General features: G+C 36.5%; 4 protein-coding genes and 1 non-coding gene across 27 annotated transcripts; 2 read left to right on the forward strand and 3 right to left on the reverse strand.

Moving 5' to 3' along the window:
* Window positions 1-2,282: 2,282 nt before the first annotated feature.
* LOC147512166 (protein ROOT HAIR DEFECTIVE 3-like) lies at window positions 2,283-14,631 on the forward strand. Of its 2 annotated transcripts, none has more exons than XM_086595133.1 (23): window positions 2,283-2,473; window positions 5,103-5,252; window positions 5,549-5,615; window positions 5,714-5,816; window positions 6,680-6,750; window positions 6,868-6,931; window positions 7,007-7,072; window positions 7,164-7,211; window positions 7,303-7,365; window positions 7,473-7,529; window positions 7,873-8,031; window positions 8,116-8,184; window positions 8,289-8,380; window positions 9,069-9,147; window positions 10,110-10,275; window positions 11,904-12,028; window positions 12,211-12,473; window positions 12,555-12,651; window positions 12,731-12,892; window positions 13,350-13,458; window positions 13,576-13,666; window positions 13,773-13,869; window positions 13,979-14,631. In XM_086595133.1, the coding sequence occupies exons 1-23, from the start codon at window positions 2,470-2,472 to the stop codon at window positions 14,228-14,230; spliced, it is 2,454 nt and encodes an 817-aa protein (XP_086451259.1). In that variant the 5' UTR covers window positions 2,283-2,469; the 3' UTR covers window positions 14,231-14,631. The 2 variants fall into 2 exon arrangements, with proteins under 2 accessions (XP_086451259.1, XP_086451260.1); XM_086595134.1 differs by having other exon boundaries at window positions 13,350-13,454; window positions 13,572-13,666.
* Window positions 14,632-15,764: 1,133 nt separating this feature from the next.
* LOC147512167 (zinc transporter 4, chloroplastic-like) lies at window positions 15,765-18,338 on the reverse strand. Of its 2 annotated transcripts, none has more exons than XM_086595135.1 (4): window positions 18,006-18,338; window positions 17,874-17,922; window positions 17,071-17,783; window positions 15,765-16,325 (listed from the first exon to the last, which is right to left on the reverse strand). In XM_086595135.1, the coding sequence occupies exons 1-4, from the start codon at window positions 18,018-18,020 to the stop codon at window positions 15,870-15,872; spliced, it is 1,233 nt and encodes a 410-aa protein (XP_086451261.1). In that variant the 5' UTR covers window positions 18,021-18,338; the 3' UTR covers window positions 15,765-15,869. The 2 variants fall into 2 exon arrangements, with proteins under 2 accessions (XP_086451261.1, XP_086451262.1); XM_086595136.1 differs by having other exon boundaries at window positions 17,071-17,791; window positions 18,006-18,296.
* A 2,402-nt stretch (window positions 18,339-20,740) lies between these two features.
* LOC147512168 (Protein kinase superfamily protein) lies at window positions 20,741-35,444 on the reverse strand. 7 transcript variants are annotated; one of them, XM_086595137.1, is made up of 26 exons: window positions 34,775-35,444; window positions 28,682-28,807; window positions 28,368-28,601; window positions 28,192-28,281; window positions 28,012-28,101; window positions 27,863-27,898; window positions 27,683-27,772; window positions 27,503-27,592; window positions 27,324-27,413; window positions 27,145-27,234; window positions 26,969-27,055; window positions 26,220-26,348; window positions 26,018-26,119; window positions 25,505-25,633; window positions 25,263-25,391; window positions 25,027-25,155; window positions 24,785-24,913; window positions 24,478-24,702; window positions 24,246-24,338; window positions 24,058-24,156; window positions 23,860-23,949; window positions 23,367-23,738; window positions 22,990-23,280; window positions 22,510-22,902; window positions 22,152-22,395; window positions 20,741-21,845 (listed from the first exon to the last, which is right to left on the reverse strand). In XM_086595137.1, exons 1-26 carry the CDS (start codon window positions 34,830-34,832, stop codon window positions 21,161-21,163), a joined length of 4,320 nt encoding a protein of 1,439 aa, XP_086451263.1. In that variant the 5' UTR covers window positions 34,833-35,444; the 3' UTR covers window positions 20,741-21,160. The 7 variants fall into 7 exon arrangements, with proteins under 7 accessions (XP_086451263.1, XP_086451267.1, XP_086451265.1 ...); XM_086595141.1 differs by lacking the exon at window positions 27,683-27,772; XM_086595139.1 differs by lacking the exon at window positions 27,324-27,413.
* A 1,732-nt stretch (window positions 35,445-37,176) lies between these two features.
* TRNAK-UUU (transfer RNA lysine (anticodon UUU)) lies at window positions 37,177-37,248 on the reverse strand. The gene has a single exon. It is a non-coding gene; the product is annotated as a tRNA-Lys (tRNA).
* A 10,922-nt stretch (window positions 37,249-48,170) lies between these two features.
* Window positions 48,171-52,114, forward strand: LOC147512170 (uncharacterized). Of its 15 annotated transcripts, none has more exons than XR_015214761.1 (7): window positions 48,171-48,497; window positions 48,601-48,851; window positions 49,551-49,712; window positions 49,963-50,290; window positions 50,945-51,061; window positions 51,687-51,742; window positions 51,856-52,114. XR_015214761.1 is itself a non-coding variant. In XM_086595146.1 (6 exons), the coding sequence occupies exons 1-4, from the start codon at window positions 49,112-49,114 to the stop codon at window positions 50,972-50,974; spliced, it is 360 nt and encodes a 119-aa protein (XP_086451272.1). In that variant the 5' UTR covers window positions 48,861-49,111; the 3' UTR covers window positions 50,975-51,061; window positions 51,687-51,742; window positions 51,856-52,114. The 15 variants fall into 15 exon arrangements, 2 of the variants coding, with proteins under 2 accessions (XP_086451272.1, XP_086451271.1); XR_015214763.1 differs by lacking the exon at window positions 49,551-49,712 and having other exon boundaries at window positions 48,175-48,497; window positions 49,963-50,185; window positions 50,258-50,290; XR_015214765.1 differs by lacking the exon at window positions 49,551-49,712 and having other exon boundaries at window positions 48,175-48,497; window positions 49,963-50,180; window positions 50,258-50,290.
* The last annotated feature ends 249 nt before the right edge of the window (window positions 52,115-52,363 follow it).

The following is a 52,363-nucleotide window of genomic DNA, read 5'->3' on the forward strand; positions in this document are numbered from 1 at the left end:
GAACCGAATAGTAAAAAACCGATGGATACCCGAACCGAAACCAGAACCGATTAGTTTGATTTTGATATATAGAATTTAGTATTATATTACACTAAATAAAAACAAACTCAAATATTATTATTATATATAGTCTATATTTGTTAGGTGTAAATTTATACTAAATATATATATAACATTTAGCATAATAGTGAATGTGTGTTATTAAATACATCTTTTATAATATTACATTAAATTATGTGTATTATAAATATTAATAATAATATTTACGTGTCTACGTCTATACGTATAGTCGTATACTATGAATTAACTTATGCACTGTCTATATTAACTAATGCATGAACCGATGAACGTGTACGTGCTTGATATATTACATGTATATATATTAGATAACGAATACGTGCAATGCTAACTAACAATTGTTGTACATATGGTATTTATTCTATATATGACGCATTACGTATAGTATAATATACATATGTCCGATTTAAAATATACACATACATATAATGTATGAGAATGTATTTAAAATTTTTAGATAACTTTCAAATATTATTATTGAATTTAGGACCATTACTTTTTATGAGAGGACAAAAATATCGATGACAAGCTAGTGTTATAGTTCCCGTAAACCAACTTTTATATCGGTTGTATAACTAAAAAAAATAATTTTAGCAATAAAAATGTATAACCCGATAAGGAACCGAAATCGGAACCGGAACCGACTTAATTAATGGGTATGGGTCTGAGTTTTCAAAATATAAGAAAAAACCCGAAAGAACCGAACCCGATAAAACCGCTAAAAATAGACCCAGAACTGAAACCGGTAAGAACCGACCCAGAACCGATCCATAAACACCCCTAAGTGGAGAGTATTGACACAAAATATTTAGTATTTTACGATTTTATTTATAAAAAATATATATTTAAAAAAAAATATATGCATTAATTCTAAAAAACAATCCATAATTCAATTATAATACATATCAATGAAAATTGAATAACAAAATATATATTTATCGAATGAATCAATATGACGACTAATCCTTCTCATTTTAGTCGTTTATTTTAGGTTATTGGGATAATAAAACTTATTTTAAAATCAGGTTATACAGGTCACGGGTTGATGACTCGACCTATTAGACCCGAGAATTAATCGGGTCATTAACGGGTTATTTGGGTTAACATATGTGACCCTAACCCAATCCATTTATTTGACGGGTTCGACAGATCAATTCTTAAATGACCCAAAATCCTTTTTTTCCAACCCAAACCTGCTAATTTCGTATCGAGTTATCGAGTTACAAAACTACTAGCACCCCTACATCCATATATCATTTCAAAACTATCAAAACCTTACTGCAACATTCATGTCATGTACTCATGTTGCACTGCCTTTGTGTTGAACGGACTTGGAATGATGTGGAGTGGAGACTTGTTAAAATTGAATAATGGCAACATAAAAAAAGTCCAAAATATTCCAAACACCCCATTAATTAAAGGACCTATTTTAAACAAATTTGTGCGCATAAGAATGGCACATCAACTAAAATTATTCCAAGAGATTGTTGTTCATAAAGTCTTTCTCCTGTTGTTCTTTCTAATCTAGCAAACGTATAAAAAGGGGTGTTGAGCCAGTTTTGTGTAATCTATTTGCAATATATATTAATATAAAAATAAATTCGTGATTATGAACTAAGGTAAGATCCATAACGCATTGGATCAAGTTGTCCGGAAGCTAGTCTTTTCCGTGTTGTGACCAAAATACTTTTTCATATCGTTTAGGATTAATTGTTATCGTGAATTAAATCTTTTTCATTTATAGCTACCAATAATAACTTCGTACTACAATCATTAGGAAATAAATAAATCATAACACTAAAAACGATTTCCTTCTACCATAGGAAATAAGTAATTAACTTTTTTTCCTGTTAAGCATAAACACTCGTTAACTAATCCACACATTTTCGTAAAATGTAATCCAAACAACTAACAATCCTTTCGTGGAAAAATATCATTGAACTCTTAATTTTTCAACATTAACAAAAAACAAAAGTATTTTTTTTGTTTAAGTCAAATAAATACACCATAAATAAATAAAAAACAACTAAAACAAAAGCCGTACCATGATGTCCGAGTCGGTCCGATGAAATGATGAATAACAAAAAGTGAAAAGACAATTTTTTACCAGAAAAAAGGAGGTTTGGACGGTTGGTGGTTCCCACATGAGTCGGTAGCAGTCGAAAGGCACATCTCTCAATACATTTTTTTTTCTCTCTCCCCCCACATCTAATCATCTTCACTCCATCTACCCAAAAATACCGTATAAAAATACATACACGTATACTTATACTCTCCTTTTCTTATATAATTTAAATAATATTTTTATTCTCTCAGCTTACTTTTAACAAACACCAGATCATTCGATCCAACCATTTATTTTATTCTCCAACATAGAACTCTTGTTCTTCAATGGGTATGTCTCCTTCTCCTTCTCAATTTCCAATTAATTTACCCTTTAATTTTGATTCATGATGCATGTTTTTCTTCAGTTTTTTGCTTTGTTTGTGTGGAATTTTGGGTCTTTACTTGATTTGATTGGGTATTAGAGATCTTGAGCTAAGGGTCTGTTTGGTTTACCTGTAAATTTCGATGAGTTTTAGTGGTTTTGATGTAAACAGTTATTTGATTGTGCTGTAAATAATCTTTCTTGAAGCCCTTTACAGTTAATAGAGATATTACTGATCAGGGTTTTTTGCTTAGTGTTAATAGATTAGTGTTTCTTCTGTTAATTTTTGTTTGAAGTGTTTATTTTGAGCAATTGATCAATTTTTGTTAGTTTTATATTAGAGGAGCTAGTTTTATGATTTGATTTGCATTTTAGGGATCACATTGGTTCTATTTGAGTTGTGGTTCTAGATCTAGTTTCAAGACATGCAACAGTAACACAATTTTGACACTTGGATTACTTAGGAGTTAGCTCATTTAGTTGGACTTGGGATTGCCAGTGTCTAGAGAATTTAAACTTGTTCAACTGTTCGTTTACTGTAGTCTGGAATAGCACCCACGTAATAGATGGAAGCTTATGGGCTTGAGTAATTCCTATTACTTTGGCGCGACATTACAATATGGAATAATTGAGAGGCTTAGCCTCTGTTGTTTGCTTGAATCTTCCATGGAGCTAGAGTGTATCCGACCAACTCATTGCCTGGCAAAGAAGCCCAGAGTGGTTTTGTTCTGTGCAAGCATTAGCCCGTTGCAGGTTTGGTGTTTGAAGGTCTGGTTCTGAAAGTCAAGCCACTGATTCAGTTCCTTAGGTGATTCCTTGTATTTGGAACCAATCATAGAAAGTAGTTACCTTCAATCATACTCTCTGGCACAAAACAACTCTTCCATGCCAAAATGACGGTTTGTTCCTCCAAACAAATCTAAATATTGGTGTTGGGTTTTTCCATTGTTGCTCCAAAACACAATTGCGACAATGGTATAGATGAAAAAAAGAGGCAAGAAACATAGATTGAGCCAAAAAAAAAACAATAAAGAGATTTTTTTTATTTCAATATAGAATAACAAAAGAAAATGGAGATACAATTAGTGGAAGATCTTAAATTCCCTACCATACAAAAAGATGATGATCACATCTAGTGGCGGGATATCATCCTAGTGGCTATCTGCAATACCCCATGGGGAAATATTGGAAAGGCACCTAGCCCGTGGGGTGATGGGTGTGCCAGGTACCTAGAACGTCAAATACAAATGTCAAGGTCTTTCATGATAACTTGGATCCAGATTTTCTAAGAAATCTGCAGTTATGCATGCCCAGGCAGGAGGAGTGGTTACATCATGGAAAGTCACGTCACAGTGGCTAAGTGGGGACATTGTTGACGCGTCGTATTTGTTGGATCTTTACATCGTCTTCCCTCCTAGTGTCTAAAACCCTCAATCTCCCCCCTTTTCCCCTCCAAAAACCTAACACTAGGTTCTATTACAACTTTGGTTTCCCTATATTAGAGGTTACAATTTTTTTTATATTGTAGTCGGGAAGTTCTCTACCCACATCTGATGTTGCAAAAAGTCTAATCCTTAAGGAACAAGATAGAAGCTCAAAGGGGCTTGCAGCACTATATACAGTTATTGGGATAAGTCCAGGCTTTATTGGGGTATTTGTTTCCTGACTATGACTTGTTTAGATAGGTCAACACTTATGTCCGGACAACCATTCATGTGAACTTCTCCTTGGTTTTTTTTTTTTTTGGTTTTTTTTCGTATTATTTTTCTTTCCTATCCTTCTTGTTGGGGAGCCTCAAGTCTTTTGCTTCTTTGGCTCCCTTACAGCAGTTTTCAAACCTTTAAACCTCCTTCATCTTGACATTGATCCCCCAAGATCCTAAAGGATCTATTGTCCTGATCAATCTTGTAAAGTAGTCATTGGACTCTCCTTTCAAATCTGTCAACTTCATGTGCATGAACTATCTTGTGTACTTTGTGGTTCGCTGGAATCACTTGATCTTGCTTAATAATCGAGTCTTGATCTCATTTGATCCGTTAATGCTCCTTGAATCTTTATGCTCGCCACTTAACGTGGAAGTAATGGAACTTCTCTATTAGATTTTTCGAGGAGATTGTCTGCTGGTCACCGATTTCCGAAAGGTTATGATATTTTGGGTATAGCGCTTTGTGTGGCTGGTAGTTTAGTCTGTCAATCAAGCTTGTAGTTTAGTCCGTGGTATGGAAAGTTAAGGGCACAGTAAAGCTTAAATTGTGATACCACAAACAAAGGATTAAAACCTCTATTTTATTAAAATTCTTTTCATCTCAAAAATGGATTAATATTAGCGAAAAAAGTTAATATATGGTAAAAACTCATTACAAAATTCATATTGAACCGAATTTCAATATGGTAAAAACGACACCCCTCTTATATATGCAGCTACTGATAATACTCCCTCTAACAGAGTACGTGGACTAATTAACTAAAGTATTGTATGCAAAATTTCAATTACCATAAATATAAGAATCACATATGTAAGTTTGGATATTATTATGCATCTATTGTGTATCAAGATGTTCTCATTGATAAGATATGATTATTTCTTTCCCCGCAGGAAAAGGTGATGATATCTGCTCGATCCAACTCATTGACGGAGATGGTATATTTAATGTTAGTGGACTAGATAATTTTTCAAAGACGGTGAAGTTGGGGGAATGTGGACTTTCTTATGCAGTGGTTTCAATCATGGGACCACAAAGTAGTGGTATGCATTATGCATTTTAAACTTATCAAATGTTCTTACTTATATCCCCCATACCTCTTATCATTGTCGTTACTAGACAATGATCATGAACTAGTGCTCATGTTGAGTGCTTGATGAGCTTTAGTTGCAAGTCACTTCGTATATGTCTCCTGTTACTTTGTCAACTACATAATCATGGTATATGCAGAACTTAGTGAGCTCATTTGTTACCAGTTATTACCTTAATATTGTTTCATACATCAGTCAAACTGAAATGGATACATCAAGTTGTAACATATGTTCCATAATTTTGGCAGGGAAGAGCACTCTTTTGAATCATCTTTTTGGGACTAACTTCAGGGAGATGGATGCTTTTAGAGGGAGGCAAGTGTTTGACCTTGTATTGTTAGTTTTGAAGCTTACCACATTCCACCCGATTTTTTATGATTGAGCATTAGAGTGACTCAATAAGTCTTTTTCAGGTCTCAAACAACTAAAGGAATTTGGATGGCAAATTGTGCTGGTATTGAACCTTGTACTATTGTCATGGATTTGGAAGGAACCGATGGAAGAGAACGAGGAGAGGTGTGTTTGCAAGTCTAAATACATTCTTTTACGATACATTTGCCACATCATTTTGTTGTTCACATAATCATATATCATTGGCATATGATGCTTTCTTTTATACATGTATTCAGATAATTGACTGAAAATTATACGAAAAATATTAAGATCTAGATTTCTAGCAATACTGTATATGTTTGATTTGTCTGGACTAAAACAATGTGCTTTGCATTTGTGGACTATTAATTTTCATTTATATAACTAATGGAAAACATTGATTATTCAGCATAAATGCTCATTAATATGTTGATCTCATGACCCTTCTGTTACACATGCCAGGTCCAATTTTCATAAACTCTGTGACTAGAAACAACTCTGATCCGTTTCCTCACCCAGACTCTCTTGCTCATTATGAAGTCCAATAGAGATCATCTATATTGTTCATTGAGTCATTAGTTATGCATGTTTTTATATGGTTGCATTGGTTATGGCCTTATGGAATTCTATCTATTGGCTCTTGTCCATGCCTATGAATGCTACACCTATATGTCCTGTGAATCGACTGCACGAGCTCCTCACCTTTGAGGTCATAACGAATCATTAACTAGAGGTTTTTTGCAAACAATTTTACAATATTGAAATCCCCTAAAAAAAGATCAGCCATGTTAATAAATCCAAGCGTTTGAGTACTATTTGAACAATAAATATTCGACTGATACTTAAAGAAAATAGGTATAACATTGTAAATCACAAAATAGATTAGAATATATACAACAAAAGCTGCAAGTCAGATTATGTTACTTTCTTGGATTTAAGTTTTTCCATTGAGCTAAAATTCTTGTCAAACTGTTGCTTCTTTGCTAATCAGTCATTTTCTTTTATAGGATGATACCGCGTTTGAGAAGCAGAGTGCTCTTTTTGCTCTTGCGGTTTCAGATATAGTCCTTATTAACATGTAAGCCCACCGTTTACCGTCTTTTCCCCTTTCTATTATTTAGTATGTTGCTGTGTCAACTTCTGGTGTCTTACTACAATTACTGTAAGAGGGATTTCTGAAATCATTTTTATTTAGGTGGTGCCATGATATTGGCCGTGAGCAGGCTGCAAACAAGCCTCTTTTAAAGACAGTTTTCCAGGTATAAATGTATGCCATTCCTTGTTTATAGCTTCGAATGTTATCTTTTTGCAATTGTTCATTGCTTTTTATGTAGGTGATGATGCGCTTGTTTAGTCCGCGTAAAACAACTCTGTTATTTGTCATACGTGATAAGACAAAGGTATGTTTCAAATATTCTGGCTTATTATTTGAGTTCTACTTTGAAACTTCATTTGGTATGGACTGTCACTTTTGCTGTCTCTGATCTGTAGACACCATTGGAGAATTTGGAACCTGTCTTAAGAGAAGATATTCAGAAGGTAGTAAATCAGTAAACATTTCCCCATCTGGAAAATATAATTTTGTTAATTTATTTTGGAAAATATGATATTGTTGCATTTTTGTGAGCAGATATGGGATACTGTTCCTAAACCACAGGCCCACAAAGAAACCCCCCTGAGCGAATTCTTTAATGTGAGATGCTAGTCTATACTGATTATAAGATTTACTCTCTCTCCCCTTTCCCATCTTTATAATTGACGAAAGCTTATAAGACGTGTTATTCTTGTTTAAATTGTCAGGTTCAAGTCACTGCTCTTTCAAGTTATGAAGAGAAAGAAGAGCTGTTCAAAGAGCAGGTGCAAAAAACATATAAGCGATAGTGCATTATTGATTTACTGCTACGACTTTTCTCATTTATCTTTTTATTTTTTTCGAGAATCTTTTTCTCGTGTTGATCTGTATTATTATTATTGTTATTGTAATACCATATTGCGACAATATAGTATTAGGTATAAAGTTTGGTGTAAAGTTTGTTATCAACCTGTTGTATCTGAAAATACAGTAATCAGTTATTCTTAGATGGGTTATTTTCCTGTTGTATCTGAAAATACAGTAATCAGCTGTTCTTAGATGGGTTATTTCCCCTAGGGAAATGGATAATCATGTTGTTGACTCTGTTTTTCCTATTGTTTCGTGAAGGTTGCCAATTTGAGGCAGCAATTCTTCCATTCTATTGCCCCTGGTGGACTTGCTGGAGACCGAAGAGGCGTTGTTCCTGCTTCAGGATTTTCGTTTAGCGCACAACAGATATGGGAAGTTATAAAGGAGAACAAGGACCTTGACCTTCCAGCCCACAAGGTGATTATTTTAAAATATCTGAATCTGTGGCCACTGAGAAATGATGTTTGCTTGGCTTATATGGTCTTCAGCATCTGTTTTCAGGTTATGGTTGCCACTGTGCGTTGTGAAGAAATAGCTAATGAAAAGTTTGCTGATTTGGCTGGGAATGAGGTACATGTTCCAAGAATTTTCAACCTCAAGATATTTTTTTCAGTTGTTTGGATACTTTATAACAGTTGCTGACATAATCTCTATTGTTCTTAAAACTTGTAAAGGACTGGCGTCAACTGGAAGAGGCTGTACAGACTGGGGCAGTTTCGGGCTTCGGGAAGAAGCTTAGTTCAATTTTCCAGACATGCTTATCAGGGTGAGTACTTTTTAATTTTTCCAGTTTTTACCTATTGATGTATTTGAAAATAGGTTTATTTGGCACCAATTTCTTAGCTGGTCTCCATTGAACTTTATGATAACTGAAAGTGGTTGTTTTAGCTTGTAAGCATTGCAAACAATAGAAAAAGAAAAATAAATAAAGTATTAAAAAAAACAAAATTGGTCGATGTACGTGAAAACAGTAAAACTGTATGTCCCACACTCCCACGATTGGCTTGCCGTTCTTTCATGTGTTTATGGGGAAGAGCAGTTTCCTTCTTCGTTTCTCTGTTTCTGTATTTGCATGCAGTGGTTACTTAAAACTACTTAGTTACTACATTGTTAACATAATAACGTCGGTCTCCCATCAACAATTTTTCAGCAGATTTTTTTTCGTTTATCAGCAAGTTAACCTGAGCATATATTAGAGGTTATAACATACAAGATATAAAGTTGATATTTTTTATGCTTACATGTCTTTGGTATTCTTTTGTGCTTTTGCTGCATGCCAATTTGCTTTTTTCATTTAACTCGTGATTTCCAGCATCTTTATGTCAGCTCAACTATTTTGATCCTTTTAATTTTTGTGTTAATATAAAATCTTTGCATGTTCACTGTTCTTTGTGGATGATTTCATCCATATTCTACAAATTCTGAGATGGAATTCACTTTATGTTTTCCCTTAGGTATGATGCGGAAGCTACTTATTTCGATGAAGGTGTCAGGACTGCAAAGCGCCAGCTTTTGGAAACTAAAGTGCTGCAGGTAATACTTCTTTTACTTCTTGCTGTAGAGTGTATAATCCTTTTGCATTTTCCAGCCGTCTCACATAATTATTCTTTGTTTGGTAAAAAATATCTGAGGCCCTTCGGATATATCTCTTAGTGAAATTTCTAATCCCTGTTCAATTGAAAGAGATACAAGAAACTAAGTGAAAGAAATTAATAATTTCACCTCTTGATGGTAGGAGAGCAAGTGATATGTCGCTTTAAGATTGCCTACCTAAAGTCTTATCATTTTATTAATACTATTGTTATTATTATTATTTTGGTAACATAAGGGTGCAACACGAAGACTGCCAATATTTCATGAAAATTTTGGAAGGAAGATAAGAAATGCATACGCAGTCATGCTTGCACGTCACATCTAAAGCTGGATATTTCTTACACGGTGTAGGATGTACAGTTGCGCTTGATTAGCAAGGAGCCAAGAAGTGCAGGATGTTATGCGAAATATTGTTCATTTGTTTGGTGACAATGGGATAGGGTAAATTAATATAAGCTTTGTTGCAAGTGGGGGATAATATATAAGGATTTCTTCCAGATGTAGAAGGATATGTTTTCTTTCCCACTACTTGCAAGTTGCAACCGTACGATCTGTGCTGCTTTGCATGCATTTCGTCTTGATGATAATTTGTTTATGGTGGGCTTTGCAGAATTTCTGTTGTTTCCCGAACGTGTTCTTAGACATCCTTGAACTCCTCTTTGGTCGAGTTAATTCATTTTGGCTGGACTTTTGTATACGAAATCAACTATGTTCTACAGAGGATGTCATATTTCCATGCTTTTCTTATTTAGCTGGGCGAATTTGATTTGACAGCAATATCTTTTCCATTTTTCGCTTTGGTCAATGATCACATGATAGTTCAGTTTGCCTAATTGAGAAGTTTGATATATAAGAAATATTGCAGGCCTTCTTCTCTAATTGAACATTTTGCCAATTTGTAGCTAATACAACCTGCCTATCATTCCATGTTGGCACATCTGCGCTCTCGAACTCTAGATGATTTCAAGGAAGCTTTTGATAAGGCTCTTAACGGAGGGGAAACATTTGCTGTGGCTGCTCATGATTGCAGTAAATATTTTATGTCAGTATTTGATGAAGGATGCACAGGTATATTTCTTTGTTAATCTATATTGTGTATAATTATTTTTTTCGGATTTAGGTTTACCCAAAAAAAAAAATGTTACTGGATTTAGAGTTGGGAATCCAAATCTGGCCTAGTTGTAGTAAAGATTACAATTTTCTTGTAATTAAGTAGCAAGAAGCCACTCGACCACACTCAACCTCCCCCAGTTACAAAGCTTGCTCATCTAACAAGCCCATTCTAATACACATGAAATCAACAAATTTTACATTCATCAACAATGTTGTAGCACATGCTCAGTCAAATAGAAGTTCCGAAAGTCATTTTCAAAATATTAATAACTTCATATTGTTCTTTGTTCTTCAGTTGAGTATGTTGAACACCATTTTATCTTTGTGTGACGAACCACTGCGGATCAATGGCCTTCCTTTTTTTTTGCTCAACAAAGTGAAATATCATTAATAACGGGAAATCAGGTTGAGAAATTACAAAAAATAAAATAAAAGAAGATGTGCCCATCACCCCATGTCTAAGAACCTAAGTTACATTGACACGCCATATCGGACACGGATAAGAATTGTCAGACACGGCAAAATATCAAAATTCGAGGTAAATTACATGCAATATGTGTCCGACACGGACACGTGGATACGTATCCGACACGGATTTTTTTCAAAATATGGCGTGTCCATGTAACCTAGCTAAGAACATAAGATGATCCCACCTAGCTAGAAAAGACTCAAAAAACACCCTTTAAACTTTTTGAAGACTTTAGACCACCGAAACAAAAGCGTCTTTACCGAGAGAATAATCTCTTTAAGCGTAGCTGAGACGCCTTCAAAGTGACGACTGTTCCACTCCAACCAAATGCCCCACATGATCCAGCTCCAAAGGCAATTTCCAGAAAAAGAAAAGGTACCTTGTTCCCAACCTTTAAGCAAATCAAATACAGCCTGGGCCTGCCCAAGTCACTCTAGACTAAAAGAAAAGCACACCAGAGAAGTACGTGATTGGCAGACTCACCATCCTTTCCACATAAATGACAAACATTGTCCAAACACATTTTACGACGCCTTATATAGATCTTAAAGAAAGTTGGAACTTGAGGATTGAGCACAAAATGATCAAATGTATCTATGGTTGAGTAGGTAATTTTTCATTCAAATTGTTAATTTGAACAAAAGTCAGGAAATAAAGAATGGAGAGCAGATAAGGTGATTTAATATTTGAATTGCGTAATATGAAAATAATTGAAACTAAATGTGCCATAGAGGCAGTCAGGGGTCATACCAGCTTTTAAATGTCTTCTGAAACTTACTCGAAAGATGTACGGTGACGAAAGAACTTCACGTGGATCTGTAATGCAAAAGACCATGTAGAGCATAATTATAGGTGTAAATTGTGTTAAAAAATTACAGTTCAAAAGAGAACTTTGTGATTTTTAACACATCTACAAAATCTTATCAGGATCTTCCACAATCCAAATTGACCATGCCTTGCATTTTTAACTGATAAAAGAAAATCTATATTGCAAGTTTCTATGAGTGATATGATTCAATTGGTTTATATTATGACTCTTTTTTCTGTTTTTTTATCTTTTTTATTTTGTAAATACTACTGTTTCAATGAGTATGATGATTCAAGTTGATTACAGATGTGGCTATTGAACAAGCAAACTGGGACCCCTCCAAAACTCGTGATAAGCTTCGGCGTGATATAGATGCACATGTTGCTTCAGTTCGTACCTCCAAACTGTCTGAACTTACATCCTCCTATGAGGTATGGGAACACAGGCTTCATCCTGAATGGTGAACTTTATCTTACTAATTTTTTAAGCTGTAGATATTTGTTGTTAGGTCGATAACCATCATACTAAGTATAGATGCAATTATGTGCTTAATCGTCCCCTTGCTTTAAAATACGGAACAAGTTGCAATTGAGGATCTTTGATAAACCTATAGGGAAAACTGAACAAGGCATTATCAGAACCTGTGGAAGCTCTTCTAGATGCAGCTAGTGACAATACCTGGTCTGCCATCAGAAATCTGCTTCAACGTGAAACAGAATCAGCAGTATCTGGGCTTTCCAAAGACATTTCTGGCTTTGACATTGATCACAAGACGACGACTGAATTGCTCACAAATATGGAGAACTATGCAAGAAATGTTGTTGAAGGCAAGGCCAAAGAAGAAGCAGGAAGAGTCCTGATCCGGATGAAGGACAGGTAAGACCATTGACAAGACTTGTATTCTGAGCGATATCCCTAATGGACCAAATAAGAGTAATACTAAAATACTGTTCACAGGTTTTCAACATTGTTTAGTCACGACTCTGACTCAATGCCAAGAATTTGGACTGGGAAGGAAGACATCCGAGCAATCACAAAAACTGCTCGTTCTGCAGTACGTCCCGACTTGATTAGCTGTAAAATCTTGAAATTTCTCTTTGCTTAGAAGTTTGAACTATTTTGGTCCTTTTCAGTCATTGAAGTTGCTCTCTGTAATGGCTGCTGTTCGGTTGGACGAAGATGCTGATAATATTGCAAATACTCTGTCAGTCGCCCTTGTGGATTCTGCTAGTACCAGTTCTACTAACAAAAGCATCACATCAGTCGATCCACTTGCTTCAAGCACCTGGGAAGAGGTAACCATCTACTGAAACTCATTACTGATGTTGCTTTGTGCTTGAGTTCTACTTCTTTATTAGTTCTATGACTGAAAGTAGTTTAGAGGCCTTAGGTGTCTCTTGAAAATTGTGAACTTTATATTCTCAAAATTGTTCAGGCACTCACTTTCATTTGAACATTTCTACCCTTGTCAAAAGCTGTGCGCAATTGAAAATATATTAAGTTTGAGATGAATTAATAGTTTACAACAGCTATTCACATGGTTATAAATGTTTAAAGGAGCTGAATTTTGTCAAATATTATCTTCATGGTAAATTATATAAAACAAAAATTGGCCACAACTCTTCTCCATGTGGCTCCCATGAACATGTACATTTTCCATTTTTTTGTCTACATGATATGTATCCTTTTGTATGTTTTTGTGTTTATGTGCTGTAGTTTCTTAATTATGTTTATGATCGATGTCTCATCCAGGTTCCCTCGACGAAAACATTAATTACACCTGTCCAATGCAAATCGCTTTGGAGGCAATTCAAGGCGGAGACCGAGTATAGTGTCTCTCAAGCCATTGCTGCTCAGGCACGTTTAAAATATTTTGTTTACAAAATTTATTCAGTAGGTTTTCTTTGTTGACAAAATGATTACTGTCAGAAAGCTATCTGATTGGAATTAAATTCTGCTTTGTCAAATTCTCAGGAAGCCAATAAACGCAATAACAACTGGTTACCACCTCCGTGGGCAATTCTTGCCTTGGTAGTCTTGGGATTCAATGAGTTCATGACACTCCTGAGGTAGATGATCGCCATTTACTTTTCAGGTTGAAAGTAGGTTAACGTAGAAGCTTATTAGTCCTGCTTTTCTCTAAATTGTGTCTGCTTTGTGAACCTTTTTTGACAGGAATCCTTTATACCTTGGTGTTATCTTTGTTTGCTTTCTACTGGTTAAAGCCCTATGGGTCCAACTAGATATCTCGGGTGAATTCCGCAATGGTGCTGTAAGTATATAGCTATCTTTCCCTTTTTGCAACTGTGTTATAAGATTATTTCTGCTACCTGAAGTTTTTAATGGCCTTATCTTGGATCATGATTCATGCTTGAATGCAGCTTCCCGGTCTTCTGTCCATTTCTACTAAGTTCCTTCCAACTGTAATGAATCTCCTCAGAAAACTAGCAGAGGAGGGCCAAAAGCCTACTACAGCTGGTCCTCAAAGAAATCCTGAAACAGATCAGAGTACAGCAAATGGTGTACCTGTTTATAGTGATTCATCGTCAAGTGCATCATCTAGTATTACATCGTCAGCGACAGAGGTTGATCACTCAAGTACATTACAACAAAGACGAGCTGAAATGAATTAGACCTGTTAATTTCATCCAGTGACCAAGTTTGGTGCAGGCTTTGGAGGAGCAAATTCTTGTCAGGTGCCATCGTCTGCTTTGCCTGGTAGAATGCTCAAAGTATGTGTATCTGCTGGCATGCTGAGTGTGTACGATTGGTGTTTGAGATGGTGTTATCATGCTGCCCATCCCCTCCCAAAGTAGTTTTGCTCCTCAGATGTGGCGTTCGATAATTTTTGGAGGGTGTTGATTTTGGTTGTAAAGGGTTCTTCTTATGGGCTGTTAGTTTCTTTAGAAAGCCCCTCAGAGCCCATTAAAATAGTGTTCAAGTTTTGTTTTTGCTGTTATTTGTTTAGTTTTCCTTTTTGTGAAACGGAATACAAATTATATGGCTCGCATTAATCGGTCTCTATTTGTGATAACCTTTTCTCTTTTTTTCTTTTATTTTCCTTCTCTTTCAATTTTATTGTAACTTTGGTCGGCATGTTATTCATGGTGGGGAGATTATATCTACAAAATATCAGTCTTTAATTCAACTGGTAGGTGAGATATTGCTTTGTACGTTTTGGAAGTGGCTCTATCCCTTATATATTGTGCATTCATGTATATATTGCTCTATCCCTAATACAATGAAGCACGAAGCAAATGGACGAGCGAGCTTTTAACTACAATCCCTTTATCCTAATCAGCAAGAGCATGTATCTGATATTCTGATGTAGCTCTCTGTAGCTCTCAGAGTTGTTATTTTCTTTCCATCTGTAAAACTTTCTTCATTATAAGCAGAATTGAATCTTGATGTGTAGTATATGATATATTCCTAGCTCTTACATTAAACTTCAGTCAATTGACATTTTGTGCGTTTAATTCTGCACTCTGCTGCTTAGAGTAGAAACAAAAAGTAATTTGCCGTCTGTGTGACTAAATAATAAGTTCAGGATTCTTCTTTCTCGTTTCTTCCAATAAGAGGGCGCTTTCTATTTCACCTACCAAATACCTTTCTCATATTTTGCAATCTCATTGTTTTGGTCAAGAAGCACGAATGTAATTCACTGTAGTTAGCTATCTCAAGCTCGCTGTCCTCTTCAATTTAAAAGAACCCGTGATTTTGAGAAATAATACAGTGATGGAGTTGCTAAACATCACAGAACTTCTTGCCTTCTTGATTGTGTCATGTGTGCATGTTTAATCTTTGCTTAGACAACATAACTTATTCCTCTTGCAAGTATCAAATATACTGTTTGTAATCCAACAGTATAACTTATCCAAGATAAAAATTGTTGTTTTTAATGAGATAACTTTCCTTGGTATATCTCCAGTTCTCCACTGCAGTAACACGGCTTCCAGTGTATTTTGAGTTTTAAAGAGCTGAGCTTGTGTTGTTTAAAGTTTAAACAGAACGGGAATAAAAGAAGGACATATTTTGTAGTGTTCAGTCAGTCAGTCCTTTTAAGGAAAATGCTAAGCAAATAAGATACGGGGTCAGTGAATGAAACGTTGTTCTGTGCTGCTGCCTGCTGGGCATCAACATTCCCAGATTGTTATAGATGCAGAAGTATTATAGAAGAAAGTGAATCTTCATTCATCATTTTTCCCTTGATTTCTCTATAAAAAAAATTTCTACTGAGTACACACTAAAATGAAAATATTTACAATTATGAGATCACTCCCAGATTGCAAGCAACGACATCAAACTAGCCCCGAGGAAGAGAGTGCAGTAAGAGACTACTTGGAGTCTGAGATTGCAGCTTATCTTCTTACTTAAGAAATCCGCAGCAATTAAATCAACCAGCGCCATGTATATCAAAATGCCAGCAGATATAGAGTCCAAGATACCTTCCACAACCAGTGCTCTTGCACTATTTTGATTGTACATTGAAGAAATCCCGATGCCTAATCCAATCCCTGCGGGGGTTGTAATTGCAAAGAAGCAAGCCATGACAGTAGAGAGGACCTTTTTGTACTGAGCTTGGGAGATGCATCCACCCAGTGCAAACCCTTCGAAAAATTGATGGAATGATAGTGCTGCTATTAGTGGTCTTATTGTACAGGGGCTTTGAGACACCCCAAGCGACAACCCGATGATCACAGAGTGTGACACAATGCCAAGTTCCAATATCTACAAACAAAAAAAGAAAATAGAACACAAATTTAGGAAACAAATTATATGACCAATCTGCATTTTCATAAGAGTGAGAAACAGATCAAATTCCCTTTAAATTGTACTAAAAAAGGACTCTCACACTACAATAAGAAATGTTTCCCATTTTCTATAGTAAATAAAGTAGAAAAGACAGATTAGCTGATCAGGACCTTTTTCAGACGTTTTTAATTTGGCCATAAAGATGATGCGATTATGTAGTTTGGAAAGATGATCACGGACTAGGTAATGTGGGTGTCTGAGGTCAAGAATGCTACCAGGTAACACTCTTGACAGAGGCCGCTTAGTTATAGACAAACGTTTTGTCCAAATCACAGTAATCCTTTTTTAGGATCCCAAACAAAATGTTTATCATCTAGTGTCTATACTCTATACAGTACGCATTCCTCATCCGAGAAAGTAAACAGCCCAAACCAAGATTTCCATTTTATCTAATCTACAGCTCCACCAATCAAACTTATAGATGGTGCTTGATTTTTTAACATGCCAAATGCTTAATGTTAGAGAACAGTTGCAATTCAACCTTTAGCATTATGTACTTAACGCTGAATGTGACTTAAATATGCCTGAAAAGCAAAACTGTTTCAAAACAAACAACCTCTAAATGTTGAATCACTTGTCCTTGGTCTCTATAAATGCTAAGTCTAAAAAACAAACATCTCTTTACTTTCAAGAAAATGCTACCACCAAATAAAATATATACCTGCGCAACCACCACATGTCGTACTCCTGGCTCCTCCTCGCCTTCACCAAGAATCCCTAACCCATGAGAATGCCCATGTGCCACATGTCCATCGCACGCTTCACTTCCATGATTATGATTATGATTATGATGCGCCGCATGTGCATGTATCCCAACAATATGCATACCACCTCCATCTTCCTCTCCAAAGACCTTCTCATGTCCATCCCTCCTCTCAACTCTCTCACTCGCAGCAATTTCACCCCCAGCCTCCGAATCAACCAATTCATCTCTTCTAATCTCATCCACAACTCTCCTCTTCCTTTGTCTCCTCTCAAAAAACTGAGTCCCAACAAATTCAACCATCAATGTCCCCAAACTAGCCATCATTGCTATAAAACCCGAAAATGGAAATTTCAACCAAAGTGATCCACCCAAACATGGGGCAGTCAGCGCAGCCGATCCATCTGATAACATATGAACATAGCCAGTTGCTAATATCACTCCAGCTGCAAATGCCTTCATTGCAAAAAAGAAATTCCCATCTGTTTTCAAGAACTTCCTATTTTTCCCAACTAAAGGTAACGAAATGCCCAATATTCCACAAACTAGTATTGCACTAATAGCAATAAGTTTCAATGCTAATGCTAGTGAGTCATCTCTGCATTTATCTGAGTCACCATTACTGCAACTCGTTGTCGTCATGGCACTTGATACTAGTTGCAATATTGTCTCTTTTTTCCTCAAAAAATAAAAATACAAAGCTTCAAATTACAAAACTATCAACTCAAAAGTTAAAAATTCAACTTCTTTTTATGTTCTACCTGGAAATAGTTGATAAGTTTTGTAATCATATAGTAACTCCCCAAGATTCTGCACACAAAGAAAACATAAAAATTCAGATACTTTAAACACCAAAAAACAAAAACTTACTGTTAATGTTAAATATCTCTAACCTCAAAGAAGAACATGTGAGAGTTTTCAAGACTTGGGTATTAAGCTTTATAATACCCAAAAAGCAGAGAATCTAGAATACTAAAAAAAAAAAAAAAAACTTCATGAAAATTTAAGATACTTGAAGCCAAAAAAAAAAGAATAAAAAACCAAACTTTAAAGTTAAAAAGGATGGTGGTAGAGATTTGGAGAAATGGGTGGTGATGTGAGACTTGATTATGATGAATGTTGTGAATATAAAGAAGATTGTGTTTCGTAACAAAGGAAGAAAATGTCGACATTTTTTGGAACTCAAGATGGCCTGGCTGCTTAGGAAGCACTTTTAAATTCTGTATACTTGTTTGTTTCTCGGAAAGTATGTGTATAAAGTGTCGTCATTTGTGTGTAATATCACTTTCACTTATTTATGTTAGTTTATCAAAAAGTCAAACAAATGTTGTTGCCCACTTAACTCTTTTTGGAATTTAAGAGCAATCGAGCGTCATGTAAAATTAAATTGAGTGGAAACTTTCAGTGGTTTTTTAAATCAGCATATGGAAACAGAATAAGTTTGTGCACAGGTAACTGTTTGCCTTCCATAAGACTTCAGTTTCTGATTGGTGGAGTGGCTGCCAAAAAAATTGTATAACTGATTAAAAATGGATTTAACTAATAAAAATGTGTTGTTTGTAGACAAGTCTGTCCACAACTATAAGGAAACTGAAAAATCGAGTGAATAAAATGAGATTACCATGTAATTTTTTTTAGGTAAAGGATCACGATGAAACTTTGCTTCTGATGTAGTGGGCGTGGTGCAAATTTGCAATCAACTCAGCTCAAGTACCATCAGGGACCAAAACAAACCCCAACATACAATATGCCCAACAATTAAGTCTGCTGCAGAAAGAAACTATCGTCATCAAGATAGAAATGTAATTGGCTATATGCCTATACAAAAAGACAATTATATTATCTAAAAAAAATAGACAATTACACTATAATAAGGCCATCACATGTTGTTTTGTTAGGCTAAGTCCAACAATTTGGTGCCCCATCACATCGTAATAGAATAACACAGTGGGTTAGCGGACAGCGTACCTAAGCTTAGTGGTTTTTCAACAAGCCTCCATTGTTATAGGCGTGTGGCCAAAGCCCATAAACAAAGAAAATAAATTTGTAGGGGCTATTGATATAGGCGTGAGTCAAATGGTTTTTATTTTCCCTTTTCATTTTGCCCTTTTCTTCAATTCTCTTTCTCAATAACATAAACCAAAATGTAAAAGATTATGGATAGAAAGATAATTAGAAAAACTAAATTATTAAAAATAAATTTGGTAGGAACACATTTTCTAGCCGCTATTGTGAGTTGCGTGTGGAAAATATTTTTTTAAATTATGGCCGCCACCACTCCTACTGGCGTGTGGATAGATTTTTTCTACCCGTTAAAAAAATAGATATAGCGTTAACGAGTTAGTGTTTTGAGAACCATTGAATTACAATTTGCATCATATATTTGGTAGGATGGCGGACCATTGGACTTACCCTTATGGACTGATATTTTGACTGGCTTTTGAGTCCCTCCAAACAATACAGTTGACGGTTTTTGGACAACCATCCTTTTGAACGTTATTGTTTCACCAAAAAATTGTGGAGTTGCGTGGGTGACTTGGATTCTTCGACTACAATCGTGAAGTTTCAGTTAGAAACTTAGAACATGGTAGCTTCGTTTGCTGTGAGAAAAGATCGAGGTGTCACCATTTATCATGTGTCTTTAATTTCTTAAAATATATATGAGCTATTTATTTATTTTTATTTATTTTTATTAAACTGAACTTCACTATGTCGAGTTATTGGATTGCACTGAAAGCAACTCAGTTTTCGGGAGGGCCTCTGATCTTCGCTCACATATATCTTCTCTCTCCTTTAAAGAACTCCCCAGTTACAGTATTTTTTTTTCATACGTCGTTTTTTTAATAATAGGCTTTAATAAATTTTAATAGTACTAAACTTTATTATTACAATTTCATGCTACAGCCTATATCATCTGAAATTTCGACAATTTAATCGAAAATTCTAGATAAATTTTCACACTATTATTACAACCCATGCTATCTAAACTTTCGACAATTCCATTTGAAATTTCGACAATTCTATTAGAAATTCTAGACAAATTTTCAGAAATTACTATTTTTTTTTATCCCGACAAATTTAACATATTTAATCTAAATTAGTGGGTTAGTAACTTAGTAGCCTAGTTAGCAATTCGTAATACGGCAAAAATTCGATACGAAAAATATTCGAATAAAATTCGAGCTTCAATAAGAATTCGTTTTTTCAATTTGGATTAAAAAAAACGGAAACGGCAAAAAGTCGGGTTCGTAAGTAATTCGAGTATAATACGAAACTAAAAAAAAAAAAAATACGATAAAATTTTATAACATACTTAGCAAACTTATAGTGACAATACAACTAATTTGCGAATTAATGATTTCTTGCCGAATTAATAAATTATTCCGTGTCATTGAAAAAATATGACTTTTTTAAACGTTTTCCGAATTAAACGAATAATTCGCTAAATTGTTAACTATAATTAGTGGGACCTCTTTACATCTAGAACAACAAATCGGGTCCGGAATTTAAATTTTTAATGATTGATTCAAATTTGAATTTTAGAATAGGAGTTTTTTATTAACCCGATTGATTTCGGTTTCGAATAGGTAGCCATGAAGCAGGAAGGACCGAAAATAAAAAAATGAAATTAGCCATGAAGCAGCAGCTTTTATTACAAACTGAAACTACATTATAGGCGTTAGTATGAGTAATGAAATTAAACTGAAAAGAAAATCTAAACTACCTCAACAAAGAATATTTATTAGGATTAAGAAGACAAATGCTTCCTATAAATGACGGAAGCACTGGCTCTACAAAGGTTATATTTCGAGAAAAATTGGCCGGTAGTCTCTGTTACTGTAATGTGCTGCTTCTTTCTAAATTCTCATTTCCAATTTCTGAGAGCAGCAATTACTGTGCAGGTCATAACTTTACAAGCATTTTGAGTCCTTAGCGACACCTCAAATTTATTTACATCAGTCTCAACTTGCTTGATCAATGTTTAATGAATGTGACTTCAAAACCAAGTGGAATACTACAACAAAACCATCTCAGGTAACTGGCTAAACTAATGGGATCCTCCCCATAATCTGAACACAGCTCCATGCTCGCTTACACTGCCTCTAGACGGACCTCTTACTCTCTGCCAGAACTGTCTCCTCTTCCCTGTTCTAAGAGGTCCTGAACTGGAATGTCTTCTAAATGATTCTGATGACTGTCGTCCCAATCTCCTTGATGTGCTTAATATGTCAGATGCAGAAAGTGCTCTACCGACTTCTAAACTGGAATCATAATCCGAGCAATGTGCATGCGAGGTTTCCAAAAGATGACCTGAACCATTGCTTGTCCTGATATCAATATCTACAACAGACATGTACTCCTGGCTACTTTCTGATCCTGCTTCTTTCGTTTCATCACACTCATTACACACAAGTTTTAAGGCCTGTACTACCTCACCCATAAATGGTCGGTGGGAGACTTCTGGTTGTACACACATTGAAGCTATAGCTGCTACCTTTGCTACACTATCAAATGGAAAATTAGACCCTAGAGATGGATCGATAATCATTTCAAGCCCTTCCTTACTAGTAAGAAGTGGACTTGCCCAAGCAACCAAGTTCTCTCGACCTTCAGGCTGTGACATGTCCACAGGCTTTCTTCCTGTTAGGAGTTCAAGAAGCACCACGCCATAGCTGTAAACATCACTCTTGACAAGAAGATGCCCGGTCATTGCATATTCTGGAGCTACATACCTAAGAAGAAGTAAGAAGTTATAAGTATAAAATAAAGGCAGAATTAGACAAGACATCTTTAAAAATACTATATTATATGGGTGTGCAGGTCCTGATCTGGGTGTTAAAAACCCCTAATATGAATCGGTGTTGAACAATTATCGAGCATCTTCACTAGTGTTAATCACAATTTATCTTCACACTAATTTAATCGACGAAGTGAAACTGGACCTAGCTGTTGTTTGATGGCCCTTTGTATTTATGCTCCATGCTTACTGAAGCATGTAACAAGTAATGTTGGTAATCATGAAAAAATAAATTTCTTACCCGAAAGTTCCCATAACACGTGTTGAGATGTGATTGCTTCCCTCATCTAAAGCTGTTCTAGCCAAGCCGAAATCAGATACCTTTGGAGTAAAGTCATGTTCCAATAATATGTTACTTGACTTGAAATCACGGTGGATAACATGGGGACTTGAGTCTTCATGCAAATAAGCTAGACCTCGAGCTGCACCAAGTGCTATTTTCGTCCGGGATCCCCAATCAAGCGGAGCAATTTCCTTATCAACTCCTGAACATACAGGAGGTATCATTCAAAACTATCGTAAAATGAGAACTTCTAAGATCAAATATTCATCAGAGCTATGCAGACAATCAAAGATGGAATGCTAGAAATCACTCTTACCGTGTAAATGTGATTCCACACTTCCATTGGGAATCAATTCATAGACCAGGCAGCGGGAACTGTCCTCAGTGCATATACCAATTAACTTCACCAAATTTCTGTGATGAAGACGGCTAAGCATTTCAACCTCCGCTAAGAATTCACGACCACCCTGTTGGTCATCTCTCTTAAGAATCTTTACGGCAACCTCTGATCCATCCTCCAGAGTACCTTTGTACACACGCCCAAAGCCGCCTTCACCGAGTATTCTTGAATCATCAAAGTTACAAGTGGCTCTTTCTATCTCATCGGCACTAAAAGTCTTAGCAGATCCTGTATATGGTGTGATACTAGAACCAAAGGATAGTGATGTAGAACTGATCCCACTTCCAAACATTGTAGACCCACCAGCACCTGATAAATTCGAAGTAACCACTACTTATTCAAAAAAGAAAAGCAGTTGGATGAACCCATGACAGGGTATTATTATAAGATTCTTACCTGATTGCTTTGCTATGGAACGTATTGAGCTCCTAGGAGTTTTTCCTGCAAGATGACTATGATTCCCACATTTTAACACCAAAAGCCAAGCAGCCCCAGCACACAAAACCAGGGCTGCAAAAGATGATAGAACTATGATAGCGATTATGCTGCCACCAAGTCCTCCTTCCCGTTTCCTCCTCACATCAACCCCCAAAGGATGTATTGCTCTTGCATTGTTTCCATTCCTGTAAGGTACTCCATCTATAACGGTAATGCTCGAGGGTGCCGAAGGTGGTGAGGGAGGAAGGCCTGAAAGGAGGCAACAGTCCTGATTAAGCAGTAGCATCCAAGATATAGCTAAAAAAGAGAAAAACTCCAATGAGATATATATCTACCTGGATAGCTAACATATAATACTTCATAGTCGCCAAAGAAGGAAGTCTTTAATGCAACCTGCTTGTGCCACAACTTTTCATATGTCAAAAATGCTGCGGTGTTATCAAACCTTTCTCCAAGTGGTACCAGATTAATGAGGACGTCTGTCTTCTCCAGTTCCTGGGCGGCTGCATTTGCTCCCATGATTCGAACTTGGCTTTGCTTCATGAAAACCCCTGCAGCTATCTCCTCAGCCAGCTCTGAAACTAAAGGGAAGAAGGTGTACAGTGCAACACCAAGACGCAGTCCAACTTTGATTGGCAAAACACAGCCACAGGGCGCTCCGGGAGGGCTGTTTGTTAATGGTTCCAAGCATGCAAGTGATGTACAATCTACAAGTAGAGTAAAGCTTATATTTTACCCACACAGTGCAACTGATGCAGTATACAACAGGAAAAACAAAACACAACACTAGTAATATCTATTATAACAGAGAGGCCGGTATTTATGTACCCTGATTAGGAGGCGGAGGTGGTAGCAGTGACATCTTTGGCTTCATTGGAGGAGACGCTAATGGAGCACTTAAAGGAGGACGAACTGGACCTTCAGACATAAAACAAATTCATGAAACATAGTGAGCATCCATCATCACTGTTGATGGAAAATAGCAGGTTCAGAATTAATCAAATATGTAAATCACTGATTCAATACTTTTGGTTTGTGCAGATGGAATTGCTGATGATGGGGTTGGTGCAGGTGAATCCTCAGCGACTGTTGAGGGAGACGGTGGTTGGACTGGGGAGACTGGACCTGCCATGTAAGAAGGTTAAATATCAACAAGGAGCCCGGGGGTGCATCTGAAACAGCCAGCACACATAATTGTTGGACTGTTTTAGTACCATGAGTCATTGGTGGAGGATAATGGTGCCTTAGCCTACTCCTTTTTGGTGCCACTGATGGAGGATGTGAAGGAGCGTGAGGGATAAGTGGACCTGTAATAGGAAAAACAAATGAGACACCAGAAGACACAATTATTTGAGAACTTACTTTCAACAAGGTCTTTATAGATTTTTTAGTTAAAAGGTGGGTGGGAGGGGGGTAAGGAAAAGAAAGAGAGAAGCTACTTATTACCTTGGTTGTTGTAACTTGGAGGAACAACTGAATTCGATGGTGCAAGAGCAGGAGTGAGTCCTTCACCTCTATGATGCCGCTTATTAGATGAAATTGGGGGTAAAGATGCTGGACTACGAAGCAATTTCTTTTTATCATGCTTGGGAGATACTACTGAAGGTGCAGGCACAATATTAGAGGGCCTTACGGCTTTGTATGGCGCAGGAGCTAGAGTAGGAGGGTGGTCTGTGAGAAATGTGCACATTCATTAGCATAAAGTTGTTGCTTACCAGTCCACAGTGAAGGCTCAACAAGATTCTCCAAATACCTTTTGCCGGCGGATGGTTCATGGGTGACAACTGGTCAAATCGTTGCTTTGGAGGTGCAGAAGCTGGCATTCCATATTCCTTCTTACTGGTGCTGGGCGGAGGGGATGATATTGGAGACACAACATGCTCTGAAACATCATTCTGGATATTAAAATCTATAATCAACTAGAAATATATCTAAAATTTGACATGGTCGCTCCTTAAACCCAGGGTATAGGGTGTTACTGACTTCCCAAAGTACCTTTTGTTGGTGAATGACTCATGGGTGACGACTGGTGAAATGTTTTCTTCAGAGGTGGAGCACTTGGCATTCTAAATTCCTTCCTAGTGGTGATGGGAGGAGGAGTCGGCATTGGAGACACAGCATGATCTGTGACATCAGAATTGGACATAATCACTCCACAACAATTACAAAAGTATCTACAAGTAAGGTTGGTTGATCTTCAAATTCATGTTAATCACTGATTTGCCATGTACCTTTTACAGGGTGATGATTCACGGGTGAAAACCGACTGGATATTTCTTTTGGAGGAGCAGCAACTGGCACTCCATTTTCCTTATTACTGGTGCTGGGGGGAGGAGGCGACATTGGAGACACAACATGTTCTGTAACATCAAAGTTGGACATTATCAATCTACAATCAATTACAGAAGTATTTAAATTTCAGGTTGGTCGATCCTCAAATCCAAATATTGTGGAATACTAATTTGCAATGTACCTCTAATAGGGGGTTGGTTCACGGGTGTAAACCGGTTAGATTTTTCCATTGGAGGCGCAGCAACTGGCTCTCCATACTTCTTATTAACGGTACTGGGGGGAGGAGGCGATGTTGGACGCTCAGCATGTACTGTAACATCAAATTTGGACACTATCAATCTAAAATAAGCTACAGAAGTATATACGGCTTAAGTTGGTTGATTGTCAAATCCAGGGTAGAAGAACATGTTGTACGGTTTAGCAACTCAATTCAGATTTTACAAGTAGGTGCTGAGCACTAATTACCTTGTAATAATACATCTTATTTGATGAAATGAAAAAAAAAATTCTATACAAAATCAGCTTCCAACCAGAAACCCATATCTAGACATAGTAGTCCCAAAAGAAGTACCCAGGATTGATGTGAAGGATTCGGGCATCAGTAGTTACAGAGAAAAGACAATAGACCTATTCTCAGATGTAACTACGTGAATGCTATGCTATGTATACCTCTAATTTTTCTCCCCAGGTGTACCTGATAATGGAGATGGAGCAACTCCTGGTTTGGATGGGTGCATAACCACTGGTTCTTCAGGAATTGTTCTTGGCGGTGATTCAACTGGAGACACGCCATGCTCTGTGACACTTGGACATAATTAATCTATAATCAATTACAAAAATTACCATTTTTTTCAAGTTGGTGATCTCAAATCCAAGAGATATGGATTCAAACATACCTTTTGTTGGGGGATGATTCACAGGTGACGATTGGCTGGAGGTATCCTTTGGTGGTGCAGCAACTGGAATTCCATATTGCTTCCCACTAATGCTCGGGGGAGGAGTTGACATTGGAAACACAGAATGTTCTGCAGCATCATTTTTGGACATTATCAAGTCTAAAATCACTTGTAAAGTATATACTTTTGAATTGGTTGATCCACGTGTTCAGGGTGTAGAGAATTCTTCTCAAGAAATAATAAGACAATAGTTCAGACACAATTTTACAGATTTCAACACAATGAACGCATAGCATCCTTATATTTCTATTATTTGAACCAATGATGTAGCAAAATGTGAATGCAGAGGAACTGGAATTCCATGTTGCTTCCCACTAGTGCTGGGGGGGGAGGAGTTGACATTAGAGACAAAGAGTGCTCGCTGCAGCATCATTTTTGGACATTATCAAGTCTAAGATCAATTATACACTTTTGAGTTGGTTGATCCACGTGTTTAGAGTGTCGCGAATTCTTCTCAAGAAATAATAAGATAACAGTTCTGCCACAATTTTACAGATCCAAACACATATCATCCTTACTCTATCCCAAGACAAATGGTAGGAGGGATTTGAAAGATCAGAGCATTGGGGCCGTTGAGAATGTTATATTATCATATTTCTGTTATTTGAACCAATGAGAAAAAGAAGTACCAAAATGTGACTTCTCCAAGAATGGTGGTCAAACCACTGATTTATCTCATTTTGGCGTACCTTGTACTGTAGGAGCAATTCCAGGTTTTGAGGGTTGCACCGGTAGTGGCTTTTCTGGAATATCTATTGGTGGTGATGCAACAGGCACTGGGTTATTGGAAAAGAAGCTGCATTATGTTCTATTGCAACTGGAAATCAAGTCATTGTAGTTGGCATGAATGTGTCATTACGTGTACCTGATACTGCAGATGGAGCAATTCCCGGTTTAAACGGTTGCACTGGTAGTGGTTTTTCTGTAATATCTAGTGGTGGTGATGCAACAGGTACTGTCTTGTTGGAAAATAAGCTGCATTAGGTTCTACTGCAGCTGGAAATGAAGTCATCGTAGTTGGCATGAAGATGTCATTACATGTACCTGATACTGTGGATGGAACAATTCCCGGTTTGGAGGGTTGCACCGGTAGTGGGTTTACTGGAATATCTATTGGTGGCGACGCAACAGGTACTGTATAGTCAGAAAAGAAGCTGCATTAGGTTCTATTGCAACTGGAAATCAACTCATGGTAGTTGGCATGAAAATCTCATTAGGTGTACCTGATACTGCAGATGGAGCAACTCCAGGTTTGGAGGGTTGCACCGGTAGTGGCTGTTCTGGAATATCTATTGGTGGTGATGCAACAGGTACTGTATAGTCAGAAAACGAAGCTGCATTATGTTCTATTGCAACTGGAAATCAAATCATGGTACTTGGCATGAAAATTTCATTAGGTGTACCTGGTACTGCAAATGGAGCAATTCCTGGTTTGGAGGGTTGCGCCGGTAGTGACTTTACTGGAATATCTATTGGAGGTGATGCAACGGGTACTGTATAGACACAAAAAGAAGCTGCATTATGTTCTATTGCAACTGGACATCAAATCATGGTAGTTGGCATGAAAATCTCATTAGATGTACCTGATACCGCGGATGGTAGTGGCTTTAGCGGAATACCTATCGTTGGTGATGCAACAGGTAATGTATTGTCAGAAAAGAAGTTGCATTAGGTTCTATTGCAACTGGAAATCGAGTCATGGTAGTTGGCATGAAAATCTCATTAGGTGTACCTGATACTGCAGATGGAGCAATTCCAGGTTTGGAGGGTTGCACCGGTAGTGGCTTTTCTGGAATATCTATTGGTGGTGATGCAATAGGTACTGTATAGTCAGAAAACGAAGCTGCATTATGTTCTATCGCAACTGGAAATCAAATCATGGTAGTTGGCATGAAAATCTCATTGGGTGTACCTGGTACTGCAGATGGAGCAATTCCTGGTTTGGAGGGTTGCACCGGTAGTGACTTTACTGGAATATCTATTGGAGGTGATGCAACAGGTACTGTATAGTCACAAAAAGAAGCTGCATTATGTTCTACAGAAACTGGACATCAAATCATGGTAATCGGCATGAAAATAATGAATTACCTAGAGCATGTGGCGCCGTAACAGGGATCTGAATGTCTGGTGCAGTTTTTTGTGACACACTTTGTGGCGTGGGAGGTATTAGTTCTGGCACTGTTTGGGCCATAGGTGCTGACTTATTTGATGGAACTACTACTGGAGGACTTGGTGCTATTGACGGTACTAGCACTTCAATGGTTTGAGGGACAGGTGCAAGTTTTTGGGGTGGAGAGGAACTAGGAGAATGTAAAATAGGTCCTGCATTATCCAATCATAATCCTTATTGAATGACACTATAATAATAGAAATTTGATTGTTTGATGATTCAGCAAGGTTACCATCAAAAAGAGGTGATGCACTTGGTGTGCTGTTTTGCAGTAATTTTTCATCATCAGCTAGGCCAGGTATTCCTTCTTCTATGGGAGCAGCAGAAAAAGTTGCTGGCAGTGGGGATATAGTATTGCCTGCAGAGAAAAAAACAAACATTTCCCACTTTTGCATAAGTTGCAAGAAACCATTAAGTTTCTAAATGCTTCACAAGTCCTAAAGGGCCTACTAATCTGGAAGGTAAGAACATGGAAAAGATTGTCAATGTCCTAAACAATTCTAAACTTTTACCCAAAAATGAGATACTTACTCTAACTATGTGTGTCTCAGTATAGGACACATAGAAGCACAAAACATTACTGAAGAAACGGGATGTCCTTGTTAACTACACATCTACTTTATATGCTATTGGTTTCTCAACATTATATTTTGTAAAAGGTTATTTCATGAAATTACAATTACTAATGGTTTGTGCGCAATGAAAAGGCATTTAAAAAAAAATAGTTTTTATGTACTTAGTGATGACAATCTCGAACAAATAGATATGAGCTATAAGTATATTAAACGAGACTATATGGGAAGATCAACAGCCCGTTATGATTTTTTGTCAAAATGTAAAACCCTCAAGTAACTTCCCGTTGATCTTTTTACCTCTAAAAGGTAAAAATGTAACAAAACGCATAAGATTCCTGGTTAGGACCTCTGGAATCTTTACCGACAACCTAACGAACACATTATTCGCAACGAAGCTTCAACAAAATAGGAGATTGCCTGCCACAACAACAACAAAAATCAGGACGCCCAACAAAATAAAAGTTAGTGTTTCCTGTACCCTTGTGGACTTTGGGCTCACAACCTCTGAGTCAACAATGAACCCAGACTTCATCAATTCAACCCTCGTTGCTAACAATGTCCACCTTGGGTAAGTATCCCTCAGGCAACACATATATTGCTGAAAACATACATTTCTCTTCCCCATGTACTTCAACAGACTTCTGTTGCCACTTCCGCAGCCAAAATGTGTGCTCGAAAATCTTATTGGCACAAACTCAGTCCATGATGCCCCTTCGATTTATTCAGAAAACATACATCTTGATAGGTAAGATATCTTACAGGGACTGGTGGGTTATGAACGGGGTCTGTACTCTGTAGTAACAGATTCCACAAACAAGATGGCCTTGAACTTTCGACACATGCACCAGATTGTCATCTTTGCATTGCACAAGTTTGCTCCGTGCGTAACCATTTTATGATCATAAATTTCTTTTAGCTTTGTGACCAAATTGTCTGTCGTTCAACCAACTCCACAAGCCACTTTGTTTTATCCACTAGAATGTAATCATCTGTTCATCTATCTATTATGACCAAGGCTGTATTTACAATACATATTTCTTTTGCAGAAAAAAACTAATTCTACCTCAAATCAGTCAACACGTCAAGAGTGTGAACTGATGCATCAACCTTTCTGATCTATATAATCCAGTGCCTCACATTGGCCCTTAACAAATATAATGTGAGACCTTGGTAAAAGTAAAATTTTCAACTTGTCGACCACTGCTTGTATGAGCATATATATGTCATGAGGCGGTGCAATCAAATTATCAAGGAGCTAAACTTTGTTAAAAGCATAAGTATTCCTCAAGAGTAAAAAACATCATAATTTAGGATCCAAACACCACTTGATTAGTTGATTTGCCTCATTCTTGGCTTTGACACCATCCTTAGTTTGATTAGATTTTGAGCTGTTTTCTGTATTCCAGCAGGCAGCTGACATCTATTGCCACCTTTGCAGTCAGAATGTGTGCTCACATTTTTGTAGACAACAAGTAAGTTCAAAATGCTCTTGAATTTCCAAACATGTTGATGCAATCGCAATTAAACGAATTCCACGAATACTCAATAAAATCAATTCAATTCAATCCAAAAATTAACTATGGCAAAGGCCTACAACTCCTTATATAGGAAAAGAACTTCTAAAACAAATAAAACACCCTAAATTCGGAATTAATAATAACTCCAAAATACTCTTATACTAAATAACCTCAAAATACTAATTAGACTCAATTCTAATACTCCCTAATGACATAGAAACTAATATAGGACTCAATTATCAATGTGAAACCCTAATTCAAATCATACTCCCCCACTTGAAGAACTCGACTCCAACGAGTTAAAAGTCTTCTTAGATCTCCAATCACTACGACGATGAGATAGCAAATAAGCATCCTTCCCAACTTTAGCAAGCACGATCTGAGGAGACGACATCTTATGCAATGGTTGATTACGCAATGTAAAGACACATCGACCCTGAGAAAGACGATAAATCTGCTCCCAAGCACGATAAACAGCTCGGACACTAATTGCCAAGTAGTGCCTAAGACCAAGTCACATGCATCAAGACTACTCACATGACAAAGAATATAGTCACTAAAATCTCTCATACGAACACCAACTCGAACTGCCTCTGCTAATTCCTCAAAATCTCCAACTCTGAAAGAATGCACCTTCGTAGGTCGACGATGTACCATAGTAGTCAAACCAAGTGTGTCAACCATACAACCAGAAATCAAAGAAATACTACTACCATTATCCAAAACCACATAAGCAGGACAAGTCTTAGAAGCCAGTGGATTATATAAAGTAGCACTCTGTTGGAAAACATTACCACGTGCAGACTCATGTACTGGCGAAACATGCGGTAGAAGCATAGGGAACCCTGTATCTGCTGGAGTAAAAATTCCCTCAGATGTGTCTCTATATGCTTCATCATTCGTCTCAAGTTGAGGTGACTCCATATCAATAGTCAAAACTGGCTTCTTACGACAATTTGCTTGAACATGACCTTCTTGACCACAACTGTAACACTTGACAATTATCTTCGGACCTATGAGAGTAGCTCTGTAAGATGACATATAACTCATTTTCTTCTCAGACTCAGAAGCAAAACTATAAGTTTCCTCCAAGGTGACAATTCGTACATGGACTAAATCATACCGAATATCTCCCCTAAGACCATGCAGATAACGACGAATGCGGACTTCTTCACTCTCTGGTAGATTGCAATGTAGACGATAAAAGGACTCAGTATACCCTTGCACAGTCTTAGAATCTTGTTTCAAATCTTGCAACTTCCCGTACAATTGCATAATTCATAGGCACAAACAGTGACCAAAGCTTCTTTCATGCACTCCCATGTAGTGACTTGACCCAAATTCTGGGGTAGGCGTTGTTGGAGAAACTATGTCCACCAAATCAAAGCAAAACCGTGAAGCCTAGTAGCAACCCAAGAAACCTTGCGATCTTCTGACATATTTTGATAAGCAAACACGTTTTCCATCGTGGCAATCCACTCAAAACAGATCTCGGGTTCCAAAATACCTGTAAACTCTGGAATATAAACTTTTGGCTTGAACTCACGCTCAGTTGGTGGAGGACGATTCACAATAATGAGGCAAATTATCTCTACAAGGTTCATTTCCATTTGTCAACAAATCTCGTAACTCAGCAAAATGTACATCGAGAGAAGTCGTCAAATCCACTTTCAATTTCTCAAATTTTCATTTGAAGCAATGAACTCCTCATCATAACCAGATGTTTTCTCAATTATATCATTCACACTCTTCTCTAATGCCTCAAATTTTACATTAAGTTCTCTACAGGTATTTGGAACCTGAGGTTTGTTTTGAGTGGATTGCCACGATAGAGAACGTGTTTGCTTATCAAAATATGTCAAAAGATCGCAAGGTTTCTTGGGTTGCTACTAGGTTTCACGGTTTTGCTTTGATTTGGTGGACAGAGTTTCTCCAACAACGCCTGCCCCAGAATTTGGGTCAAGTCACTATATGGGAGTGCATGAAAGAAGCTTTGGTCATTGTTCAAGAGACTTTGGGTCAAGTCACTAATTATAGGCATGCAAATATTTATTACAATACTCCTTTGAACAAGAGACTTGATTCTGCCTCAAATCTGGCACAAGTTTGATCATCCTCAAGAGTATAAATTGGTTCTGCGTATTTGTGTCTAGAAAAAAAGTATACCCTCTCTCACTCTAACTTCATGGATCGTATGAGCATGAAGGAACTACACTTGCTGATATAACAGCAATACAATATGAGTATCCCTTGAGAGAGAGAAAAAAGTCGTCAATTTATTTTATTTAAAGGAAAAACAAAAAAACAAAAATGATTAATTTGTGCCATCCTGGCTTCGATAAGACCCTTGCAATTGTCAACTATGAAGCTATTTGCTAAATCATTTTTCTTTTTGTTCTCATTTCTTGTTCAACTTCTGCAAAAGAATCCACTTTTATAAAGACGAGTCGCACCTCAAAGGAGTATTTGTAATCCAATCCCCCAAATTGTCATAGACTCCTCATGCATGACATTGCAGGTAACCTTTTCTGCAGGAGATAGCTGAATTGTGCTACAAGCTTTCAAAACGTACTCCTCCCACTCATCCTCATCCTCATCCTCTAACGTTTGTTGTTAATTAAGATCTTTGTAACAGTATTTGACCCCCCGCCCCCACCAATTGCAGGTAACCTTTTCTACAAGAGATAGCTGAATTGTGCTACAAGCTTTCAAAACGTACTCCTCCCACTTGTCCTCTAATGTTTGTTGTTGAGGCCATTAAGATCTTTGTAACAGTATTTGAACCAGAAAATCTTCGACTTTGAACTTTCCAAATACAAGTTTTTCCTCCCACCTTGAGCTTGAGCTTGAAACTCAAAGCCTTTCGGTTTTGTTGGCATCCCTTTTTTAATCCTTGGACCTCCAATACATTACCTCTCATACCACATGGTAGGAAATCAACACACCATGCAATACCACAAAGATAGGCAACATTGTTTGCCTTTTCCAATACTCAGATCCCAAACTATAAAGAACCTTCTAAAACTTAAGATTCCGAGAGGAGCAACCAACTAAAAATATAATAGAAACGCAAAGGCAAACACAAGGATTAACCCTCTTTTTGTGGTGGGAGGGGGATGGGGATGGTAAATGTTCGTTTAAGCCAAATCAATGTGCAAACTCATAGACCCTTACCCACTGTTCCTAAATACAAATCAAACTGTAAATGGTTTTAGCTTGGGTCAACTAACAATACATACACACGTAAATATATGTATTCCTACATGGAGTCTGCCAACGTCTGAGCCGCATCACCAAGAAATGTGGTGTCAGGGGGACTGGGACTCGAGTGATCAAGAGTTGGTTTAAGGCCGTGCCAACTGTTTTCAAATCTACCACTAATCATATGATGAGTCGTGTGACATTTCCTACAAGTTGTTATAAACAGCTCTTTTCAGGTACAAAAGATTAAATTTCCTTCTGAGTTATGGTCCTAGTCGTTTGGCGTCTAATAAAGCCAGAGCATATTCTTGGTCTATGCTTGATATCTTATATTTCTTCATAACTCGGTAGGGGTTCCAAAAATCATGGTGAGGGTCATGCTGCCCCCAAGGGCCCAAGGCCCTTTTGCAATTGATCCCTCCACTGTCAAATAAATACCTGACAACTCTCAAAGCTCCATGTTATCTCCTACAGACGGGAGAACTAAGAATAAGAACGCTTTTACTGAAACCAGGATTTCACATAAAAAGGATATTGTTTCAGTCTTCACATTGTCTTTTTAGTGGACATTTACCACTGGGCATTTGATCAAGCTAGCCAGAAGTCGATTACTTAAGAGTCACGACAAAATTCAGTAAGTCCACAATCAATTCCTACCGGACTTAAAGTGGAAGCTGCAGTGTCTAAATGATGAGATCCTCTTACGAGAGCTAACAAGAATGTATTACAAAAGCTAGCAATAGACTTCTATTGAAAATCTATTGCTCCAACCTACACTAGTGAAGTTGATATTCCCTTTCACACAATGAGATTGTCAGATCCAGTTCTGACATCCATCCAGAAATTCTTTAACATCCAGCCAGTACCCATTTCAATGCATTGCAGGGGGAAACAAAATCCTACTTCATATATATATATATAAATAAAAACTTGTGAAACCAGCTCAGATCCCCAAATCGGTCTAAACACACTCATACACTAAGTGCATCAAATTATCCATTGAAAAAAATGTATAATTAAATTAAAAATCACCTGCAGATCCACGAAGTATGCATAGTTGTAGCACAAGAAGAAGCAGTTGCATCCCCATTCTTCTCCCAAAGAAAAAGCTGATAGATAAAATCTAAAGATATCCCATCCAAGCACTCCAAATACCAAAAAAAAAGAAAAAGAAAGAAAGAAACTAATAATGATATAAAACTGAGTCACCAAACAAACTGATATGAAAGATGGGGCAAACTTGAAGAAAGAACAAAACATATGTTAAATTAATGAAGACCCAGAAATAGTATGAGAAAAGCAACAACAAAAAGACAATTTACTGCAAACACAGAAAAGGGGACGTAGAGAAGTAATCAAGTTTGTGTTGTAAGATAAAAAGTACTGATATTTGCAGAGATTTGAGGTTGCAGCCATGTGGAAGAAAAGATAAAGATTAAAAAAAACGTTTCTTTCTTTTTTGTACTAACAAAGCTATTTAAGACTATTGAAACTGAAGTATGAATTGTTTGATAGAGAAAGCTCACAGAGATTACATAATTGACACTGAATAAGAGAGAGAGAGAGGGAGTTAAAGAAGGGTCTTTTTTTACTGTGCAAGTGTGAGAGTGAGGGAATGAAGATGCTTCAAAGAAAAAATATATATATGTTATAGTGGGAAAGTGAGATTATAACTGATTTAAGACTAAACAAAATAACGAACGACTATGTACAGTGGTAAACTGGTTTGTAAGTGGAATATTTGGCATTGAGAAGTGTGAGTGAAGGTCAAATAGCTGACACCTTTTTTCTTCTGTAAAATCATTTGTTTTTCTGTTTTTTAAGATTTTATTTAGATATGCATGGGACCCCACATGGACTATTGTCCCTACGAAATGGTGATTCATCCTCAAAACAGCGGTTTGTCTGGTGATTGTGAGACCTGTTTTTAGATTGTCATTAGTCAATAATAAAGTGATTAGTTTAGTGGGTTAATTAGACTAAACTCCCTCAAGTATGTACTAATTTAAACTAAACTCTTTTAAATCATTAGACTTAAATATTTATTCTGGTTTAAATTTTATTTAATTTCACAACTGTTTCTATTTTTTTTTTCTTGACCACTCTCGTTTCATACATTACCACTATATCTATACAAAATTATAATCCAAATACCAAAAATTTCAAACAATACCTACTTAGTAAATTGTTCAAATTATATTGTAAACTTTTATACTCATTATTCTCCCTTTGATACAATTAGAGAAATTTAGTATTTGGATGTTGTAATTAAGTATTATTGAGTTTACTTAAAGATGGATATGTTATTGGTGTTGGAGTTATGGGATTTAGACTATGATTGTTTTATGAAATCAAGTTGGGGTGGCGTGAGAGGAGAGAGAGTAGAGAGGGTGAGATTGAGAAGACATATAGAGGAAGATAGAGAAAAAGAAAGAGAGACGAAGAGAAGAGAAGAGATGATGAATAAGGACAGACAGAAACCAACTAATGACTTTTTGTCTATATACTCCCTCGGCCCAAAACATTTGCTCGGCTCACTTGATTATTAGATCTCAGAGGTGGATATTATAGAATTTTAGAGATTGGATATCATCTCATAATCATGAAAGTGATGAAACGACCATTTGTTTCTCTGCATATCTGATAGATGGGTCCTCATTTAAATTAACCCGTACGTGATGCTATCGATGTATGTAAAATTTTTGACCCCCCTCCTGTGGGCTGTCTTTTGCCTAAACTTTAGCCTATAGTCGATGTGATGATTTTAATCGAGACAATAAATTGGTGGTAAATGATACCTTTAATCAAATATTCATGATTTATCGAAAAAAACATCAAATATTCATGCTCATCTACTTATTTTAGAAGAGCCTCTGGGCTCTGGCCCATTAAAAGTTAGTATAGAATCTATGCTTTTCATGAAAGTGGCAAAGACTAATCTAGCGTGTAATGATGTAAACAAACACACAAACAAGCTCAATATACAATACAACAAAATTTACATATCTCATAATACACAATTACACACCAATAATGTAAGCAGTGAAGAACCTTGGAACCATTGACTGATTGGGAAATGATGGGATCGACTGTGATCAACATTGCCATAAAACAGAAAATATATATCTAGCTACATTTTACCTTTCCACTTGTAAAAAAAAAACATGAAATTAAAATTTCCAAGACTCAGCCAGAGAAACCTTTCTGAATACTCAATGAAATCGAACCTACCAAGATATCACATTGTTGATTGCTACCAAACAGGCGTGGGAAGCTAAGTGAAGAAAGAGGGCACTTGTTCACTAAGATTTTTATATGTCAGGTGGGGTAACCAATAATGCCCACTTACCAGTTACCAAACCCCAAGCCAAAAAGGTATTGTGAGAGAAGAAATGGCACATAATAAAGTAATTAGGTAATAAAATAAGATAATACGCCGTCTGTGGGGATCGAACCCACGACCACGTGGTTAAAAGCCACGCGCTCTACCACTGAGCTAAGAAGGCTGGTTGTTGTATTGTTATTTATTTTGTTATGTTTAATAGTTATCTGTTGTTTTTGTTAACTACAAAACGCAAAAAGGAAGGTTGTCTTTTTTTTAATAGAACACTTGTAATAGTTCATGAAGTAATTTTTGTGGTTTAAAGTGGTGTAACTTTAGGTCAAGGCCATCTCCATCAGTAATAGTACATGAATGTTTGTCAAAATTATGCCATACATCTAAGAAGACATTCTGGTTACAAAAAAAAAAAAAAAAAAAAATCTAAGAAGACCATTCTTTGTTGTCTGATTTGCTCAAAATTATGCCATACATATAAGAAGACATTCTTTGTTGTCTGATTTGTTTAAGTAGTTGTATGACTTGTATCGCTCTTAGAGTTCAACCGAGCCAATTTTGGTAAGGCCCAAGTCCAATCAATTGCAATTGCACGTGTATTTCGATTTTTGAGATGCTCAGCCGAAGTTGTTGTTGTTTTTTTCTTTTTCTTTTTTCTTCTTTTAGTAATGATAAAAGGAGGGGTGTAACACAAGGACTTTCTAGGAGGTCACTCATCTTTGTACTACATAATCTTGCCAAAACAACCTAAATTACATAGTTCTAATGGGATTGAGTGCATTAGTACTGGTACGATCGCATAGCCGACTATGTCTTTAGTTCCACATTTTGTATGTTATGTTAATTGGAGTGATCTAATTGCAAGCCCAACAATGCCTTGATAATTGATATTATGGATGGAACCTAGTTGTGTTTTGCTTGAACTCTCTCTAATTAGTAATTTACCTTGCTAAAATGAAAAAATATAAATGAAAAATGAAAATAATAATAATAATAATAATAATAATAATTTTCCTTGTTGAAAATATATTACAACTTACAAGAAAAGTAAGATTGTACGAACAGTTGCATATTCGTTTTTGGAACCACATAATAATCTAGGTGAATGCATATTGCGCATACATTGGTACACCATACTGATGTCATGCATCAGAAAAGGGAAAAACGAAAAAACAAATGGTGAAGAATAAGCTAGTCCAGTAAGTTTGATACACAGTCAAGTAATAGCTTAGCACACGACAATATAGCATCATGATTCGTCAAATGATTTACCTTCAAAAGAAACACAAAATTAATGTGCCTATCCCATGTTAAAGAATGGGTGTGCAAGGGCTTCTCGAGCTGTCAGCCTCTCAGATGGTTTGTATTTGAGGAGACCTTGCAAAAGGTTTGAAAAATCGCCAGCCTTGGGATTATGGGCACATTCTATCACAAGATCTTCAAGTTGAGGCTAATTCTCAACATATTCTGCGGTCTCCCTTGGATCAAACTCTGCCCAGTGTGCTAAAGTCCATTTGAAGAGCTTCTCGGATAATTTATTGGCATAAGTATATTTGTCCAACAAAATTTGGGGACAGAAAAGGCGGCCTCCCAAAGAAACTCGATCTTGAACAATATACAGCCAACACTCCACATATCGGGAGGGAAACTCCATTCAAGACCAAGCAAATTCTCCGGTGCACTATAGGCAGGTCTTCCACAACAATAACTAAGTATCCCATTGGAGTCCAGAGTTGAGCAGCCAAAAAGCCCAAAATCTACCGGTTTAATTGCCTTTGGTTTGATCGAACTGTCATCATCGTCACCGTCACAGGAGATACTTGTAGCTCTGTCTAGGAAATAACTAAGCAGCAATGGTTCAAGCTTCTCAAGAACAACGCAGAGATGTTTAGAGTGCACAAAAGAGCTCCGCATTTTTACGCAGCACGTTCCAGTTCTATTCTTATTTGCCAAATATTTAAGACACTCAGTTTTCCCCCTTCCGCCATTGGTCGACCATTCACTGCTAAATTTTTTGATGGCAACATGTTCTAGTTTCAGCATATCCCAGCATTCTAAAACCCTCGACGAAACACCACCACCAAACAGATAATCTTATAGCGATCACGTATAATCTCCCCAATGCTAAACGCATAATGTCCCAATTCGATAATACTACAGAGATGACGTGTATCCCCATTGCTAAACAAGTAACATCTCTTGTCGTCGTCAGCTCCATCATTTCTTTGTTGCATGAGCTGATCAGTTGAAGAGGAAATAACTATGCAAAGATGGTTAGAGTGCATAAAAAAGTTCCGCATTTGTACGCAATCCGTTCCACTTCTATCATGACGTGCCAAATATTCGAGAAGCTCAATGTCCCCGCTTCTGGCTTCGATCAGCCGTTCAACACCACTGAAAACTTTGATCGCAACAAGTTCTAACTTCAGCACATCCCAGCATTCTAAAACCTTCCACGAAGTGCCTTCATCAAGCTGTCTCATGATCATATAGTGATCACGTATGCTCTCCCCAATGCTAAACAAGTCGTGTCCCTCCTCGTCGTCAGCTTTATCTTTCTGTTGCCCAAGCTTAGGGCCGGCCCTGGGCCTATGCAGTCTAAGTTTTTGCATAGGGCCCCAAAGAAAAATCAAGATCAAGCCCCCATTCAGCCTTAAAAATCCCACTATATTAAACATATCCAGTACAAAAGCCCATATAGTTAAACAGATAAAAGAAACAAAAAGAGGCCCAATTGGGGAGTTTGCATTGGGCTTTTCAAAATTCAGGGCCGGCCCTACTGGCCAAGCTGAATAAACTTAATTGAGGCGGAGGCATATGAAGAACCATCCAAGTGATTCGTTACAGAAATCATTGCTCCGAGTATGTAGAATCTAAAACTTTTTCTTAGATCCAAAACACACGAGATGCCGCGCGCTAATACCGCTCTGCTATGCTATGCGTGATCTAATTTACTGGAACAGAACCAAGAAACTTTCTCTGGCCATATATATTCTCTATAACTTAATCGAACACACCTGCTGAAACTCACAAGATATCTTTTATTTACGGCTTCGCCATCAATGATCAGGGCATCCCACTATCTTAATAATCTCTCTTCTGGTCATTATAACACCCCGTGTTTTTATTCTTTTTCCTAAGAATAATAATAATAATAAAGATAATAACAATAAAGATAATATAATGGAAATAGATAAAACAGAGATAGGATATCCAGCAGTTACGGATAAAAGCCCGTAGGTAAATGGATAAGTGTTGTCCTTGTTTTTTGGGGAGTTTTCTCATGTAGAGTTTTGGGAAAAAAAAAAACACAACGAGGGTTTTAGAAAAAAAAAATGAGAGTTTTACTGCAAGAAGAAAAGGAAGAGTTCTTCTGTTAGCTAGCTGATAATCGGAGAGCGCTACAGGTGAGTAGATAATTTTTATACACAGTATGATTTTCACAAGTTTAAATATAATACGTAAATTGTCGATTGAATATATATATAGTGGGATTTAAATTTTTGGTGACTGTTTCTTCATTGTTGGCCGGTTCTTGATCCTGTGAATCTTAAGTGGACATTGCTAATTGTTGGCATATTGAGTATATCAATAGAATTTTTATTGATCCCTTAGAGTGGTAATTCAATACCGTACTTATATTATTGGGCTTCATACGGACATGGAGTTTGTTTGATTAAATCTGTGTATGATAAGGTCCTAGAATGGTATGATGAAATTAGGCTCTTAAATCCACTGTGTAAGATCCTTAGCGACCAGAACATAAAGTGGGTCTTGAAAGCTCTCAATATTCAGTTTGCCTTTGATCCTTATCTATTTATGTTTACTTACTTGGTGAGAAACCTAAATATATTTATTTAATCACCTTCAGTTCTCAAAAAGACTTTAGGAGTACCATGTGACTATAACTTTAGAAACATTTCGACAGCTTTAGCGTACCTGTTAAAGTGGATTGGCCAATAAGTATAGAAGGTGGCTGTTAAGAAATCAGAGCATGACTTCTTATTGAATTAATGTGATATTCATTGCGTATCCATCGCGAGGGTTGTCGTTTGGTGCTGGAATACTCTTTCCAGAATCGACAATGAACAACATTGCTTGTTGTGGGATCGATCCGATTGGTTCTTTGGAGAGGAGGTTTGGTGGTAGCGGTGGAGAAGATGAGCGATGAATTTCGGTTGGGCCTTGGGCGAAATCGGTTTGGTTTGGGCGGTTTCAGTTTTTGGGCTTTAGGCCAAGTTTTAGTTTTGAGTTGGGCCGGTTTTAAGTTATTTTGTGGGTTGGTTTTATAAATCCAAGTGGGTCAGGTTATAATTTATGAACAGTAAGTTTAGATTGGGCTTGGGCCGAATCAGGCAAGTGGGCTTGAGTGTTTTTTTGGATATTTTCATTTTGGCTTTAAGTTTAGACTATGGGCTTTAGGCTTTGGGCTTTTGGGGTTAGATAAGTTTAGACTGCTGTTGACCCTTGACAGGTTGACTTTGACTTTGACTAGAGTTGATTTTGACCAGGGTTGACTTTGACCAGTTGACCCAATTTGACCTTTTAACTCGGATTATGATTTGGGTTATTAGGATAGGTCTAGGGCTATTAGCATGCTTGGCTTTAGGCTAAGACCGTTATATATACGTGTGTATGTGTATTAACTACTAGGTGATATTTTAGTTTTATACACAACGTTATGACACTTAGACATCGGTATATTAATAACGCGTAAACCAAAAATACATTAAACAAGATATTCATTCGTTCTCAGAGATAATATATACAATAAAGTTCAATAATGCGTAAACAAATTTACCACCTCTGTTAGAACTCTCCACGCCTCAAGTTTTGGAATTTGAGTTTTATGACTGTTGATGTCATATGTTAGGTGGACATTTATTGAATGTGCCATAAATGACCCGTTAGCGTTATATATATGGGTATTCATTGAATGTGCCATGAATGACCAGATTGTTTGGACAGCCCTAGATAGGAACTAAGGTATTCGCCTTGCGGGTTAGTGGTATTAATTTGATTATGCGAGTGTTTGGGTTTACTTTTGAATACCTAATATAATATCTACATATGTTATATAGAAGTTCTAACTTTCTTGCGGGGAGGGTAGGACTTAATAACATTTTGTCTTGAGACGCCGGATGGATATCGGTGGATATTTAAGTTTTAATTCAATGGTTTAGATATTAAAAGCGGGTTATTAGAATGAGTTAATATAATGGAAGTTTTGCTTGGGAAGAAACTATGCGGTTGAAATGGCGGAACTACTGTCTTCCAAGTGAGAATGATTAAGTTATGGGAAAATATAACGTGAATGTTTGGATAATTAAAGTATGATAATATTTATATGTGGTTAGTCTACTCATACCAAAGAATTCCATTTTTTTGACCCATGTTTGCTTTGTTTTGGCAGCGTGGGTGTGTGTTTGAAACATAGGTGGAAGAAAGTGGAACCGCGGCGTTTGATTTGGAGTTGATCTGGAACAGTCCGTTAGTTTTCTTTTAGGTCTGATTATTATTGGAAGGATGTAATAACGTAGTTTTCTTTTCATATGACATGAGAATACGATGTTGAGGACCTATTATTCTTAGAATGTTATATTGATGATTTTTTATGGAAGATAGACTTGCATAAAGTAATAAAGAGAATTTTGGAGATGATTTTTGTTGTTAAGATTCTTTATGATGTGGGTTTTAGGTTTTGACATGTGTTGTATCCACCCCGTCATAGCCTGGGTTTTAGACGATTGAATCGAGTGATGTTTGGTATATTTATATTTCAAATATTCATTTTTTTTAATTGTTTAGAAATTCGGGCTGTGACATTTTGGTATCAGAGCTTAGGTTAGCCTAGATAGTGAAGGTCTAGGTGATCCTCGGAATGTGGTGATTGGGTGTGTTTGAGTTTAAGATGTTTGAAGTACTAATAGAAGTCCGTTTTGTTTAAGGTGATGGCTGGAGATGACAATGACGTTACTGGTACTGGAAGTAATACTATATCTACTGATTTGGGAGCAATATTAACTCAGTTAGTGCAAACTATTCAGAGGGGTCAACATGCTAATCTAGGGGATCCTTTTGCTAGGAGAAACAAAGATTTTGCAACTTTAGGAGGTCAGAAGTTCAAGGGAGAGAAAGGGGCCATTGATGCTGAGAAATGGGTTACTATGTGTGAGTCCGTGTTTGCTAAGATGCAACTCACCGAGGTGTCTTGAAGCGAGGAGTTGGCTTCTCACAGTTGGTTGGAGGGTCGACTTTATTTTGGTGGAGGTCTATCAAGGATAATGTGGATGTGGGAACTATTACTTGGGAGGATTTCCAGGTAAGATTTGAGGGAATGTTTGTTCCTAATGCTGTTAAGGAGCAATTAACTGAGGAATTCTTTCATCTGACCCAAGGAGGGAAAAGCTATTTTGAGATGCGTGACTAAGTTCAATGAACTATCGAGGTATGCTCCTTATCTAGTGGATACCCAAGTAAAGAAGAACCAAAAGTTCATCCGTGGACTAGAGCCATATCTATCGAGTTATTTGATACCCTTTGATTCAGAAACTTTCGATCGCATGTTAGATTTGGCATTAAGATATGAACAATTAGATAATAAACCCATAGATGAGAAGATTAAAGAGAATGCCCCAAAACAAGCCAGCTTACACCTTATTTCTAGTCAGCCACGTCAAGGGCAGAGAAAAAGTCAGCATCACCCATATAATAGGCAAACAAGTAAGCATGTGGATAAGGACGCGAGTGCTTCGCTAAAGAGATTTGATGGTAATTGTTTGAACTGCGGGGAAGTTGGGCATACTATTCGAAGATGTCCTAAACCAAATGAACTAGTAGGCAAGTGTTATAAATGTGGACAGTTGGGACACTATGCTAAGAACTGCACTGGTTAATGTTAGGTATGTTTGAATTTGTTGTTTACTAGTTCCTTTATTAGTACTTAGCATGTAAGAAATTATCGTATGGTTATGAAAATAAAATGCTGGTTATTTTAATGGTTAGTTTCTTATGATTTATAATTGAAATTGTTCAGCATGTTATAGTGTTCTTTTCATAACGGAGTTTTCGATTTTAAGTAAGATTTGGCTAAAGAAGAAATTGTTATTTTAAAATTTCATATTTGAGTAATTTGGAATTTACCCAAGGAATAAGGAAAACCCTTTTGATAAAGGTTGGATTTGAAAGTTTTTTTATATTGTCCAAGTTGTGTATATCGTTGGTGTGTGATCCAATATATAGAACATCTCTCTGTATGCATTATTGGAGTTTGATCCAGTGTATACATGTACACCGTTGGAGTGTGATCCAGTGTGCATACCACACATTATTGGTGTTTGATCCTATGTGATGGTAGAGAGTTAGTATGCATCGTTGGTGTGTGAACAGTGTATACTTGCATATCGTTGGTGTGGGAGCCAGTGTGCATGCATCACATTGTAGGTGTTTGATCCTATGTGATAGTGGACATAGTATAAGTCATTGATGATATGAATTTGTTGAACTGTGAAAGAATGATTTTAATTAAGTGTTGGCAATTGAAGAAAACTAGGATAGTGTATACACTATCCTATGTGATAGTGTATACACGTATGTTTCATTTTTATTGGTTGACGTACTGTTTGTTTGGTTAATCTACACTCTACCTTGAATCTCGGGACGAGATCCTTTTAAGGTGTGTATATTATAACACCCCGTGTTTTTATTCTTTTTCCTAAGAATAATAATAATAATAAAGATAATAACAATAAAGATAATATAATGGAAATAGATAAAACAGAGATAGGATATCCAGCAGTTACGGATAAAAGCCCGTAGGTAAATGGATAAGTGTTGTCCTTGTCTTTCGAATCGGAGATTTTTCTCATGTAGAGTTTTGGGAAAAAAACACACAGCGAGGGTTTTAGAAAAAAAAAATGGGAGTTTTACTGAAAGAAGAAAAGGAAGAGTTCTTCTGTTAGCTAGCTGATAATCGGAGAGCGCTACAGGTGAGTAGATAATTTTTATACACCGTATGATTTTCACAAGTTTAAATATAATACGTAAATTGTCGATTGAATATATATATAGTGGGATTTAAATTTTTGGTGACTGTTTCTTCATTGTTGGCCGGTTCTTGATCCTGTGAATCTTAAGTGGACATTGCTAATTGTTGGCATATTGAGTATATCAATAGAATTTTTATTGATCCCTTAGAGTGGTAATTCAATACCGTACTTATATTATTGGGCTTCATACGGACATGGAGTTTGTTTGATTAAATCGTGTATGATAAGGTCCTAGAATGGTATGATGAAATTAGGCTCTTAAATCCACGTGTAAGATCCTTAGCGAATTTAACATAAAGTGGGTGCGAGAAAGCTCTCAATATTCAGGTTTGCCTTTGATCCTTATCTATTTATGTTTACTTACTTGGTGAGAAACCTAAATATATTTATTTAATCACCTTCGGTTCTCAAAAAGACTTTAGGAGTACCATGTGACTATAACTTTAGAAACATTTCGATGACTTTAGCGCACATTAAAGTGGATTGGCCAATAAGTATAGAAGGTGGTCATTAAGAAATCGAGCATGACTTCTTATTGAATTAATGTGATATTCATTGCATTATCCATCGCGAGGGTTGTTTTAGTCTTTGGAATACTCCTTCCATAATCGACAATGAACAACATTGCTTGTTGTGGCTGATCCGGTGGTTGCTGGAGAGGAGGCTGGTGGTAACTGGTGGAGAAGATGAACAATGAATTTCGGTTGGGCCTTGGGCCGAAATCGGTTTGGTTTGGGCCGGTTTCAGTTTTGGGCTTTAGGTCAAGTTTTAGTTTTGAGTTGGGCCGGTTTTAAGTTATTTTGTGGGCTGGTTTTATAAATCCAAGTGGGTCAGGTTATAATTTATGAACAATAAGTTTAGATTGGGCTTGGGTCGAATCAGGCAAGTGGGCTTGAGTGTTTTTTTGGATATTTTCATTTTGGCTTTAAGTTTAGACTATGGGCTTTGGGCTTTTGGGGTTAGATAAGTTTAGACTGGTTGACTGCTATTGACCCTTGACAGGTTGACTTTGACTTTGACCAGAGTTGACTTTTGACCAGGGTTGACTTTGACCAGGGTTGACCCAATTTGACCTTTTAACTCGGATTGTGATTGGGGTTATTAGGATAGGTCTAGGGCTATTAGCATGCTTGGCTTTAGGCTAAGACCGTTATATATACGTGTGTATGTGTATTAACTACTAGGTGATATTTTAGTTTTATACACAACGTTATGACACTTAGACATCGGTATATTAATAACGCGTAAACCAAAAATACATTTAACAAGATATTCATTCGTTCTCAGAGATAATATATGCAATAAAGTTCAATAATGCGTAAACAAATTTACCACCTCTGTTAGAACTCTCCACGCCTCAAGTTTTGGAATTTGAGTTTTATGACTGTTGATGTCATATGTTAGGTGGGCATTTATTGAATGTGCCATAAATGACCTGTTAGCGTTATATATATGGGTATTCATTGAATGTGCCATGAATGACCAGATTGTTTGGACTGCCCTAGAGAGGAACTAAGGTATTCGCCTTGCGGGTTAGTGGTATTAATTTGATTATGCAAGTGTTTGGGTTTACTTTTGAATACCTAATATAATATCTACATATGTTATATAGAAGTTCTAACTTTCTTTTGCAGGAGGGTAGGACTTAATAACATTTTGTGTAGGGACCCAGTCCTACCTTTATACAGCAGTGGATATCGGTAAGTTTTAATTCGATGGTTTAGATATTAAAACGAGTTATTAGAATGAGTTAATATAATGGAAGTTTTGCTTGGGAAGAAACTATCTTGCGGTTGAAAATGACGGAACTACTGTCTTCCAAGTGAGAATGATTAAGTTATGGGAAAATATAACGTGAATGTTTGGATAATTAAAGTATGATAATATTTATATGTGGTTAGTCTACTCATACCAAAGAAATTCCATTTTCTTTGGCCCATATTTGCTTTGTTTTGGCAGCGTGGGGTGTGTTTAGGAACATAGGTGGAAGAAAGTGAAACCGCGACGTTTGATTTGGAGTTGATCTGGAACAGTCCGTTAGTTTTCTTTTAGGTCTGATTCTTATTGGAAAGATGTAATAACGTAGTTTTCTTTTCATATGACATGAGAATACGATGTTGAGGACCTATTATTCTTAGAATGTTATATTGATGATTTTTTATGGAAGATAGACTTGCATAAAGTAATAAAGAGAATTTTGGAGATGATTTTTGTTGTTAAGATTCTTTATGGTGTGGGTTTTAGGTTTTGACATGTGTTGTATCCACCCCGTCATAGCCTGAGTTTTAGACGATTGAATCAAGTGATGTTTGATATATTTATATTTCAAATATTCATTTTTTTTTAATTGTTTAGAAATTCGGGCTGTGACAGTCATAGTAAAGGTCCTATTTGAATTAGACTTCAAATTGTAATTAAAAGTTTCTAACCTCAATTTACTACGCTCAAGAAAAACGCCAATTCTACTTTGAGTTGCCTAATTCAATTCTAATTAAAAGAAGAGTTGCCTAATGCCTATTGGGCTATTTGCATGCAAGGGATGTCAATAAGCTGGGCTTCCACCCAACACTTTACTAACTTTTTACCGGCTTGGGCCTAGAAGCCCAATTTTATCTATTCTATTTGTAATTTGGCCAGCCGAGGCGCCGTCACAAATACGTTCGGCACAAAAATTTTTTTTGTGTTTGTCCCCTTCTATGGGCCCCACGAAAAATTGAGAAAAGAATTAGAAAATGTCTCTTTTCTCTCTCCTGGCCCCCACCTGTAATTGGGTTTTTTGCTGTAAATCTTGGGCAACCAGAAGTCAGAGTCAACACAAATAGTAATACCCCTAATTTTAACCGAAATTACAATCAAACCCAAAGCTAATCTAAAACCATTATTGCACAGTGGGCGAAAATGCTCATCTGCAATTTCAGGAGGCCACATCAGCACAATTTTTAAATAGGTACTCAAAATTAATTAAAAGTCAAGACAGTATTTTCATTATTTATAAGTCAGTCCTTACTAAAAATTATAATAGAGGATGGATTTGCTAGAGATTGGTTATATGTTTTCGAGATCCATAAAATTATGAGAAAACAATTACACGCCAATCAAAATTATGATTCGTGATATACCTACGGAACATTAAAACAGAAAAAATGATTCCAAAAAAAAACCACGTCACCTCAAACTACAAATCCTCAAAAAACGAAAAATCTTCCGCTGAAAATAGAAAACCGTTCCCATCGCCTCAAATTACGAATCCTTAAAAAACAAAAAACCTTCGGTTCATTTTTTATTTTTCTCTTCAAGTTCGAAAAAAGATTGAGTTCGGAAGCAAAAAGGTTGATTTTGTTAACTCAATACTGAAAATGAAAATGGAAAAGTAAGGCATCGTTCATGCATTTCAAATAATTCTATTAAATGTGTAATTCATCTCCTATTTTTGAAAGCTAATGCTGTTTTGTATATTTTTGTTTCCTCAACAGGAGGAAGTAGTAGAGTTGGATAACGTTGAAGAGCGTGTTCCACAAGAGGAAGAAATGGAGACAGAGAAAGGGGAAGAATGCATTCAGCAGGAGGGAGAAGCGGGTTTAAAGAAAGGGGAAGCAAGTGATCAACAGGAGGAAGTTGATGAGTTAGAGAAAGCCGAAGAGTAATTGGGCAAGTAAAGAAGATTTGTTTAGATATTAGAAGATACAAGTCTGTCTGATTATCTAACCAGTAGAACGAACCCAAGGTCCTTTACTCTTGCCTTTTTAAATGCTTCTTTTGTAAATCTTGGATCTACTTTTCAATCTGAGTTAGTTGAATGTCTTATGGATATGCATGTTGTAGACTTTAGTTAGTGAACTCCATGAGTTAAGGTTGGTTTAACTGTCATCTTTTGTGCTTTGTCTGAAATGAATTTGAAATAAATATTCAAAAATAATTGTATATGTATTTACTTATCAAAGAATTTTTATACGAGTTTCTCTACTAATTAGCTTTTATTAACTCATGATGGAGATGGTACGTTCTGCTAATCTACACAATATTTTGAGAAAGCCAGAAGACGATAATATACTGCTTAAGGTATTAATTAAGTGGAGAGTTGTTTAAGTGTATTTTAGCTATTAGCATGTTGAATGGTATTGAGCAAGCACCATAATACTACTTCAACATATATCCATGGCATTATGGCTAATCTATATTACATATTTGGGTAATTACTATAGATGACTGAGCCTTGCAAGGTGAAGTCGTTCTCTGAGATTGATCATCTAGCATTAATTTCTTTTGTTTTCTTTGAATTTTTTTTAGACTTTTAGTTTTTTCTTAGTGTGATAGAATTTCTCTACCATGTTATTCTCTCTCTTGACAGATTTTCCTGATAGAAAATTCAATTTCCACAAACTACTTTTATATCCTTTTCTTAAATTAGAACAACCTGTCACAGTGAAGAATAAGAAATTGATCAACCAAGTAGGCCGTCACAATCTCTAACTGCTTTGAAACAATCTACAATGTGCTACCCACATTTCTTCATCCAGTGGGAAATAAGAAGACCTTCCTGTTTCATGGAGAATCATGTGTTTATTGTGATCTGCTTAGTGTCTAGGTATGTCTATTCTCTGTAGTGTGTACATCAGCACACCACCACTTTCAGTTGCTTTTCTGGGTTAAGCATAAGTGCTACATGTAGGATGCTACAAAAAGTTAAAAGAACGAGAGGAAACAATGCTACGAGCATAACATTATTTCCACTTTTGTGAGGTAGCTTAGTATATATGTGGGTCTCCTTTTTTTTTCTTTTTTTTTTCAGCTTAATATATTTATATGTAATCTTTGGTGTTGCATTCGAATTACAGATGAATATGATGAATTGCAATAATCAGATAAGGATGTCATGTCCAGCATTGGAACTAATGCATTGTTATACAACTACAATTTTCCTTGGAGTCTCACAAAATACATTCCTTTCTATGAAGGCGCTGAATACCATGATTACCATCATTATGTTGGTGGGCAAAACCAGAGCAACTTTGCTTCAGTTTTCACTTACTGCAATTACATTTATGGAACTGATGTAAGGTTAGTTACCAACAACACTGAGTCTTTGTCTCACTACTGTTCTGCATTTATGCTTCCTTCTTTGCTAGACAGGGCAATTGTTACCAGAAGGAGCACCTTGGAAAGGTATACCTGAAGCCCCCTTTTTGTGGAAAATTTTGAAAGTCTTTCATTTTTTGTTTGTGCAAATTTCACATAATTACTGTTGTTCTCTAAAACGGGAATATGTTTAGTACTTTGTATATGGGAAGTCGTGTAGGAGCCAGAATAAGAGATATGTAGTGCATTGTGCACATGTAGAATTGACCCAAATTCACCAAAGATACATCCATTACATAAAAAAAATAAACTAAGAGGTTATCGGTATTACTATACTCCATAACTTCATGGGTCCACTTCATTATTCGAATCGATGACTGAATAAGAATGATGAGAACAGAGATTTGTTGTGTTTGAAGTAATGCTTAAGAAGAATCCATAGAAAAAAATTATCTCTGCGATTCTCTGTTGTTATAAGTATCGATCCCATGGATCAACAACACTTTTTAAAGTTGGAATTATTATAATCATGATTGTGGTCCATAAAGGAAGTGATGGTTATGGCATTTGCTTGAATGAAGCATATACTCTGTTGAAAGTGTACAATGTCATAATCATGGCCAGTATTTGCTATAAACTTTGTATTTTTGAGTTGTAGTAGAGATGCTTTATTTCAATTGTGAAATAGACAATGAACAAATGCACTAATTTAATTTTGTTTCTTATGGTTAAATGCAACAGAGTGGAAATCCATATTGCCCAAAGAATTAACGCATGATAAAACATCGGACTAAGGGTACAGTCGAAATCAAAAATATAAGTTATCATCTTGACCATGCCCTACAAACACTCAGCAAGGTAAGTGGAGCTTTTTTTATTGTAAATTTTCTATTAAGGTGATTAAATTAGTGATTATGTATTTATTAAGTAGACTTGATTATCAGTAAATTATAGTAAGATAAACATTAACTGGTATCTAGAAGTTATCCAGATAGATCAGTGAATGCCAATCTTTAAGTGAAGTGAATGATCTTAACATTTTAACATTAAGTTATATGAATTGAGAGTGCTTTGTACTAAGAACGATAAATTAAAGGGTCAATTTTTGTTACTATTGTTACTATTTGAATTTTTTTCTCCTCCATTGGTTTATTACTTAGATTTGATAATATAGGATTTGACACCCTTACATTGTCAAGGTCCATATAATATAAGTTATACCATATATTCTTCTTCAGTAGCAGAATATAATCCCAAAACCTATTGTCAGTATAAGCACATTTGGTAATCCCTCATCCCTTGCTCTCAATGTTTCTTCTTCTTAATCAGCTTTCTAATGTTTAAATAAATTTCTATTGTTTAAATTGCAAATGATGTCGGTGAGATTTAAGTATCTAGATGCTAAGAGCCCCATAACTGCAATCAAAATTACGGTGCATCTTTTTCTTAGTATATCATGACACGTTATTTGAACTCCATCCAGTCACCCGTGCTCTTCAAGTGAAAGGATGACCAATTTCTACAGTTATTCTCTTGAAGGTACACAGTTTTCCCACTTTGCTTGCAATGTTTCATTATAATCTTGAGTGTTGATATTCTCCTCTTGATGTTCTATTATTGTACTTATATCCATTGAACGTGTATTGTTGTAGGTTGCTACAAGTGATGTTGGTGTGACGTGGTACCGAATGTGGGCTACTACTATCTGAACAATATAAAAGAGCGTATGGAAAATGCTTTGTATTAATTTATATGTTTTGTAAAATGACGTGTATGGAGAATGCAACAAATCAGCCTATCTATGATCAATTGGCTTCACTTCACGAGTGGATTTTTGAAGCTTCATAAAAGAAGACAAGCCAGAGTAATCTACTATGTTTTATTTTTTTATTTATTATTTTTTTCCGATAATCTGAGTGATCTACTATGTAGTATATAATAATACGTTGTATATAATAATTTGAGTTAATGCTTATTGGCACATATATATATATAATCTCATATGCGGTGTCAGTATGAACTTTTATGATATAGGCTCATAAAACCAACATCAATAATTAGTTTGACTCTGGTCTGAAAATTGAAGCTACAATTTGCCATTTAACATTTGTCTACACTTACCATTTTCCTATTTGTGTGCGTCATAGATATGTAGAATAA

The sequence above is a fragment of the Coptis chinensis genome, chromosome 3, assembly GCF_015680905.1.
Source record: "Coptis chinensis isolate HL-2020 chromosome 3, ASM1568090v1, whole genome shotgun sequence".
In the NCBI taxonomy this organism is placed as follows: Eukaryota; Viridiplantae; Streptophyta; class Magnoliopsida; order Ranunculales; family Ranunculaceae; genus Coptis; species Coptis chinensis.

Bases quoted from the DNA above. Each gene is read 5' to 3' on its own strand.
- LOC147512166 (XM_086595133.1), top strand. The intron at 7,212-7,302 runs GTAGTAAATCAG...TTTTGTGAGCAG, and splicing joins TAAGAGAAGATATTCAGAAG to ATATGGGATACTGTTCCTAA. The intron at 7,366-7,472 runs GTGAGATGCTAG...TTAAATTGTCAG, and splicing joins CCCTGAGCGAATTCTTTAAT to GTTCAAGTCACTGCTCTTTC.
- LOC147512167 (XM_086595135.1), bottom strand. The intron at 17,784-17,873 runs GTAGAACATAAA...TGAGGAAAAAAG, and splicing joins AACTTATCAACTATTTCCAG to AGACAATATTGCAACTAGTA. The intron at 16,326-17,070 runs GTATATATTTTA...TTTTGTTTGTAG, and splicing joins GACATGTGGTGGTTGCGCAG to ATATTGGAACTTGGCATTGT.
- LOC147512168 (XM_086595137.1), bottom strand. From the start codon at position 34,832: ATGGGGATGCAACTGCTTCTTCTTGTGCTACAACTATGCATACTTCGT. The intron at 27,056-27,144 runs GTACACGTAATG...CCAATAACCCAG, and splicing joins TGCTCCATCTGCAGTATCAG to TGCCTGTTGCATCACCACCA. The intron at 24,914-25,026 runs GTACTTTGGGAA...ATGATGTTTCAG, and splicing joins GAGTCATTCACCAACAAAAG to AGCATGTTGTGTCTCCAATA.
- LOC147512170 (XM_086595145.1), top strand. From the start codon at position 49,112: ATGATGGAGATGGTACGTTCTGCTAATCTACACAATATTTTGAGAAAG. The intron at 49,187-49,962 runs GTATTAATTAAG...TTCGAATTACAG, and splicing joins ACGATAATATACTGCTTAAG to ATGAATATGATGAATTGCAA. The intron at 50,291-50,944 runs GTATACCTGAAG...TAAATGCAACAG, and splicing joins AGAAGGAGCACCTTGGAAAG to AGTGGAAATCCATATTGCCC.